At 37.6% G+C, this 68,245-nt stretch overlaps 2 protein-coding genes and 1 long non-coding RNA gene across 4 annotated transcripts; 2 read left to right on the top strand and 1 right to left on the bottom strand.

The window, feature by feature from the left end:
* The first annotated feature begins 7,528 nt into the window (after window positions 1-7,528).
* LOC125196050 (probable CCR4-associated factor 1 homolog 6) lies at window positions 7,529-9,149 on the top strand. Its single transcript, XM_048094408.1, has 2 exons — window positions 7,529-7,757; window positions 8,053-9,149. The coding sequence occupies exon 2, from the start codon at window positions 8,183-8,185 to the stop codon at window positions 9,008-9,010; it is 828 nt and encodes a 275-aa protein (XP_047950365.1). The 5' UTR covers window positions 7,529-7,757; window positions 8,053-8,182; the 3' UTR covers window positions 9,011-9,149.
* A 26,427-nt stretch (window positions 9,150-35,576) lies between these two features.
* LOC125193280 lies at window positions 35,577-40,704 on the bottom strand. 2 transcript variants are annotated; one of them, XR_007171549.1, is made up of 3 exons: window positions 36,440-40,623; window positions 35,982-36,112; window positions 35,577-35,672 (listed from the first exon to the last, which is right to left on the bottom strand). It is a non-coding gene; the product is annotated as an uncharacterized LOC125193280 (long non-coding RNA). The 2 variants fall into 2 exon arrangements; XR_007171550.1 differs by lacking the exon at window positions 35,577-35,672 and adding an exon at window positions 40,635-40,704 and having other exon boundaries at window positions 35,758-36,112; window positions 36,440-40,454.
* Window positions 40,705-53,195: 12,491 nt separating this feature from the next.
* On the top strand, window positions 53,196-54,411 carry LOC125194971 (protein ALP1-like). Its single transcript, XM_048093182.1, has 2 exons — window positions 53,196-53,766; window positions 53,822-54,411. Exons 1-2 carry the CDS (start codon window positions 53,196-53,198, stop codon window positions 54,409-54,411), a joined length of 1,161 nt encoding a protein of 386 aa, XP_047949139.1.
* The last annotated feature ends 13,834 nt before the right edge of the window (window positions 54,412-68,245 follow it).

Here is a 68,245-nt window from a genome sequence, read left to right as displayed (position 1 = left end):
CTTTGCCTCCTGGTGCATCTGTGGTTGATTGCAGGTGGCTCTATAAACTGAAAAATGAGGTGGAGGGCCTTAGGTACAAGGCCAGATTAGTGGCAAAAGGCTTCACTCAACAAGAGGGGGTGGATTACACAGAAAATTTTGCACCTGTTGTTAAATTCACAACTGTTAGAATGATGTTGGCTTTGTGTGCTCATTTTAATTGGGAATTGAAGCAGATGGATGTTAAAACTGCTTTCTTACATGGTGATCTTGATAAGCCTATTTATATGAAACAGCCTGAGGGCTTTGTTGATCTCAAGTTTCCCAATCATGTGTGCTTGTTGAAAAAGGCTCTTTATGGTTTGAAACAGTCCCCTAGGCAGTGGAATATCAAGTTTAATACATGTATGCAAAAGTTAGGTTTTGTCAAAAGTACTTTTGATGCCTGCTTGTATGTAAAGAATCTTGATACTGTGCCTATGTTTCTGTTATTATATGTTGATGATATGCTTTTAATGGGTCCTTGTTTGAAAACCATTAAGGGGGTGCAAGCTGCCTTGAGTGAGAATTTTGACATGAAGGATCTTGGTGATGCTCAGAAAATCTTAGGGATTAATATATCTAGAGATAGGAGTAGTTCCACCCTTGTGTTGCATCAAGAACCATATGTGTACAAAATTCTGAAAAAGTTTAACATGTTTGATGCTAAGCCTGCTTCTGTGCCTTTAGCTGCTCATTTTATGTTGAGTAAAGATTATTGCCCTAAGTCTCAGTCTGAAATTGATGCTATGAAAAGAATTCCCTATGCAAATGCTATTGGATCCGTTATGTACTTGATGGTTAGCACTAGGCCTGCGTGTCTTGTCTTAGTAGATATATGTCTAATCCAGGTCCTGTTCATTGGGAAGCTCTGAAATGGCTTCTTAGATACTTGAAGCAAACTGCTAAGTATGGTTTGTGCTATTCTAAATGTGATGATGGTGTTTTACTAACTGGTTTTGTGGATTCCAACTATGCTAATGACAGAGATAAGAGGAAGTCAACCACCTCCTATGTATTTTCAGTGTGTAGGTCTTGCATAAGCTGGAAATCACAGCTGCAGCACATTGTGGCTTTGTCCACCACTGAGTCAGAGTATATTGCTATCACTGAGGCAATGAAAGAGGCTGTATGGTTAAAGGGAGTACTTTCTGAACTCAAGTTTGTGAAATCCTCTCCTGTGTTGTTCTCTGATTCTCAATAGTTATGTAAAAATCCTGTTTTTCATGATAGAACAAAGCATATAGATGTAAGGTTTCATTACATTAGGGATGTTGTAGAAAAGGGTGAAGTGTTTCTTCAAAAGGTGCATACTGATAAAAACCCAGCTGACATGGGAACTAAACCCTTACCTTTGGAAAAACTTCTTTTCTGCATTAAGTACTTGCATTTTGATCTAGGATAGGTTGCATGTCCCGGGGAAAGACCTCAGCCACCTTATCAGCTGTGGTAAGGGTGGTAGGTGGCTGGAGGCATGAAGTCCTTTAGACTAATGGGTGTCAGCCCCTCTGGTGTCTAAAGGCAACCTGGTGGTTCCAAAAATGCTTGTGGACTTTTGTCCTTTGGTGCTGAGGGAACTGCCTTGTAGGCTATGATGATCTTGACCTTAGCTTCTAATTAGATTGGTTTCCCAGAATAAAGTCCAAGGTGGAGTATGTTGAATATTGATGGACTTTCTGCTGGGCTGGTTATTTATTTGTTGGCCCAGATGTTATAAGTGTTGGGCTAGGCCCAAATGCCTTACCTCTTGCTCCAGATGCTGCCACGTGGTCTCTCACTCAGATCCTGTCCCTGAGCCGTTGGATTGTGAGTGTGTTTGTTATGTGAGTAGAGAGTCTCTTCAGACTCTCATTCGACCAATCTCACTCTCTCTCTTGTCTCTCTCAAGTTTTGGTATCTCTCTCTGATTTCTTCTCTTCTCCGATGGATCTTCCACTGTTCTTGTGTAATCTCTCACGGTTTTATCGGTGAGTAGTCAAGTGTGGGTGGTGGAAAAGGCAACTACTTCGGTTGCTGAGTATTGTGAGAATCTAGGGTTTGGTGTGTGAGATTTCCTGAGTGAGTTGGTGCTTGGCGCTTCAAGATCCGGTGTGGTTGAGTTGTGTGGTGTTGTTACCTGCGGTGAGAGGTCGATCTCTTGTCAGTTTCAACGGTGCTCCCTTGGATTGGTTTCTAGTTGAATAGATCTTATTAGTGGCGGGTTTCTTAGCCATCTTTTGATCTATTCAGTTTCTCTCTTGTGTCTTGTGATTAACGGTTTGTGTATGTTGTTTTTGATCCGAGAGGATCTTGTTTGTTATCACTAATCCGTTTATTCAGTGTGCAGGCTTCTTAGGAGGACTTTGTTGATACTTCAAGAACCCTAGATTAGCATATTAACTACGGTTGTAATAGTTAATTGATCTTTGGTTGTAATCTTGATTAATTCAACAAAATCAGTCGCATGGTTAGAGTTTGACTGAGCTCTCCTAATGAAGAACAAAGAGGTCTTGGTAAATAGTGAATCCGCGCCTAATCTGATCCCTACAGAGTGGCTAGAGCTTAGAATTACTTCTAGTTTTCAGTAGTTAGCTTAAAACATATATTCTTTTATTGAATGATTCAAGTTTTCACGAGTTATTTAGTTTCATTCGATTATACTTTGATTTAATCTATGTTATTTTTCTACGGAGCATTGTAGCTAGAACTTGCCTACAATCGGACATCTCTTTATAGGAGCATAGCGTAGTTTGGTAACTGTAAGAATTAGAAGCATGAGAGGTTAGTTCGAGTGGCTCGTTGAATCAGGTTAGAAGCTAATTATATGACTACTGCGCTACCTAGTGGAGGTAATGGATTAGCGAGTAGAGCCTAGAAGACGTGATTAGCTTATCCTAGGTGCACCATTCCCCTAAACTGATCAGCTACGGGTGAGCGTAAAACAACGTGAGATCCCCAATAACTCATAAACTCAATCCGGAAATTGGAAACATGATAATAGCTACCAAAACAAATTAGGAATAGTTCTTCCCCTTGACTGGGTTACTTTCGAGATTTGACTTCTCAATCAATTTTTATCGGTTTAAGTTCAAAACTTTTTAAACAACGAATTACTGTTTTTAAATAGTTTTTACTTGCTTTAGCATTTAATCTCTTATTTGTATCTTTTGTTGGTGAATTAGTATATTTGGGGATTTATTATTTTGTGAATCTAATTTACACTCTAAAAAGCCACAACAAAGAGCAGTAGCCGCGGCTGAATGAAATCCAAACGGAAATCGAACAAATTTGGCGCTAGAAAGGCTAGACTCGACAGATTTGTAGTGAAAAAAGTGGTAGTAGAGATGAATCTCACTCATGATAAAGAATATTATTTCTAAAATAGAAGGTTATCATATTTAAGTACGGACTAAAACAAAAATATAAATTATTTTTAGATGACAAAAGGAGCATATGTTCCTAGTAAATCTTAGTGAATTTGAGAAACTCTTCATAATACATTAAATATTATAAGGAAATAAATAATACTCCATCCATTCCATCCATCCCATTGAAGATGAGCCATTTTCTTTTATGGTTTGTCCTATGGTTTTTCCTAATCAAAATGACGCATTATTAAAAATGGAAAGACCTTTATCTCTACTTTATTCCTTTTCTTATTTTCTTTGGGATGGAAGGAGTACACCGTAGGAAAATGTACATTAATTTATTACCATTAAATTTTATCTTAATGTTGAAAATATGTGCTATCAATTATCTGAATATAAGTATTCTTGAAATTAGTACTCCTTCCGTCCCATTAAAGATGACACATTTTTCTTTTTGGTATCTTTACTTTATTCCCTCTCTCATACTTTACTCCCTCCATTTAACATACAAAATAAAATTATATAAAATATCATACCGCCTAAGAAATGAGTCATCTTCCTTGAGACGGAGGGAGTACTAAGAGCATTCCCAACAGTTTCCATAAAACCTCCCTTATTTCTCCCTAACTCCTGCCACATCAGCGCCACATCAACACCATAATTTATCTCCAGCTTTTAGCCAACTTTTAGCCAACTGCTCCAATGGTTTCTCCCTTATTTCTCCCTAACTCAACATTTCATTTTTACATCATCACTAATTTAATTGTTTTATTTTTGTATATAATAAAGCTAGTTAATTTAATTTATAAGACAAAACAAATAATAGTAATAAAGTTCGTTGTATTAAACACGGGTAAACATTACAACGACGAAAATTAATAAAAAAAAAAATAGTACAGGAATGGAAAAAAAAATTCAAAGTAAAAAAATTCAAGGGCGGTGGGCGCAGTTTCTATTTGCCCACAATTCTTCGATCATATCGTGTTGTCGGGGGGAAATTAAAAAAAAAAGAGGGATGAGGATGAGGAGAGAATGAAGAGAGAAAAGGGATGAGGATGAGGAGAGAATGAAGAGAAGGTGTGTATTTATAGGGGGGAAATAAAACAAAAAAAACAAAAAATATATTTATCGCCGAATTATCGCCCACAAGTGGTCGGCGATAATTCGGCGATAATCCGGCGATTTTTCGCCGGTTGGCGATAAAACGGGAGGAAAAATCGCCGAATTATCGCCGACCTCTCCCATTGGTCGGCGATAACTCGGTGATAGACGGCGAAAAAACGCCGACTTTTAGCCGGCACCATTGGGAGTGCTCTAAATTACTATCATATGACATACTCCCTCCGTCCCGGATAATTTGGGTCATTTTGACCGGGTACGAGTTTTAAGAATTGTAATGAAAAGTGGGTTGAAAAAGTTAGTGGAATGTGGGTCCTACCTTTATATATTATTTGTAAAATAAAATGTGAGTAGAAGTGAGTTAGTGGAGTATGAGGTCCACTACCAAAAATGGTAAAAGTGAAATGGGACAAATTATGTGGGACGGACCGAAATGGAAAACTGGAACGAATTATCCGGGACGGAGGGAGTATAATTCATTGTGTACGGAGGAGTACTATCTATACAATATATAAAAGGAGAGTTTTGGGGGTATTTAGGAAAATAAGGGGAGTTTTGGGGGTAATTAGGGAAATGCCCTTTTAAAATAGATATTATTATTTAAATATAACTATTTTTTTTAATGAATAGTAGTAGTAAAATTACGCAAACTAAAATTATTTATTTTTATAATTAGTGGATAAGAGTTGGTTATTTAGTTTTCATAATTAGAGGATTAGTGGTATAGTTAGTGACATAATGGCTTTCAATAATTTATTCAGCGTTTTTTTATTAATTGATTGCCATTATTACATGAGACTCTTTTCCAATTGATTGAAATGAAATTTAGGTCAAGTTGATGTTTTTTATGAATGTAGAATGTCCATTGATGATTTTCTGGTTAACTCTAGGATACCTATGTTGAGAATTGATCAGTCTCCAGTGGAAATGTGTGGTTTAATCAAGCAGAATCAGGGTTTGATTATTATTGCATATTGTTCTTTATAAATATTTGTAATCCTTTGGCATTAAGCAGAGAAGAATAGAAAAGTATATTTTCATTTCCATTAATTTATCAAGTTTTCTAAATTTCTATAATTTAGTTATTTTGTTGGAGTTCGTAACAGATGGCCTTTTGTTATTCATGATTTACTTTGTACATGTAATGTTACTTTTATAATGGTCAGTTTCATTTTTCTTTTAGGGAGTCTGTTTATGAGGGTTGAATGTAGCCAATTTATTTAACATAATGAGCAAGGGCGCATCCTCCCGATCCAGTGGTTGTTCTCCAAGCCATTGCGCTTCTGTTACGGATGTTTGCTTCCATCCCTTTGAGAGCATCATTTCCAGTGGATCCACTTATGTTAAATGCTGATAAGAAAATAACAACATATCTTGATCATGTTAGAGGAAGTTCAATAAAGGAAGAATCAATTTCTTGGAAGCCGCAAAATTCCGGAAGAAGACGTTGTGGTATGGAGACGCGATTTATACATTAGGTTTAATTTATTAAAGCTTCGTTTAGTTATATATTTCAATACATGAGTTTCATCAAATGATTACTAAAGTTGTTAATAGAATATACTCCTTATTTACATAAGTCTATTATTGCTCTTGGTTTATATATTTATTAATTAGTTACGTTATGTGATTTCTTAATTTTTTTTTATTTAAGTTACACACCTATTAATTTAAACTAATTAATGTTTTAAATAAGTATGTGTTTTTTGAACATTTATCAATTTAAATAAATAAATTTTGATGTATAATAGTGTAAACAAATCAAATGAGAAATGAAGAAGAAAGAAATTTGATATTCTTTTAATTAAAATAAAATTTAAAGTAATAAATAATAGGAACACTCATGTTGATTATATATGCAAAACTGAAAAAGTAAACAAAGTAGTGAATATGCATTTTTTGTTTGAATATTTGGTGAAAATCATTCATACAAAATTATCAATTCATAAATTTCTTTATCAATAATTCATTGTATTATGAAGTACACATTAATTATTTATAATTTTTATATAATGAAATTATTCCTAATTTTATTTAATTAATTTTAATTAAAAATATTTTAATCTGTGTATCGCACGTTTGTAATACTAGTTTAGAATAACATGCAATTTGATTGAATGAATTCGGCCTTTTACAGATTTTTCAGCGCATTATCAGTTTTTAGAAAAAAAAAATGGCGTTATGTTTTACTCATGTATATGCAAAAAGTAAAGAGCAATGCTAAACAACCAAATTTTGTACAACCAAAATAAAGTTATATTAATAATTTGATGTATTAGTTATATATTAAAATTATAAATATAGTAAGTGGATAAGTTAAAAAGACTTATTAGCCTTTAACCTCATTTTTTATATTTATATTTGAATTTTCTTTCTATTATTTTTAAAATTTGAATTAAAGTAGGCACTAGTTACATATATAATTCTAAAAAAATAAAAAAATTATAAAAAATCATAAATATATAACCACAATATTATGCACTTTCCGTGTACTATATATGTATCTAATATTTTAATTAAATTCATAAATAAACCTATTTTTTATTAAATAAATAAGAATTTGATTGTACAAAATTTGATCACATAGATTTATAAAAAAGTAAAATACCTAACTCCCCAACATTTTCTGACATCCTTAAAAATCAATATTTTAAATTACAATTCCATGAATTCGGCCTTTTACAGATTTTTAAGCGCATTATCAGTTTTTAGAAAAAAAAAATGGCGTTATGTTTTACTCATGTGTATGCTAAAAGTAAAATACCTAACTTCCCAACATTTTCTGACATCCTTAAAAATCAATATTTTAAATTACAATTCCAATATAATCCATTTATATCTATCCACCTAAGTTGCCTATCTCCAAAACCACAATAAAGAAACCTCTCTCCACAGCATTATTTTATCATTTGTTTTCGAGGTGAACAGAGGATACGGGCCCCACCAACCCCACCCCATCCTTGTTCATCTTCTCTCTCTGGAAAAAAAATCCTTCTTTTCTTATCTCTTTCCTTTTCTCTTTCTATAAAGTTGAAATCAGGAATAAAATATAAATGTCAGATAGATAATCTGCAGCCCTTCATCTCGTGGCTCATCCAATCGCCGCCTTACGCTCATTATCATATTCCTCCCCTTCCAAACCCTAATCCCCTCTTTATATATATTACCAATACACCAATATACATACACAATACGCATATATGCGTGATTGTGTGTGCAATTTGGTACTGGATCTTCATTTTCAGATATTGTATGACCAATTTTTATGCTGAGGTAAGCTTCATTTCTGTCCCCCACCCACTCCCCCCCCCTATGAATTGCTTGTTTAATTGGCCCAGATCTGGAATTTATAATGTGCTTTTTTACCAGATTTGTGTAAAAGTCGGAATTTTGGATGTAATTTTCCTATTTTGGGGTTTGATTCACAGATTTATGTTAAGAAATGTGATTTTTCAATAGATCTGTTGTGTTGACTATCCTAAATTTCTGGATTTCATTGATAAAGACGATAATTTGGTTTATCTCATTTAATTAACTTCGACTTGGGATTGATTGAGCTTTCCTGCAGATTTCATTATTGTATATCGACGGATGTGTTTTGGGGGTGTCAAAAGGTTCAATCTTTCTGTATTCTATAAGGCAGAAACAGAAGAATTTGTTGGTTTTTGTGGATTTTGATCCGATCATAGTTATCTGCGATGTCCCTTCTACCCAAGAGCGATTCAATCCACATCAGGGAGGTTTGGGCTGACAACTTGGAAGAAGAATTTAAGTTGATACGAGCGATAGTCGATGAATATCCGTACGTTGCTATGGACACGGAGTTTCCTGGAGTTGTGCTCCGGCCGGTTGGAAATTTCAAGAACTCGAGTGATTACCATTACCAGACATTGAAGGACAATGTTGATCTGCTGAAGCTGATCCAGTTAGGGCTAACCTTCTCGGACGAGAAGGGGAATATGCCGACCTGTGGAACGGACAAGTACTGCATTTGGCAGTTCAATTTCTGCGAGTTCAATCCGGACGAGGATGTCTTTGCGAACGATTCAATTGAATTGCTGCGCCAGTGTGGGATCAACTTTGGGCGGAATAGCGAGAAGGGCATTGATGCGAGACGCTTTGGGGAGCTCCTGATGTCATCCGGGATTGTCTTGAATGATAACGTATACTGGGTGACTTTCCACAGCGGATATGATTTCGGGTACTTGCTGAAGCTCCTGACTTGCCAGAACTTGCCCGAGACACAGGCTGGATTCTTCAGCTTGATCAATATATATTTTCCGGTTCTATATGACATCAAGCATTTGATGAAGTTCTCCAACAGCCTCCACGGTGGGCTGAACAAGCTGGCTGAGCTGTTGGAAGTGGAGAGAGTCGGGGTGTGTCATCAGGCGGGTTCGGATAGCCTGCTCACGTCGTGTACCTTCAGGAAGCTCAAGGAGACGTTCTTTAGCGGCTCTCTGGAGAGGTACTCTGGTGTGTTGTATGGCTTAGGTGCTGAGAATGGACTGAATACATATAGCTGATAGGTGGGAAGGCCAAAAATAAGAAAAGCTAAAAAAATTTCTAAAATGCAGGAGTTGTGCACAGCTTGTTAATGATGCCCACTTTTGTACACTTTTAATGTACTGTAGTTTGTGAGAATGAAAATTTAAAAATTTAATATTTCTTGTTCGTTCTTTCATGATTGCAATTCTGCTCCTCCGGAATCAACCACATTGGCCATGTGCCTACATTGTTCGTTCTTTGGGCTAGTGTTGTGAAAATCGTGCTTGGGGTGTGGGTCTGTCAGGGCGTGGCTGTAGTCGCCCCAGCCACTCTGGGCTGAATGATATTCATGGGGCGAGACAGGGGCGGTTGGGATGGCTGAAGTGCATGCTGGGCGACAGTGGGGCGTCGGCTGTTTCATGCTTAGAATTCCGGCGTGTTTAAAGGTGGCCACGGTTCGAAAACCGCCGGTTCTGGTTCGTCGAAAGCTTGAACCGTAACCGGCCCGGATACCGGTTATCCCGTTCTGGTTTAACCGTCGGTTATCGTCGGTTTCGGTTCCGGTTCGGTTTCGGTTCATTTTTTTTTTAAATCTTAGAGTTATTTAAATCTTAGAGTTATAATTTTTATTGCAATTCTATAGTAAAATCCAAAGAGAATTGATAACGATAACGATAAAGAATTGCAATTTTATTGATTTGAAACTTTGAATGTAAATTTCTATACAATTGCAAGTTACAAAATACAACAATACAAGTACAATTTAAGTAAACAAGTAGAGAGCAATTGAGAGAATGAACCAATGAGGTAGAGAATAGAGAATTGGAGATTAAGAGAGAAATACTTGTTAACACAAGAATGGGGTGAGTAGAAGTGATGAAGAAGGGGGTATTTATAGATGAAAAATGGGGGAAAAACCTGATATTAAAAAAAAATAAAATTGAATTTCATATTTGAAAACGGTCGAAAACTGCCGGTTTTCTGACCGAACCGCCGGTTTGTATGTCAGAAAACCGCCGGTTTCTGACCGAAAACTGGCGGTTTCCGACACCTTTTCAGACCCTACGCTGCAACCCTACACGCCTACGCCTGAACCTAGCCCTGAACCGTCGGGAACCGGCGGTTTTGTGTCAGAAACCGCCGATTTTCCGACACAAACCGGCGGTTTTCCGGCCTTTTTCAGCCCTACGCCTGCAACCCTAGGAACCTACCGGCGACAGCTACATATTCCAGGTTAACCGCTTAACCGGCGGTTCCGAACCGACGGTTACCGCCGGTTCTGGTTTCGTATTTTTGGAACCGTAACCGAACCGTTATAACCGTGAAACCGGATTTCGAACCGGAACCGTCGTCCGGTTCCGGTTCCGACCCGCCGGTTGGGAACCGGCGGTCCGGTTTGGTTTGGCCACCTCTAGGCGTGTTTAATAAGAGTGCCCAGAGTAATCAGCCGCGGCGAGGGGCGGTGGTGCCGCGGGGTATATTGCAAGCGGTTTGATGAGCAGCGGCAGGGGGAGGAACAGCCGCATATACGGCATGGACGGGGTGGTGCCGACAGTCGCACGACGGCCTATTGTGAGCCGCCGAGACCGCCCAGCCAATGACGTCTCGACAAAGTTGTCGAAAATCAGCTGCTGGTTAGCCCCGGCATGGTCACGTCGGATTGTCAGCTGATAATGGATTGGACGAGGGACCGCTGCCGCGTGCTCTGCATGCTCCTGTACTTCCCGCTCCAACTCTTCAACCACCGCGTCAAACGCCTCATCCAACGCGCATTGATACTCGTCGTTATCCATTTTATGAGAGTAGATTTGAGTAAAATTTTAGAATGGAGATTGGAAATGATTGAAAACCATTTTACGAGAGTAGATTTGAGTAAAATTTTAGATTGGAGATTGGAATTGATTGAAAAAAATGAGAGAAATAGGTTGTAATAGAAATAAATTAAGGAAAAAAAAAGACGCGATGCCGCAGCACCGATCCATCCAACAATAGACTGCCGCAGCGCGGCTGACTGTTGCGGCGGTCCTATTTTGGACACTATTATAGGCTCCTACTGACATATTATATACTCCCTCTGTCCCATTAAATATGCAACATTTGCTTTTCGGCACGAGATTTTATGTAGTGTTGTTTTGTGAGATTGAAAAAGAGAGTAAAGTAAGAGAGAAGAAAAAGTAGAGAGAGTATTGTTTTCATTTTTAGAAACATTTCATTTTTAATGAGACAGACAAAAATGGAAAACGTTTCATTTCTAATGAGACAGATGGAGTATTTATTTACAGTCTACCGATAATATTCTGTAGTTATTTATAGTATTATGCTTCTTGGAAATTTCGTACAGGGATTTCTCTATTACTTGAGGCCCGAAGGCACATATCGTTAGGAACTTAAGGACCAAAGAAATTTATAACAAAATCAATGCAACCGTTATACTTATACAGTTATGCTTCTAAGAAATTTATAAAAAAATCAATGCAACCGTTATACTTATACAGATATGCTTCTAAGAAATTTATAAAAAAATTCAATTGCATGCACTACAAATTAGTTTAAGAAACAACAAACACCTACACTTGTATATAAAATATACTCCCTTTGTCTATGAAATACTATCCAAGTTTGACTCGGCACGAGTTTTAAGAAATGTGAAGGAAAGTGAGTTGAAAAGGTTAGTGGAACATGGGTCCCACATTTATATACTCCCTCCGTCCCATAGAACTAGGTCATATTTCTTTTTTCGTCCGTCCCATATAAATAGTCCATATCAATTTATGGTAATCTTTTTTCTTCTTCTCTTTTACTTTATCATTTATGGTTCCACCACTCACAACACAATTTCAACTACTTTTTTCTTTTTTCTCTCTTAGTTTACCAATTACACATTAAAACTCATGTCAACCCCATAAAGCCTATTTCTATGGGACGGAGAGAGTATTAGTTTTATAATAGAATGTAAGTGTAAAAAGTTGGTGAAAGGTGGGGCCGATTTACCAAAAATAGAAAAAAAAAAAAGCAAAGTGGACAAATTTTCACGGACGGACCAAAATGACAAAACTGAACAACATTTCACGGAAGGAGGGATTATATTAAAAATAATGCAGAGATACTAATTCTATTTTTTTAAGTATCGGTCGCCCCGATTCTTGGGTCTCTCGCCCCATCCACCCGCGCCCTAGATTTTGTTGAATCGCTCCGGAGCGCTCCACGCCCCTAACACACTGCTTTAGGCAATGCAGAATGCATGTTGAAGATGATAGTTGCTACGCTTGTATTCTCGATGTCCACCAATCGATTGAATAATGAACCAGTAGGTCTCATATTCCACCAACTTATTTCACTCACATTTTATTATAAAACTAAGTACTACTATATACAAATGGGACCCACATTTAACTAACTTATTCAGTCACTTTTCTTTATATTTCTTAAAACTCGGGCCTAAAGATGGACTCCGCTTATGAGACGGAGGAAGTAGTATGACGCAATATAAACATTAGTAATTAATGACAATAATTCCTTCTTCTAAGGACATCCAAAGCAAAATAGACGTGTTTCAGATTCAATATCTAGCTACTACTATTCCCCAATTTACACAAAAGATTCAATATCTAGCTACTACTATTCCCCAATTTACACAAAAATTAACATCATACAAAGAAGCATACCAATTTCGAGCTTCTAATCTAAGCAATTTGTTTTCAATTATTTGAAAATGTGATTGAGATTGATATGCAATTTGAACTAATTTTGTAGGTTCTTAGAGCATTGGTGTAACTTAGAGAATTTGAGATATGACATTTTGAACTAATTTTCAACTCCAATTCTCTAAATTCAATGAGCTATTAGTGTAACTTAATTTAGTATATTGGGACGGAGGAAGTAGAATGACACAATTTAAACATTAATAATTAATGACAATACTTCCTTCTTCTAAGGACATCCAAAGCAAAATAGATGTGTTTCAGATTCAATATCTAGCTACTACTAGAGGTGTGCATTTGGGTTTCGGTTCAGTTTTTTGCATACACCGAACCAAAACTGAAAAACCGAATTTAGTTCAAAATCCAAACCGAACCGAACCTGAAAAATCGAAATCGAAAAACCAAAAATTGAACTAAATCGAAAAACTGAAATTAATTTAAAAAAATTAAAAAACCAAAAAAAAAACATATATATATTAATATATGTATGTATATATTTTATTTTATATATACTACTAATAAAAAAAATATAAAAAATATAAAATTAATAAAAAATATATTTAATACATATATTATAAAATATATTTAAAGAGTATATAAAATATAGTATTAAAATAATAGAATACATATATAATTCGGTTTTTCAGTTTTTTGGGTATTTTTATCGCCCGGACCGAACCGAAAAACCAAAATTTTTATATTTCTAAAATTGAACCGAACCAAAAAACCGAACCGAATTTTAAAATTTCAGTTTGGTTCGATTCGCATATTCGATTTTCAATTTTTTTGCTCACCCCTAGCTACTACTATTCCCCAATTTACACAAAAATTAACATCATCATAGAAAGAAGTATACCAATTTCGAGCTTCTAATCTAAGCAATTTTTTTTCAATTATTTGAAAATGTGATTGAGATTGATATGCAATTTGAACTAATTTTGTTGGTTCTCAGAGCATTGGTGTAACTTAGAGAATTAAAAATATGACATCTTGTACTAATTTTCAACTCAAATTCTCTAAATTCGATGAGTTATTGGTGTAACTTAGTCTCTCCTTTCCATAATAAGAGAGTTATTTTACTATTTTGGTACGTTTCATAGTAATAGAGTCATTTCTTTTTTTTTTTAAAAGTCAACACATTTTTCCGCACGTACTTTACTCTCTCTTACTTTATTCCCTCTTCATCTCTCTACCTTTTTCATTTTATACTTTACTTTCTCTCTATTTAACTCAACTAACACAATTTTTTATTAATCTCCGTGCCAAAAAGAAACGCCTCCATTACTGTGGAACGGAGGGAGTACTATATTTGGAATTAAATCTCTATCTCATATCTCGTCGTAAAAATATTTCACTCTACTTACTCTACTTAACAACTTCTTCTGAATTACGTGCCACTAAAAGATATGACATCTTGAGTAGAATGGATGGAATACTATTTGTACATAGTATAAGGATAATTATTTTCGAATAATAAAATTTAGTATTATTATGAGAATGCGAGTGACAGAGTGGGTGCACATAAAGTGATTTTCCAAGACTTAACAATAGTCATATATAGTGAAAGCTAAGAGTATCCGGAATAGCGGTCCCGATGGACGTTCGATCGGCGTGCCAGTCATCTGTCTGGGACGTCCGCTATTGCAACGTTTGGGGCAGACACGAACGTCGGCGGCGGACGAGAGGTCGTCAGCGGTTGAGCACGGACGTCAGTCGGGTTGTCCGACGTGACGTCCGCTATTGCGGTGACACGGCAGACATCCCGACAGACATCCCAATATCCAATTTTTTAAAACTCTATATATACGACTCGTATATATAGAGTTAAAAAAAATAAAAAATCGGGACGTCTGCCGGGACGGCCGTTGTGGCACCGCAATGGCGGACGTCCCGACGGATGTCGGCGGATAGCCGCAGATACATAACGTCCGCCAGGGACGTCCGCGTTTGCCTCTCCCGACCCAATGGCGGACATCCCGCGCGGACGCCCGGTACGCCGGTCCGACGTCTGCCGGGACATCCGCCATTGTGGATGCTCAAAGAACCTAATATAGTAAGTACGGCTCGTATATATAGAGTTTTATTCCAAATATAGTAAGTTACACCAATAGCTCATCGAATTTAGAGAATTTGAACTCAAGATGTCATATTTTTGAGTGACACGTGATTTTAGGAGAAATTGTTAAGTAGAGTGAGTAGAGTGAAATATTTTTACGAGGAGATATGAGATAGAGGTTTAATTCCAAATATAGTAAGTTACACCAATATGAAAAAATTGTTCAATCTTGACTTCTCTATCATATTTTTGTCTTATATTTTTTCCTCACCAATGATCTAATACTAGGTTTGTAATTCGGTTGGTTCGGTCCTAACCGACCTGTCAGTTCAGTTAACCGACACCCCAATTTTTTGATTTAAGAACTGGTACCAGAACCAAAATAGAAACAATTCCGGTTAACTGATTTGAATTTTTTTTTAAAAAGTTGTTGGGGTTTGATCCCTAGTCAATGCATGAGAAAAATAGCCAACCCACCACTTATACTACAATGCTCTTTGTTTTCTTATGTTTGCAGAAATAAGATAGTGATAAAATGCAAATTCTATTTATTGTACAAATTCCAAACTTTTCAATACAGTGTCAACACAACATTAGTACAATGTCAAGACTGTGTAAAATTTTAATATTTTGATGTCAACAAAATGTCAATACAATGTCAACACAATATCAACACAATGTCAACACGGTGTCAACCGTTGACACTGTGTTGATATTTTCAGTTGCTATTATTTTTTAATGATCCAGATCATAGTTTAGAATTTGTACAATATTTTGAGTTTGCATTTATTACATTAATGTAGAAATAGTTATATTTATACTATCTCGTATTATAAATTGCAATAAAGTAAAAACAACCTATTAAAACACTAATAAACCTTTTATCAGTAGCAATGATTCACAAGGCCCACAATGTTTAACGAAACACCAATTAAACTTCAAGAACTACCATAATACTATCACCGAACTAAAAACAGAGCCAACCACAAAATTCTCCCCTTTATTTCTTAGTTATTTATGCATAATTTATCCACTACAGTTGGTCAATTTATACCACTCTATCCACCAAAGATGGATACCTTATGTTATTGACAGATTGCTATGTTGAAAGCCTATAAACAATCAAGATATCAAATCATTATCGAATTGAGATGAAATACTGCACAGAAAACATACTACTAATATACATGAAAACAAATCTTGCATCAACTAGCAATAAGGGAGGAAGGAGCCTCTGACTGGTGTACTGGGAAGAAAATTATTACTCCATCTGTTCCATTTAATAGAGTCATTTTATTATTTGGAAAGTTCCAAGTTAACTGAATCATTTCTATTTTTGACAAAAAGTAATCATCTCTCTTATTTAATTCGTTCTTCATCTCTCTTACTTTATTTACCATTCACTTAACACACTATTCTTAATCTCTGTGCCGAAAAAAAAACGACTCAATTAACAAGGAACAGAGCGAGTAATAAAGAGTAATATTTAATTGGTCTATACGGTTATAACCGATAACCGATTGCCGCCTTGCGACAGGAACCGAAACAGAATAGATAACCGACACAGAACCGATTTTTTCGGTTCGGAAAATTGTAATCAAAGAAGTTAATTATCCTATTGATTTGACTGAATCAGAAGTGGAACTGCTTCAACTACTGTTGAAGACTAATAACTTGCTTCACAATTTCAAGAAATTTCACTCAACCTATGCATGGTTGAGGCAGAGCAGATTGGCTTATAAGTATCAACCTCAAATTATGGTTTTAACTTAATGTGCTATTGACAGGATCTTTTATTATTAAACTAACTGATAGGAGACATCAATTTTTTCACCCTTTGAACTAACTGACAATAAAACTGTAAGATTTTTAAATGATACGATTGCAGCTTTTCCCAAATGCTTCCCACAAGATCTTGTGGAATATATGTTGCGATTCTACAACTAAGAAGTAATTTAACTTAATCTTTCACGCCTAAGTGATAGAAATCCATGAGGTCCAATCCTAAAACTAATTGGTGATAGGAGGAGGGTCCATGAGACTTATATACTGATTTCAGTTTTTTTGTATACCGATGTGGGATAGTTCTAATAGTATTTTTTAGTTTCAATTGCCAACACCTTCCCTCAGACCATTCAAGGTGAACCTTGGAGGGGTTGGACATTTTTTTTTTAATCGGTTGGACGATTGGCCCAATTTTTTTTCCGATCAGCTGGACCACTGGCCCAAATTTTAAGCCCAGATATACTGGGTCAGTCATTTTTTTTGGTTTCGGCACAGATATACTGCTGGGTCAGTTAAATTTGACCCATAGTCGGCGACCCGCTCTGATCTGCTTCAGCACTTGAAAGTGCTACCACCTTCTGCTTCTTGCTCCTCCAAGTAACAAGATTTCCCCCTACCATTGTGAAGTACCCTGCCGTGGATTTTCGGTCATTTGGGTTTCCTGCCCAGTCTGCATCGGTAAAACCATTAATCTCCAAGTGCCCATGTTTCTCGAACAATACCCCATGCTCCGCAGTGCCCTTCAAATACTGTACAATACGTAATACGGCTTCCCAATGATCCTCCTATGGTGAGTGCATAAACTGACAGACTATTCCCACGGCATAAGCAATGTTGGGTCTAGTATGAGAGAGATAAATGAGCTTACCTACCAGTCTTTGATATCTCCCCCTGTCTGTGAGCTTCGCCTCTTCGACTATCTGTAGCCCATGATTCTGTATCATTGGGGTATCTGCTGGCTTGCAGTCTATCATGCCCACTTCCGCTAGAAGATCCAGGATATACTTCCTCTGATTAATGAAGATCCCTCTATCTGATCTCAAAACCTCAATTCCCAAAAAATATTTGAGAAGACCTAGGTCCTTCATTTCAAATTCTTTGAACAAGTTCTTTCTCAATTCGCCAATTTCTTCTCCATCATCCCCCGTGATGATTATGTCGTCGACATAGACAATCAGGCATGTGATTTTCCCATCCTTTTTCTTAAGGAACAATGTGTGATCTGAGTTGCTCTGTCTGTAGTCATACTTCTTCATCACTTCAGTGAATCGGCTGAACCAAGCCCTAGGAGACTGCTTTAGTCCATACAACGTCTTCTGGAGCTTGCACACTTCTCTGGGTTGAAAGGTGGAGGAGCCATATAAATGGGCTTAGGTAGTTCTCCATGTAAAAAGGCATTGGTCACGTCGAACTGGTGGAGTGACCAATCCTTGTTTGCGGCGACTGAGAACAAGACTCTCACCGTGTTGATCTTTGCTACTGGGGAAAAAGTCTCTGCATAGTCAACCCCGTATGTCTGAGTGTATCCCTTTGCGACAAGTCGTGCCTTATATATCTCAACTGAGCCATCTGGTCTCCGTTTGATAGTGAACACCCATCTACATCCTACGGCTTTGACCCCTTCTGGCAGCTTCCTCTTCACCCAGGTATTGTTTTTCATGAATGCTTTCATCTCTGTAAATATCGCCTCTCTCCAGTATTTGTGCTTCATTGCTTCCTCAGTAGTCTGTGGAATCTCTTCTTCCTCATAGAGTGGCGCTTCAAATGCACGTGCCATTTTACTCAAATTCCCTTGGACAAAATTTGCAACTCCATATATGCTCTTTGCTCCAATTTTCTAGGAAGAATACTGTTTTGGAGGAATACCCCGAGTACTCCGATATGGGAGAGCATACTTCCCAGTGTCACTATCGACAGTGTTGTCTTCTTCTTCTTCTTCTTCTTCTTCTTCTTCTTCTTCTTCTTCTTCTTCTTCTTCTTCTTCTTCTTCTTCTTCTTCTTCTTCTTCTGTAGTGTTAGTATCAACTACAACATGTTCTTCAGAAATCGGTACGGGGCATACCTGGGATATCGGTTGAGGTTGATCGGGAGGTGGTTGAGTAGACTCTGGTGAAGAGGCGTGCTCGGCGACAGTGACCGCAATGGTCTCTGTTGGTTCCTCAATTAAAGGGCTTGGAGGTGACACAAACCAACTTAGACAGTCCCCATGATTAGTTTCAGGATTTTGCTCCCCCTGACTGCTAAGGTGGTGTGGGTAAAAGAACTCGGTTTCCAGGAAATTGCAGTTTATAGTGGTGATGATTTTTTTAGTATTCGGGTCAAAGCATCGATAACCTTTTTGGTGTACCCCGTATCCCACAAAAACAAATTTGGTAGCACAAGGTGAGAATTCTTTCATGTTTGGGAATATGGGCATAGACAGTGCGACCAAAGACTTTAGGTGGCATACTAAGGGCTTCAGGTATTTTGGCTTGTTGAGAGAGGATATCAAGAGGGGTTTTTTTTTTGAGGATTTTGGTGGGGAGTCGGTTTATGAGGTAAATTGAGGTTGCTACGGCTTCGGGCCAAAGAAAGGTTGAGACTTTAGATTCAAGCATGAGAGCACGAGCCACTTCTAGAATTGTTCTGTTTTTTCTTTCGACTACCCCATTTTGTTCGGGTGTATAGGCACAAGAAGTTTGGTGAACAAGGCCCAACAAAGTCTAAGTCTTTTGCTTAGTAGACCGGTTGTGGGCGTCGTCCACTTTAAGGTAACACGGTCAGATCTATGCAATGCTTTGCAAAAGAAAAAGAAGAATTTCACAACCTAGATAGGCTTTGGCTACCTATCGTGAAAGGTTGCAATGTCAGTCCGCATATTTCTAAGCCTTACTGAAATAAGATGACATTGGTGTGGTATAGCACTGAACGGATCTAACAGCAAGACGTGTCTTTATGCTATCTACTGAAAGACTAGGTCTTGATAAAATACTATTTCTTAATCTACATATGTTAGCATTGAGCATACGGTATTGATTATGCACTACTTTGACTTATCAAATGGTGCGGGTTTTTCGCAACCCAATAATCCTGATATATTGGGTAGTGGTGATTAATATCTAGCGGTGCTAGGATTGCTATTATGTTGAAACGTGCGCGAGGTGAGTCTCGTTTGATAATGTCCTCAAGAGGAGCTCGAACAAGGTTTTATTATTCGGAAAACTGGCCAGTTGGAGTTTTATTACTCTATGAATAATAAATAAATGTTTCTTGCTAAGTCCACTCTTGGAATTAATAAGATATTAATTAATTAAGTCCATAGCAGACATTAATTAATTAATGGACATTTATATCTTAAGCGCGGGAAATAAATAATAAAAGTGGAAACCCGGATTACTTGTAATTTCGGATTTGGATGGGGAGAGTTCAATATTACTTCTGTAGTGGCTGCTCGTAATATTCCAATATAAGCTTGTATTAAATTGTGGGTTCAATTTAATTAGTAAAAAGCTAATTGGGCGAGCCCATATCCAAAACCTTCCATAGATCCCTGTCTGGGCCCAAAAGGAACTTAATATAAATAGGAGAATAAAGGAGACAGAATTATCACAATTTTCATTCTCAAAATTTTCGAAAATTTCGAACTCTCCAGCTGTGGAGGATTTCGAATTCTTCTCCTTTTCCCAAAAGGATTTCTTCTGTCTTCTTTATTCGAGTCCTAGTATTTTGATAAGATCAGCCCACCCTGATATCGAGATACAGTTCGGGAACCAGAGAGAAGATCCGTGGTCTAGTATTGAAGATCATCACGTGGAGAAGGCGCGAGCAATCGACGATTCTTTGGAGAATCAAATCGGTAACTCTAAACCGTAGAATTCATGTTTTAGGATTTACTTTCTTTGAGCATGAATTATTTGCGTTCTAGCATGCAATTATCTGTTTAACATGTGAATTGATTAATCGCATAATCGGTCAAATAGATCCGTATCTGATTTATTTGTTTTGTACAAGTCTTCCGCTGTGCAAGGGGCACCAAACCCCATCAATTGGTATCAGAGCCAATTTTTGGCTCTGATTATGTGGATTAATTTCATGTTATGTGAATTGCTTGAATGCATGTCTATATTCGTCGTGGTTTTGTCTAACGATGAATTATGTATGCTACGTGAATTAATTATGTTAATGAATTGATGAGTAATTAATTCAAGATACGTAATGGTTAAACCTATGTAATGGTTACGTTGACTTCAACACATATGGTATCATTACTTGATCAATTATATTTGCCTTACGTGAATTTGAATTCCAAGTCGGCAAATCAAGAATTGTTGCGATTGCGACATCAAGAATCCGTCGCACCGCAGCTGCGGAGAATTGCTGCGGAGAGGTGTCGACGCAGCAGCGTCGGAGATCACCGGGCAGCAGCGCCGGCGGCTGCAGAGACGACGTCGACAGCAGCTCCGGAGGAGCGACGTCGATGCAGCAGCGTCGGAGACGTCAGGCTCGGAGAGCTCGCGAGACGAGTGGGAGCCCAGCAGCGGCTGCGGTTCAGTGGGAGTACGACGACGCAAGATTAGAGTTTCCATATGCGTGATGTCGTTTTGTCTCGTCTCACGACTTCGCTTTCCAAATTTAGATTAGGATTTCCAAATCCTTGGATTCAATTTTGGAAATAATTCAAGATTAATTTAGAAATAAGATTTGAATATATCTTTTGTGGATTTTATATATTATATAAGATTTGATTTTGTATTAAATCATGGATTAATTATAGATTTTATCCTTATTTTATGGATTTGTAGGGATTTAATTCCTAGATGAATCCTAGTTAAATTTGGATAATGACAATCTAATTTTTATTTATATCCTATGGATTAATGTGGATTTATCCCTAGACAAATCCTAGTTGGATTTAGATAATGATAATATTATTTTATTCTTATCCTATGAGTTTATATGAATTTATTCATAGATAAATTCTAGATGGATTTGGATAGTGATAATATAATATTTTATTCTTATCTTATAGATTTATATGGATTTGTTCCTAGATAAATCTTGGATAGATTTGAATAATTATAATATAATATTATCTTATTCTATGGATTTATATGGATTTATTCCAAGATAAATCCTAGATGAATTAGGATAAACATTTATATTAATTTATTTTATCCTATGGATTTGAATAGATTTAATTCTATTAAGACAAATCTTAGATGGATTAAAATAAGTATTAATCCAAGTTATCCTTATCTTTTGGATTTATATCCTAGATAGATTAGGATAAAGATGATATATAAGAAATCCTTATTTAATTGGATTTAGATAAATTTATTTATCTAAGAAATCCTAAGTAATGTTTGATATATTCTGGATGTCTATTCTAAATAGAATTAAGATTTGTATAAATCTTGGTTGATAGGATTTTATTTTTATCTTATGGATTATGATGGAATTGTTTCTATCTAGTAATATCCTAGTACGATTTAAATAATGATAATCCTAGATCAACGTTATCTTGAATTGTAGGATTTGATTTTATCGAAATAAAATCTAGAATAATCCTAAATGGATTTAGATAGTTAACTCTATCTTGATAAATCCTAAATAAATTTGGATAATTATTATCCAATATAAAACTTAATTATTTAATTGATTCTCCCTTGACTAGATTAAATAATTGTCGATAATTATCCTGTGTGTTTAAATGCCATGCATTAAATGGATTTATCTGTTTATTTGGTGTTTATCTATTTTAAGTGGATTATCTGCTTTATCTGCTTATGTGATAATTATGCAAAAACCATACAAAATATCTAAGTGATGATTACAACAAGTGCGTTGTATACGGTCTCCATCGGTTGGACTGCCAAATTTTGTGAAGCTGATTTTCTAATATTATCGCCACCTACAGAGTAGGGACAATAATCCTACGAAAACAGTAAGTTCATAAGGGCGGACTTCTCACATAATAAATAGAATGAACTAGAAAGTGGTTCCCAATATTATTGCCACCTGCAGAGTGGGGACAATAATCCTAAGGAACTGCGAGTTTCAGGGTTCAATCAGAATTTATGAGATAGCTTGGTTTTGTTATCAACACATGAACATTGTTATGGGAGTGTGTTGTAGAAATAAAATTCTGTAATGCTAAATCTGATGGTCGTGCTTAGGCAGCATTAGGCGTATCAACCTCCAGAGGAGGAAGCAATTGATGCGTCGGTGTTGTGACCAGTAAAATTGTCAAAATTTTAATGCGTATTAACCTCCAGAGGAGGATACAATTTATTAATTTTGCTGTTGTAAGATACATAATTGTTTTGTGGTTATTTGTGATTATGTATTGAGCATGAGTATGTGATAATAAGTTTATTTGCCAAATCTTCATTATGTCATTTAATATTTGTCTGCGATCCTTAAAGAAAGAAAACTCGAATGCCTAAATTATGTAGACCGGAAACGAAAATGGATAAGATTCTCATCGCTGAAAGCTTGGAGTTTATACTCAATGATTCATGTCCTCCATTTCCTCGACATAATTCCACGAAGAATGTTCGAGAATGCATTATGCATGTACTTGACAAGCTCTTTGAGGAATAAGGTCAAGCTATTTTCCTTTAAGTAGCTCGACAAGTCTTGGTTAATGACGATGAAAGATGGATATCAATAGAATCTGTCAAGATGATTCGATTGGAATATCCTAGAGTGACAGAATGTTTTGAGGATCTTTTGATCACTCAAATAGTTTCTGACACAAGTCATCGCCTAAAGTAACAAGAAATGACTATAAGAAGGTTTAACTGAAAAGTAGAAAATCTTCAGAATAATAGTCGTTGTGTTACTATTAGAGGAAAGTAACATGATAGATGACGAATTCATAAAGGCTGCATTTTTCTTAAGTCCTAGTTCATTTGAACAAAAGACTAGATATGGAAATGGGAGAGCCTGGATTGTCATCGAAGTTTGTTTAAAGCGAGAAAAGATGCTTTGTGAGTTGGATTGACCTATTTTATAGAAGGACAATGACTTACATGACAATGCAACTTCTAAGTAAGAGATCTTGATCCAGTTAGGTTTTTGTTGCAGTGGGAGCTATTAATGCTCAACTATTGTTTTATGGTTGATGCTTAAGGCATCATAGTATTAAAATAATATAAGTGCGACAAGGTTGAGTATTCAACAACACATCAACTTCTTAATCATTGAATGATAAAGTATTTATGGCTCTTAGCCTTAAGGCCAAGAAAATACTTAGAAATTGTTCGAACTGATCTAGACTATCAAGATTTTAACATTTCGTTAAATAGCTTGAGAGTTGAGAAAGTCTATTTGATGCACTATGAGTTAGAATCATTTGATTTTTCAAGAGATTCAGAATACTTATAGAAGTGCAACATAGAAAGACTAGCAAGTCTTAATGGTTTACACCATAAGGAGACGAGCAAAGGGTTATGATCAGTAGTGGGAGTCTAATCTCCATTAACGAATCCAAGCATTCATCTAATGAATGGGATAGTTATGTAAGAAGGAATCGAAGTCTTTCTAAGACAAGTTTGATTAAGTGATGAGTTGTACTCATTAAAATCTTATCATTGATGGGATAAACATTAAAGAAACTACCAACATCAGTACCTTCTACAAAACACGAGTTGTGGACTAGAGCGTCTCTAGTCTAGCACATCTCAAGGTGTAATGTTGTTCCAACACGTGTTGGAAAAGTGTCCAAGAAATTGGAGTTGAGTACTGAGGCATGTTTTAAGGTTTGTCCCAAATGATGTAAGGTTATAAGTTCTGTAATCTTCAAAGATATAATTCTTGTATGAAGATCAAGAGATGAACTACAAGCCTAACAACGTGATAACTCTCAAAATAAAGAGAGAGATATCGGATTTTCCACATTACCAAGAAGTCATACCATTAGAAACTTTTGCACTAATAAAATCAACTTCAGTACCTAAGATTGTAAGAACCATATCGTAGTGGGAGCGTTCCACTGGAACACAACAAGTTCATGGGTCTAAGAGTGTCGTAAGACTCAGTCTTAGATTAACTTGAACATAATCCCTTTAACTACAATGTAGTATTGGTTAATTTGGATAATCATCTTTGAAAAGGTGATAGATTCCATATTACAATCTAAGATAGACAACATGTTTTACAAGACTTGCAATACTACCTACAGGCTGTGTCAGTCAGTGGGAGCAAGTATCTTTGCAAGTGTAAATGTGGATCTCAAATGGCTAGACAATGACAATGGGTTATGCCCAAAGAGAATTATCTTCTCGCTATCGTTGTGCCAGGATTTATTCGATCATATTGTCTATTAGAACTTACATAAATTAGAATGTATGTATTATGATTGTCAAGACAGCCTTCTATAAATAGAAGTCTTGAGGAAATCATCTACTAGAACATTCTAATGGATATGTAATTAAGGGCAAGAAACGCATGATTGGAAGCTTATATAGACCTTCGTGGTCTTAGGCAAGCATCTAAATCAGAGTATATGTGTTTTATCAAAATTGTCAAATATTTGGAATTTGACTTGTGTCCTTAACAGTGCTGTAAGCACAAGGAAGTTGAAAGTGCATTACATATGGTATTATTGGTACTCTACGATGATGAAATCTACAAAAGTTGCAAACAACTAAGATTGGCATCTGGCGTAGGAAACTGGTTGTCTACCCAGTTTAAGATAAATGATTTAAGAGAAACTAATTACATTCTTAGCATCTAAGTCCTTTTAAGATGCTAGAAAGAATGTTGAGATTCTCTTAGGAATCCTATATCTACACATTGCTTGGAACATTTAAGCATTAGAAATTCCATGAAAAGGTTTATACCTCTCAAGATGGAATTGTCTTGTCTCTAGTCAAGTGTCGTTTGACGCTTAGTGAGATCAAGAATTATGAGACTAGTTTCGGAGATAGTTGTCTCATGTATGCTATAATGTGTACTAAGTTTGATATTAGTTGTGCTTATGCATAGCAAGTATATATCATATTAACCATGGCAAAGGATTTTGATTGAGGTAATGAATATACCCTAGTGCTTGAGAAAGACTAGTAACTATATTCTAGTTTACCAGTCATTCATGTAATGTCCTTGGGGTTACACTGTCTTAGTTTTATGACTAATCAGTGATCGAGTAAGTCATCCTCTGAATATGTGTTTACCTTAGGAATATCTTCCTAATAGCTTTAATCGTAAGTTTGAGTATGCCTATGAGTATTATTTTTTATTACTCTAGTGAAGGCTAACTCAAGGGACACACGAGTTTATTAAGCTAAGCAATCACATATGGGGATGAAATTAATTAAAGATCAAGTACGCAGCAAAGACATTATGGTGAAAAAGATATTATCAGAGAACAACCAAGCAGATTTTTCTTTCACTTAGTGAAATGAATGGTAGTTCGATATATCTAGTATCAATACCTGCTTTGTGTATAAGTGGGAGAGTTTTTGGCAGTGGGTATACTCGAAAGCATGTTTTGAGTATAAGTGGGAGATTGTTAGGTTTGGTATACTGAAAAGCATGTTTCGAGCAAGTTTCGCTCGAATAGAATCTTGCTTGTATACGTAAAACTCTACAATCCACTTTTAACCCGATTCAGTATTATTCGAGCAGTCTCGCACGAATAGAATCACTATTATTATTACATTGTGTTTGCTTGTGCATTTATAAGATGTTTTACAAACATTTAAATGCATAAGAAGTAAACAAAGTCTAAGTCTTTTGCTTAGTAGACCGGTTGTGGGCGTCGTCCACTTTAAGGTAACACGGTCAGATCTATGCAATGCTTTGCAAAAGAAAAAGAAGAATTTCACAACCTAGATAGGCTTTGGCTACCTATCGTGAAAGGTTGCAATGTCAGTCCGCATATTTCTAAGCCTTACTGAAATAAGATGACATTGGTGTGGTATAGCACTGAACGGATCTAACAGCAAGACGTGTCTTTATGCTATCTACTGAAAGACTAGGTCTTGATAAAATACTATTTCTTAATCTACATATGTTAGCATTGAGCATACGGTATTGATTATGCACTACTTTGACTTATCAAATGGTGCGGGTTTTTCGCAACCCAATAATCCTGATATATTGGGTAGTGGTGATTAATATCTAGCGGTGCTAGGATTGCTATTATGTTGAAACGTGCGCGAGGTGAGTCTCGTTTGATAATGTCCTCAAGAGGAGCTCGAACAAGGTTTTATTATTCGGAAAACTGGCCAGTTGGAGTTTTATTACTCTATGAATAATAAATAAATGTTTCTTGCTAAGTCCACTCTTGGAATTAATAAGATATTAATTAATTAAGTCCATAGCAGACATTAATTAATTAATGGACATTTATATCTTAAGCGCGGGAAATAAATAATAAAAGTGGAAACCCGGATTACTTGTAATTTCGGATTTGGATGGGGAGAGTTCAATATTACTTCTGTAGTGGCTGCTCGTAATATTCCAATATAAGCTTGTATTAAATTGTGGGTTCAATTTAATTAGTAAAAAGCTAATTGGGCGAGCCCATATCCAAAACCTTCCATCGCTGTGCAAGGGGCATCAAACCCCATCATTAAGTTCTCGTGTGACATGACTTACTGACATCAATCTTTGAGATAAGCTTGGCACAAATAAACAATTTGACAAACGAAGACTTGGAGAAATTTCTATACTTCCAGCCCCTGCTACTTTTATTAGTTCCCCATTCACAGTTCGAATATAAGTTTTAGTAAACTCACTAAAGTCACTAAAGTCCCTTCTTTCTGGAGTCATAGTATCTGTAGCCCCACAATAAAAAATCCATCCCCTTGTATCAATTCTATTACTATTTTGCACGTTAATGTAGCGGAAATATTCATCAAAGGTGAAAAACGGTTCTGGGTGTAAATTTGGACAACTTTTGGCTGGATTTCGGAATTTTTGAATTTTATGGGCAACTTATCACAATAAGATAAATCATGGGGATCAGATTTAAGGCAATGGGGTATATTTTGGTATTTAGTATAGTTCTGGGGTTGACAATCTAATAGAAAAGAGTTTTTAGGGTTTGATAAAATCAAACCCTTTACCTCCTGTCATCGCGCTACTCCCCCGATTCTGATCTTCCGTCGCGCAGGCCCGTTCCACAAAGTTTCCGACCCGGATTCCGCTTCCATTGCCGCCGCCACCACCACCGCCGATTTCTGGCTGAATAGGGTTGTTCGGCTGGTTTCCTCCTCCATTCACCCCTCCTCTGTTTTGATTTGGGGTTTCCTGTAATTCTATTCACGCAATTCTCACATGTATCATGCTCATAACTTGAATTAATCATGCTTTAAGAATATTGAAACCTAAAACATGCTTTTCCACGAAGCTGCAATAATACCTAATTAATTCTCTAAAGAATTGATGATGGCTAGCGACTTCTCCATGTGATGCTTTGAATAATATACCACGGATCTTCTCTCTGGATCCCGAACTGTACTCCAATATCAGTGTGGGTTGATCTCACCGGAATACTAGGACTTAAACAAAGAAGACAGAAATTCTACTCCTACGAGGAGAGGAAAAATTTGAACCCTTCTCTATATGGGGGGGACGAAATTTTGGCTATAAAAAATTATATGATTTCTGTCTCCTTTATTCTCCTATTTATATTAAGTTCCTTTTGGGCCATGGAAGGTTTTGGATATGGGCTCATCCAATTTACTTTTTACTAATTAAATTGAACTTACAATTTAATATAAACTTTAATTGGAATATTACGAGCAGCCACTATAGAAGTAATATTGAACTCTCCCCATCCAAATCCAAAATTATAAGTAATCCGAGTTTCCATTTTAACTTTCATTTCCCGCACTTAAGATAAAAATGTCCATTAATTAATTAATGTCTGCTATGGACTTAATTAATTAACTTCTTATTAATTCCAAGAGTGGACTCAGCATGAAACGCTTATTTATTATTCATAGAGTGATCAAACTCCAACTAGCTAGGTTCCGAATAATAAAACATTGTTTCGCGCTCCTCTTGAGGACATTATCAAACGAGACTCACCTCGCGCACGATTCAATATAATAGCAATCCTTGCACCGCTAGATATTAATCACCACTACCCAATATATCAGGATTATTGGGTTACGAAAAACCCGCACCATTTGATAAGTCAAAGTAATGCATAATCAATACCGTATGCTCAATGCTATCCTACATTGATTAAGAAACAAATATTTATCAAGACCACGCCTTCAGTAGATAGCCCAAGGACAAGTCTTGCTGTTAGATCCGTTCAGTTCTATACCACACCAATGTCATCTTATTTCAGTAAGGCTTAGAAATATGCGGACTGACATTGCAACCTTTCACGATGGATAGTCTAATTCCATCTAGGTCGTGAAATTCTTCTCTTTCTTTTTTAGGACTGACCGTGTTACCTTAAAGTGGACGCTGCCCATAACCAGTCTACTAAAACAAAGACTTAGAATGTTTATTTGCGTTTTAGTAGTGATAGATTTTTGGTTATGAAGAATGTTTTGTTGATACCTTCTTTTAGAAGAAATTTAATTTCAGTTTCTAAATTAGTTTTTGATGGATATTCGATTTCTTTTAATGACAGTTGTGTTATTAAGAAAGATGGTTCTTATATCTGTCGTGGTATCATGGAAAATAATCTGTACACAATCATATCTACACAATTTAATAATCGCAAATTAGAACTCAATAATGCATCGAAAATTTCAAAGAAAAGAAAGGAACCTTCAAGTTCAATGAACGAAACGTACTTATGGCACCTTAGACTTGGTCATGCCAACCAAAGAAGGATTCCAACTTTAGTGGGACCAGGACCTTCTTAAAGGTCTAGACACTGAGTCATTTTCCACGTGTGAATCCTGCTTGGAAGGCAAGATGACTAAGAGACCTTTTAGGGTGAAAGGTAATAGGGCCAAGGAAGTACTAGAACTCGTTCATACTGATGTGTGTGGACCAATGTCAACCGAGGCAAGAGACGGCTTTCGCTATTTCATCACCTTTATTGATGATTACTCGAAAGTTGGATATGTTTATTTGATGCGCTTTAAGTCTGAAGCTTTTGACAAGTTCAAGGAGTTTAAGGCTTATACTAAGACGCATCATGGAAAACGTATCAAAAGTCTGCGATCTGATCGCGGAGGCGAATACCTCAGTGCCGAGTTTTTGTACTACCTATCGGTAGAGGGAATTGAATCCCAACTGCCTGCGCCTGGCACACCCCAGCAGAATGGCGTAGCTGAAAGAAGGAACAGGACCTTGTTAAACATGGTTCGATCGATGATGATTTATGCACGACTGTCTATTTCGTTTTGGGGACATGCCTTGCTTTCCGCGAGCCATATTTTAGACAATTTACCGTCAAAATCTGTTCCTGCCACTCCATATGAGTTGTGGAATGGGCGCAAGCCCAATCCAGAGCATCTCAAGATATGAGGGTGTCCAGTTTATGTTTTGGAAAAGGATCCAACTAAGTTGGACTCAAGGACAGAGGTATGTTTGTTTATAGGATACCCCAAAGGATCGAAAGCTTATGAATTCTATAGTCTCCGAGACAAGAAAGTCATTGTGAGTTCTCACGCGATATTCTTGGAGGAAGACTTTGTTATGAATCATAAACCCAGCAGTGAGTGGCTCTTGAAGAGCTCACTTCAGTCACAAGTTCCATTAACCAAGAACAAGTAGCTATTGTACAGCCAATTCCCGAACCTTCAACTTCTACACCTAATGTTGTAGTGCCGCGCCGCAGTCGGAGGGTCTCTCATGAGCCCGAAAGGTACATTGGTTTGGGAGAATCTATGGATCACTCCTCGGACAGCAATGTACTAGATCCCTGGAATTTTGCAGAGGCGCAGGCGGATGTCGATCATTGCCAATGGGTAAGTGCAATGGATTCGGAACTACAATCTATGATAGACAAAGACTGTAACATTCCAGACTCAAATCATGCTATCATTTTATGTGTAAATAAATTGTCTTAGTATAATAGATATATTAAATGATTATTATATAGGATAATATTACTAAATGGTGATTGTAGTTAAATATGACTACCATATATTTATATGTGATAAATTTAATATATATATATAAACATGTAAATTGAGTGAATAGAATTCTTTGAATTATTATGAGTATATACATAGTATATATCACATGCATGCAAGTAGTGAAGTAGTTATGTAGTCCGTATATGTATATGTTGAGTTAACTATGAAGTTAATTTAAATAAATAAATAGTACATGCAGAATAGAATGGTAACGTGTGTGTGCCTTGCATATTAATATACAAATGCAATAATGATAGGTGTCACAATAGTAGATGTGTGTGTGTCCAATTTTCTTAATCATCACTTTCCTAATTTAAAAGATAAGAAAAGAAACATATAATGTCAGCTTTTATCTAGTAAGTCGGCTTATACATATATATTTACGTGTTGTATTAAAAAAAAGAAGGGGAGAGCATTTGTTTTAAGAAGTAGGCCGACTCTTCTCTTTATAGATATATGTTGTATATTATTATACCGTTAAGAAAGAAAAATGACGGAGATATTTCTCTGGCAAAATAAGAAGATAGAGAGGGAAATGAGGGAAAAGAATGGAATTTTGTTCAAAGAGGTCAAAATTGTAATCGTGAAATGGAATCACAGATTCGCTTAGAATGTGAAATAAGGTGGGTATAAATTTCATATTTAATTATATATGTGCTAAAATTGTAATCGTGAAATGGAATCACAGATTCGCTTAGAATGTGAAATAAGGTGGGTATAAATTTCATATTTAATTATATATGTGCTATATGATTGATTGTTATGTATTAAATTGGAGTGAATATTTGAATTATATGGTGAAATGTGATGGATATATGATTGGCATAAGGGAGTATAGTTTAAAGGAATTATTTGATGAGAAATATGATATTGAAGTACATGAATCATGTGATTAAAGAGGATCTGTGACGGTCTTGCTTTGGATCTGAAATCACAGAGGGGACCTATGAGTCCAAATACAGAGGGACCTATATGAGTCCAAATAGAGGGACCTATGAGTCCAAATACAGAGGGACCTATATGAGTCCAGATACAGAGGGACCTTCGGGTCATAGAGGAATCCCGGACAGATACAAGGCTTGATTTGTCACAGAATAATAAATTGAGCAGAGAGGCATATGCATATGACTATTAATTTGTTTATGATATTTATTGCTCCTGGTTATATGTATTGCTTAAAGAGTATGTTTGATAATTGTGTGGTGGGAAATTAAAGGTGAAATTTATATACATTGGACTGTGGCTCATAGATGTCAACGATAGAAATAGATATTGGTTTTTAAATGTATTCGATATGAGTGTTTTATTTTTGAATGTATCTGATATGAGTGTTTTATTTGACATGTGGATTAATATTTTTAAAATTTCTTGGATTTATTTATTTAAGAATATATTTCAGAGGGGTTGAGCTGTGACAAAGACGTCTACGATTTATCTGTCCTACCCGAAGGCTGTACTGCCATTGGGAGCAAGTGGATATACAAACGTAAATGTGGACCCGATGGACGAGTTAAAGTCTTTAAATCAAGACTAGTGGCTAAGGGGTACACCCAAAAGGAAGGTATCGATTACGACGAGACCTTCTCCCCAGTGGCGATGCTCAAACCGATCCGGATGTGGTGTTCTTAGTTTTATATGTAGATAACATTCTTCTAATTGTAAACAATAAAAATATGTTGTCATCAGTACGAACGTGGTTGTCAAACCAGTTCGAGATGAAGGATATGGGAGACGCGGAACACATTCTAGGTATCAAGGTCCTACGGGACCGTGAGAAAAGGATGTTGTGCTTATCTCAAGAGCCTTACATCGACACTGTACATAGTCGCTTTGGCATGCAAGATGCCAAGAAAGGTTTCTTACCTTTTAGACATGGCATCCATTTATCTCAAGAGATGTGTCCTAAGACAGCATCTGAGATAGCAGAGATGAGAAGGATACCATACGCTTCGGCAGTTGGTAGTCTCATGTATGCTATGCTTTGTACAAGGCCTGATATTTGCTTTGTTATTGGCATGGTAGCAAGATATCAGTCAAATTCGGGCCAAGGACATTGGACTACAGTAAAGAACATACTCAAGTACCTTAAACGGACTAAGGACTATGTTCTAGTTTACAAAGAAGGCGAGCTCTGTCCTTTGGGATATACTGATTCAGACTTTCAAGCTGATCAAGACTCGAGGAAATCTACTTATGGTTATGTGTTTACCTTAGGAGGTGGAGCTGTAATTTGGAAGAGTGTAAAGTAGAAATGCATTGCGGACTCTACAATGGAAGCCGAATATGTGGCTGCTTCGGAGGCTACAAAAGAGGTTGTATGGCTCAAGAACTTTCTTATGGACTTAGGTGTGGTTACGAATCTGCCCAAGAGCATCACCATTTATTGTGACAATTCTGGTGCTGTGGCAAATTCGAAGGAACCAAGAGCTCACGAAGCGAACAAACACATAGAAAGGAAGTATCATATCATCAGAGATGTAGTGCAGAGAGGAGACATACAAGTGGTCAAGATTGCGTCAGAGAACAACCTGGCAGATCCTTTTACAAAGGCATTGGCGGTCAAACCGTTCGAGTGACATGTGGAAGGAATGGGAGTTCGACTCACTCGAGACCTCAACTCGCTTTCAGTATAAGTGGGAGAATTAGACGTAGGGCATATTTTTTTGTATACTCAAAAGTGTTTTGAGTATAAGTGATGTTAGAGTTTGTATACTAGAAATCATCTTTCGAGTGATTGAATACTGTTAAAACTCTTATTTTATTTTCCAAAGGAATAAACAGATTATTTTTATCATAATGTTGTTATGTTTTACATTTAATGGATGTTTATTACATTTTTAAATGTATAAGTAACTTAACAAAGTTTAAGTCTTTGTTTTAGTAGACCGGTTGTGGGCGTCGTTCACTTTAAGGTAACACGGTCAGTTCTGAACAAAGAAAAAGAAGAATTTCACAACCCAGATAGGCTTAGACTACCTATCGTGAAAGGTTGCAATGTTAGTTCAATTATTTCTAAGCCTTACTGAAATAAGATGACGTTGGTGTGGTATAGCACTGACTCGGATCTAACAGCGAGACAGTCTTTTATGCTATCTACTGAAAAGCGAGGTCTTGATACAAATTTGTTTCTTAATCAATGTAGGTTAGCATTGAGCATACGGTATTGATTATGCACTACTTTGACTTATCAAATGGTGCAGGTTTTTCGCAACCCAATAAGCCTGGTATATTGGGTAGTGGTGATTAATATCTAGCGGTGTTAGGATTGTTATTATGTTGAATCGTGCGCGAGGTGAGTCTCGTTTGATAACATCCTCAAGAGAAGCTTGAAATAAAGTTTTATTATTCGGAACCTAGCTAGTTGGAGTTTAATTACTCTATGAATAATAAATAAGATTTTCTTGTTGAGTCCTCTCTTGGAATAAATAAGATATTAATTAATTAAGTCCATAGCAGACAATAATTAATTAATGGATGTTTCTATCTTAAGCACGGGAAATAAATATCAAGCAATGGAAACCCGGAGTACTTATAATTTCGGATTTGGATGGGGAGTGCAATATTACTTCTGTAGTGGCTGCTCGTAATATTCCAATTATAAGCTTATATTAAATTGGGTTCAATTTAATTAGTAAAAAGCTAATTGGAGGAGCCCATATCCAAAACCTTCCATAGATTTCTGTCTGGGCCCAATATGTGACTTAATATAAATAGGAGAATAAAGGAGACAGAAGATCCGTGGTTTTGTACTAAAGATCTTCACGTGGAGAAGGCGCTAGCTATCTTCGATTCTTTGGAGAATCCTCAAGGTATAATGGCTAAACCGTAGAAAAGCATGTTTTAGGTTTCAATTAATTTTAAAGCATGTTTTATTTGAGTTATGAGCATGATACATGTGATAATTACGCGAATAGAATTTTTCTAAATAATCTGCTAAATAGATCAGAATTATTATGTAATTGATTTATGTGAGCGCTTCCGCTGCCAACCCCTTCAACTTATACATTTAAACATGTAATAACATCCATTAAATGTAAAACATAACAACATTATGACAAAAATAATCTGTTTTATTCCTTGAAAAATAAAATAAGAGTTTTACAGTATTCAATCACTCGAAACATGATTTCTAGTATACAAACTCTAACATCCCACAGTGGGAGCACCATAATTTACTTTTGTCCGGCCTCCCTCCGGCGGTCTGGTGTGTGGCTACGGCAGGTGGCGGTCGTTGCTGGCCTCCACGGTTGTTCAGTCGATCCCTCTGTGCTCCTAATCCATAGCCTATTTCCCCCGATGATGCATCGGCGCTTCCTACGCCAGCGGAGTCTCCGGTGGGTGGAGAGGATGCCGGTGGCATGATTTTCTGTCGAGCCGCCTCCTTCTTCACCCACCCGTAGGCTTCTTCGACTGAGGGGTATGGCTGTTGCTGAAGGATCTCCCGATGAATGTGGTCGTACTCTTGATTCAATCCAGTGAGAAATTTGATGAGTCGCTTCTCACTTGCGTGCTGCCAGTACTGCCCGATCCCTTTATCACAACACATTACGGGTTGCTTTTGAGTTCGATCAATGTTCACCCACAATCCGTGGTTTCGACGGTAATACGTCTCAAGATCAAGATTACCCTGTCTAATTGAGATTATTTTGTCCTCCAGGTTGTAAATCAAATATGGATCTGCCTTGCTTTCGAATGTGATTGCAAGGTTATCCCACAAAGCCTTGGATGTTTGGTGGTGAGCGAAATCGGCGATAATATCATTTTCGATGTTATCAACGATCCAAGAAAAGACTACCAATCGGTTTCTTCCCTATCCCGATATCCTTTGCCGCCTGGTTCCGGCGGTTCATCTTGGATATGTGAATATCCCCTCCTGTTTCCTATCGCGACTTTCATCAAGCGCGACCATAACGGGTAGTTCTTCCCGTTTAATTTGAACGCCACGGTAATGTTCTTGTTTGTCCTCAATTTTGAGGATTCTACTACTGGTTTTTCCTCTTCAAAGTCTGACATTTTGTATGTGAAAGTTTGGGTTCTGTTTCTGGTTTTAGGTAAAGGTCGAGAATTGGGTATTACACGCCTATGATGAGAATTCTCTAAGCCAGAATTCTTCCTGCTCTTATACCATGAAGAAATAATTAGAGACTGGAAAAGATGTATTATTATTGCTTTATTACAATATGTGCTAGGGTTACATCCTTTATAGCCATGAGATATTTTACATATGGAAACTAAATCATAGGAGATCATATTCTAATTATGGTATACAATCAATTTGGAATCAATCACCTTAATTCCGTGATTTCTTTCCAACACTAAGTCAACATATATATGAATTTCTCTATGAACAAGATAAAACGTGCAATTTCCTCTTCTATGCTTTCATCCAATTTCCAAGTAAAATAGAGGTATGTAAATATACCGACATCGAAGATGACTCCCGCAGTCCGTGTGGAATGTTTTGATGAATCCCGCTGTCCGCGTGGAGCGTCTCTTGACTTTGGTTTTCGGTTCCAACTTCATCCGGACATCATTTTCACCTCTGCACTCTACCTAGGAAAGAAAAATAACACATTTGTAAGTTCAAATACATCTAAACATGCTTCCATAGAGGGGTGATCAATTGCTAACTCTTCTTAAATTGCTAACTGATCAATGCAGACATTAATATATCAACACAAATTCAGCTGACATACTTATGTCTTGGGGTTGACATCAATATTTAAATCTCAACACAAAGACATAAGTATGTCATTCAAATTTGTGTTGACATGTAAATGTCGTCGTGTTGACATTTTTAATATTACTGCTTTGATGTATTAGCAAGTTAACAATTTAAGAAAAGTTAGCAATGTAATTAATAAATTATGGAGTACTTACTTGTGCCATAAACATTGATTTTCAGATTGGGATGGTTGCGCCACTCCGAATCAATGTGTAGTTCGGGCAATCTCCAATTTCTAACCTTATTAATTTAGTGAGACGCGCCACCACAGAGGGAAGGCACCGCAATCTGTTCCAACCATGTAGGCATAATTCCCTTAGAGATGAGAGGTTCCCCAGCCACTGTGGCAATTCTTCTCCCCCTATATTTTCTAACTTCAACCAATGAAGTGCAGTGAGATGTTGAATTGATTGAGGCACCCACTCCCAATTTTCAATCCCCTTCAAGTATAACTCAGTTAGTGAATTGCAACATCCTTGCAACATACCATGCACAGTCTCTCTGATGGCATCACTACTCTCCATTGACCACTCAACACTCACATCTATCTCTAGTTTCCTCAACTTGCCTAAATCCCAACTCTCAACTCTACCACTAGCCATGAAATTCGGAACACCCGTGATTGCTAATTCTTCAAGACGAGGAGATGATTTAGCGAGGCAGTCAATTAGCATTGGTAGATTCTTTAGTTTCCATAATCCTTTCAATATGAGTGTCTCGATCGTGGGTATGGACGACTCCAAAATTTGAAGTGGAAATTCCACCAGCTCTCTGCACCCTACAATTTGCAGCTCACGGAGGATTCTTTCATATTTTCTTACTCCGTCACTTTGATTGCCAACTGTCTTTAGATTTTCACAGTCATTTATAGTCAACTCCTCCAGAGAATGGAGGGTGTGTAGGCCATCTGGTAATTCTCTCTCAACCCAAGGTACATATGAATCCAAAATGTTGAGATATTCTGATTGTTATAGAATAACTGCTTCGGCAGACATTTCATTTCTAATCTAGATATTACGAGAGTCCTTAAATTTTTGAACGAAGAATTTAGGAACCTGGCCTTCTTCAATCTAAACAAATAAAGTAATTTCAGATTAGGCAGGTGCTCAAGCGTTGGGATTTCCTCACATTCTGAGCAATTCCCAAGTGTTAACTCTATCAAGTTGTCAAGTGGTACCCAAGAGCCTTGACGCGCATCCCATACTGCCATCTTTTCCATCCATGTTGGAAATCTTATCTTCAACACTTTCAAATTTACATGAGGTTGGAGGCCTTCCAATATACTTTCATCATTTCTTTCACCGACACTATCCTCGGCATCCCAACTAAGTGCCAATTCTGACAAGTTTGACTTCGCCAATGTATTAGCTTTCATAGACTCTTCCTTGTCACGCACTCTTTCAACATTCCCAATCTCTAGTCCTCCTTTGAGATAATTCAAACTTCCAAGCTCTTCAATTTGATAGCCCTTCTCTTCGCCCACTGCAAAGTACCAGAGTGTTTGGAGACTAGTTAATCTCTCAATCTCGGCAACTTTGTTTCATACGATAGATAAAGAAGCCTTAAATTAATTAGGTACTTCAACATATTTAGCAGTTTCTTCAGTTTCCATATTACCTATCTTAATGTTTGCAAGTGATGGAGTTCTCCAATCCACTCTAGAATGTTTATAATATCAGTATAGGAAATATTGAGATTTCACAAATGTATCAACTCCCTAATTGAACTGGGCAACTCTTCATTACTGTAACCATACAGAGTTAGATTATGCAGACTTTTGAAGCTAGAGAATATGGTACGAGAAGTTCCACCTCCCAAGAGCAATGTACGCAAATTTCTCGTCACTTCTTCTGGAATATCACTTGATTCGTTTTCGTGAAACATGTATCGAAATAGGGTGTTTCCATCTGTTTTATTAGATAAAACAGAAGATGCAAGATCATGCACAAGATCGTGCATCACACAATATTTATCTTTATAATAATAATATTTCTCATCAACTTGCAACATAGAGTTTTGTGCAAGAACATTGAAAAACATGTTCCCACAGACTCCATATCATCTCTTTGGGTAGGTAGGTTGAAGAAATCCTTCTGCCATCCAAAGTTCAATCCGCTCATCTTTCATAATTTCCTGACCTTTGGGGAAAATCAAACAATAAGCGAAGCACTTCTTGAGTGCGGCCGAAGACAGGTGATCAAAGCTCAATTTTAATATTGTTAAAATATTTTCACCTCCTTCACCATCTGAAAGCCAATTTTCTTTGATGGATCGCCAATCTTGTACGGATTTAAAGCGACGAAGCACACCCCCAACCAGGTTGGCAGCCAAGGGCAAACCCTGACATCTCTTTGCAATCTCTTTCCCAATCGTCTCAAATCCTGATGGAACTTCTGCATTTTCATCAAAAATTTTTACTTTAATGATGGACCAGCACTGTTCATCTGATAAGCCTTTTAAAGAGTGAATATGAAATGAGTTAACAATTGAAGCAACATTGTCAATCCTAGTAGTGATGATAATTCCATTTCCTTTTGTAGAAGTAACTCCTGACATGGAGTTTATAAAGCATTCCCATTGCCCAACATTTTCATTCCACACATCATCAAGTACGAGAAGATAAGTTTTATCCTTGAGATCTTCTTGAGTCAAAAGTTTGAGAAACATGAACCCAAATAAGTGATCTGAATCGAGCCTTTATGCTTTTATAATTGAAGACAATCTTACTCAATGTAGTCTTCCCCATACCCCCCATTCCGACAAGAGCAATGATGGAGAAGGTCCGATCTTCGGGGATATGTGTCAGCATGCCAACTAGTTTTGGCACATCATCATCTCTTCCAATAAAGATTGGGTCAAGAATGAACGAATCAGTCTCAATGGAAGTTTCAGAAGCAACAGGTGCATTCAGAAGTTTGCTTTAAAGGCCAAGATCAATTTCCCTTTTGTTCATAGACTCAAACTCCGCATTAATTTTTTTTATTGCGGGAGCCATATTATGCCGACGCGATATTATTTTGCACGGTGAGAAGAAGCATGATAGTACCCTATCCTTGGCCTTGGGACTGAGATTGATGGTCTTCAATTTCTTCACTTGTTTTTCGAGAATTTGATAGCTGAGTTCATCCAAGACATTATCAACATCAAAGTCCTTTGCAGCTGTTGGGCATCTCCATCGAGACCTCGAAGTAGAGAGTACTCTTCCTTCAAAACGCTGATCAAGTTTTGGACAAGAACTTCGATGGCAGCAACACCTCCATCCATGGTTTCACAAAGGCACAAAACTAAAGTAATAGAGAAAATGCTTACAACAGTAAATTTGTAGATGACTATTCAAATACTCTCCCATAATATATTATACCCACCCATCATATTAATTTATATAACTTGAAGCACTAAGAATAAATAGCATAGGGTTCTTTAAATCAGATCATGAAAACAAACATCTAATAAATGAATCTGATGGTTGAAAGTGTCATAATTTCCAGATGCCATTGACAAACATAACAATATAATAAGTGGCTTAATTGTCAATTATGTAGGCCGTTTTAAATTACAATTATTGCTACCTAACTTGTTGCGAGTAAGAACAAAGTATATTTGTTTTAAATGATAAACCTATTCTAGGTGGGTACACACATGAAAGGTTAATTGAAACTACTGAATTAATCAAACTTAACAAAATCAATTAGTAGGTCGATATTACAAAATGTTGCTGCCTACTTTTATTTTTATGTATTAGTAAATGCTCAAATCAAAGACGGTCAACATATTGGGCATACATAGAAAGCAAACATACAACAACAGTAAAATGTTCAACTTCAACTAGTATACATGTTCTTTTTCAATCTTTTTTTCTATCTAAACATGATTATAGTTGGAGAATTATGTATGTTTTCACAATTGGAAACAATCGTATGTATAGATTTTTTCTCAAAATTCTTCAAACATATAGTAGAGAACCCATATATTGTCAGGAATTCGAGTCACCATCTAATAATATGCATCAGGAACAAAAGGCATAAATATAGATCTAAACTCCTAGCAATAATTTATGTTGAACACAATAGTTAGAGAACTGACTTTTAGTTGTGTGGAGTGTTTCCACGATTGGATCAGATGATGTAACTCTTCTTTAATTTAATCAGTACGTGCTGAATCTCAACTTCTCTAATGTATTTGACAAATAAAACACGTAGAATCAGAGTTGATATATGAAACTTAGCAGAATCCAGAACACATAAGATAAGAAAATCCATGTTACACTAAGGTAATACGATGATAAATTGCAACTTGTTTTGATGATAAAAAAAGAGAACCTCAACAGAAAATGAAATATGATATACTTACTTGTTGCAAGATTCAATCGTAGACTCAAAATCGATACGTAGATGTAGCTCTCTCTCTCTCTCTCATCAATTACAAATATTAAGAATTTTAATAGAACAAGATTACACAGGCAGAGCTTTAAGTATTGAAAGATCCAAAGCTAGTGGGTATTTAAAACTATATATTGACCTTAAATTTGTGATTATATAGTTGATTAGGTTTATGACATAATATGCACATGTGCCATACACTAAACTACTCCACAAGACGCCTTCAGCATATCATATACTCCATTCGTTCCTTGTTAATAGAGACATTTCTTTTGGACACAGAGTTTAAGAATAATGTGTTAAATGGATGGTAGAAAAAGTAAGAGAGAATAAAGTAATAGAAATTAAGAGAGAATAAATAAAAAGGGAGAACTACTTTTTGCCAAATTAACTTGGAACTTCCAAAAATAGAAAAATGACTCTATTAACATGGACCGTATCCATTCTAGCAACTGGTGCAAACACCTCCTCATAGTCAACTTCCATATTCTTGTGCATATCCCTTCGCAACTAAGCGAGCTTTATACTTCTCAACCTCTCCATGCTCGTTCAGTTTCGTTTTATATACCCATTTGAGCCCAATGCTTTTAGCTCCTCTTGGTAACTCTGTTAGTGACCACGTTCCATTCTTCTCAATTGATTCCATCTCTGAATCCATGGCTTCTCTCCATTTATCAGCTTTTACTTCTTCATCATAAATGACTGGATCTGCACTAATAAAGAAAGCCATATTGAAATTAATATCTTCATAAGAGAGGCAAGGGTTGTCACAGTTTCATAGTCCCTCATCCATGCCGGAACTCTTCGATTTCTGCATGCTTCTGAACTAGATGCATCTGGTGAAGATTCTGGCACACAATTCTGGGAACCTTTGTACTTATAGGACTTGGGAGTACTTCATCGTCACTTGTTGTATCAGATCCAAAAGCGACATTCTGCTCCTCATTTCCACATTCCAATTCTAGTAGAATCTGATCTTTGTAACTCTTATCCCAATCCCACTTCTTCTCTTCATCGAATACAACATCATAGCTTATTAGAACCTTTCTTGATACTCGATCATAAAGCTTATACCCTTTTGATTCATCACTGACTCCCAATAGAACACAACTATAACTCTTGTCTTCAAGTTTTGACCTTCAAGCGTCAGGAACATGGGCATGTGCAATATTTCCAAAAACCCTGAAATGTTCTACAGATGGTTTAACTCCACTCCAAGCTTCCTCTGGACTCACATCCTTTACTGATAGTGTGGGACTCCTATTCAACACATAGATGGTCCAATTCACAGCCTAGGGCAAAAGGTCTTCGGAACACCTTTTTCAGACAATAAACATCTCACATGTTCATTATTGTCCGATTTTTCCTCTCCACAACACCATTTGGCTGCAGGGTATAAGCATTGGTTAATTGCCTTATTTCCATTCATTTTGCAATAATCATTGAATTCTCTTAAAGTGAATTCCCCACCACGATCTATCCTAAAACACTTAATGGCCAAACCAGTCTCTTTCTCCACAAAATTTTTAAAGGATTAGAAAGTAGCAATTTCAACCAAAAAAATTCACCCATGCTTTTCTACTGAAATCGTCTATAAAGCAAATCAGATACCTTTTATGGCTGTTGGAGATTGGAGAGATTGGTCCACATAAGTCTGCATGAACAAGTTCTAATTTTCGGGATGCTCTCCATGTGTTCCGTTTTGTAATTGAATCTCGCTGGACTCAAAGTACAAACATCGTTGGACTCAAAGAGCTTAGGCAAACCCCTCACCATTTCTTTGAGCTGCAAAGTCTTGAGGCCTTTATAGCTGAGATGACCATATCTACGATGCCATAACTGAGCTAGATCTTTTGTTTTTGCTTGAAGACACACTTCTTCTTTTGGTTGCTTATTAGTGATTTCAGATAGCAAAATAAACATTCTAGTTGCAGTCATGTTGGTTTGAATGATCAAACCTCTTGATGGATGGTATATTTTGCATTGATTTGACTGAATTAGAATGGCTAACCTTGTTTCTTGCAGTTGCCCAACACTTAGATGATGATTCTTCAACTCGACCCGACACTTAGAACACCCCACTAATTATGTAAGTGACACCATTGAGACACAATTGAACATAGCCCTTTTCAGCAACACTCATCTTCATAATATTTCCCAGATTAACTATCTGCTTGAAACCATCATTCAGATCACAAAACATTGACCGATCTCCGCACATATGATTGCTACAGCCAGAGTCGAGAAACCATACATCATTTCGACTTGCTCTATGCAACTCTACATAAGCCATGAGAAGCATTTCTTCCATTCATCTCCGTATAATTGGCTTGCTTTTGCCACATTGGACACTCATATTGATAGTGTCCAAGTTGATGGCATTTGTAACACTCAATAGTTGCTTTATTGTAGTAATGGGGCCTCTGCCTCTTCCTCCTTTGAACACAGCTCTCCCACGACCACTTCCACCATTCCTCTCTTCATGTGTTGCTTTGTGTGCCTTCTCTTCTCCATGACTCATGTGAAACTTCTGTTCATGCACAATCAGTGAACTTTGCAGTTCACTAATTGTGAGTGCATCAATATCCTTAGATTCTTCGATCGAGATAACTGTATAGTTGAATTTCTCAGACAAAGTCCTAAGAATCTTCTTGACAACAACACTTTCACTCATTTGCTCACCAAAAATCCTCATCTAGTTAGCAACAGCCATAACCCGTGCAAAATAGTTGGTGATGGTTTCACCTACTTTCACGTCCAGAATCTCGAAGTCTGTTCTCAACGCTTGTAGGGCTGAACGCGTCACCCTAGCATTTCCTTCGAATTTCTTTTTCATGGAATCCCATATCTGATTCGAGGTTCCCTTCTCCAAAATTTACTCAAGAATTATCATGTCGATCACCTGGAACAGGTAATTCTTTACTTTGAGGTCTGTAGTCCTCAATTACTCCAATTTCTATCGATCAGCATCACTCAATGGTGCTCCTGCTTTCGGTTCTTCATGACCAATCTCCACTAGACTCCAATAAGATCTCAAAAAATTTTCCATCAGCATGCTCCAATGATCGTAATGATCATCGAAAAACGTGGTATGACAGGCTGCATTAAATTTTTCTCTTCACTCATTTTTTTCGTGAGTCACTCTAAGCTGCTTATCTTAGATCCCAGTGGGGGCTCTGATACCAAATTGTAAGAATATTAAATCACACAAGATGATATTGAATCCGAGGGAATGAACTACTTTATTGAAGATGCAAAGCGGTTATTTTTTAATAGCTTTACAAAGAAGAATTAAACTGAAAACAATTCACGTCTAGCTAAATAAGTGGTACAACTAACAATAAAATCAAATCTGCTGACTATCCTAAAGAATAGGACTTTTATTAATGGAATAACAAATCAAATCCTAACACGACTTCCAAATTTGACATGGCAATTCCATCAACTTTTTGCACCCTTCAGTTCTCACCTCATGGAGGATTCCTTGATATGTTTTTGCTCCACGACTTGGATTCTTAATCCACTTCAGATTTGAACAATCGCTAAGTTATTCTAGAGAATTGAAGGTGTCGAGCCCATCCGGAATTCACTCAACATACAACACTGTTTAATCTCTAATTTTGAGAGATTATAATTGTTATAGAATAATGATTCTTGGCAAACATTGTAATCTCTCTAATCCGTACATTTTGAGAGATTTTAAATTTTTGAATGAGAAATTTATGGACCTCACCTTCTTCAAATTATTGAAATAAAGATATTTGAGCATTGAGATTTCCTCACACTCTGAGCGATTCACAAGTGATATCTTAATCAAATTATCAAGTTGTACCCAAGAGCCTTGAGGCCCATCCCGCACTGCCATCTTCTTAACACCTTCAGATTTGCATGCTGTTGAAGGCCCACCAACTAGGTATGTTAGTGCAGCCCGCGCAACCCGTGGGCTGGTGCGAATAGCCCGTCAAATTTATAGGGTTACGGTGAAAAATTTTAGTCTGATAAAATCACAACCCGATTAGCCCGCAATCCATTAGGACCAGACTCGAAAATCCAGTGGGCTGGCCTGAAACCTGATAAAATTTATATTATTCTATTTATTTGACTCATAATTCTTCATTGATTATTTTTATAATATATGTAAAATGGTGCAGAAAACATAATTGAAAGGGAAAAAGAAAAGAGAACGGTTGTTTTGAATAAGATGATGATTGCATTGTATAAAGAACCCTTTAAATAAAGATTACAAACAAGTGAATATGGTGGAACTTGTGCTCCAAATATTCATAAGCACCAAGTATTCTTGGGCACCAAGTATTATAATTTAATTACAAAATATTTTGTCAATCACCTAATTGGAGTAATTGATTCCAATCACAATATTTCCTTTTCTAACACTCCCCCTCAAATTGAGTGGTGGGGTCTGCAATACTCAATTTGCAAAGTGCATCTTCAAAAACTCTCTTGTTGACTGCCTTTGTCAAAATGTCAGCAAGCTGATCCTCTGAGCGAACAAATGGCAGCTCTACAATGCCTCCTTCAATGTTTTCCTTGATAAAGTGTCTATCCACCTCAACATGTTTGGTTCGATCATGTTGAACTGGATTCTCTGAGATGCTTATATCGGCCTTGTTGTCACGGTATAGTCGACACTTTCTGCTAGGAGCTAAGCTGAGTTCCTTCATCGGTCTTCTTAGCCACATTATCCCAATCAGTCTACTTTTGATTCCATGAAACTCTGCCCCAGCACTCGAGAGGGCGACCACTTTCTCTTTTTACACCAAGTTACCTCCAACAAAGGTAAAGTACCCGGCGGTTGACCTTCTATCATTAGGTTTTCCCATCCAATCAACATCGGTGTACCCATGAATGTCAAGATTATCACTCTTAGAGAACAACACTCCATGTCCTGTTGTCCCTTTCAGATATCAGCAAATCCTAAGCGTTGTATCTATATGGTCCGTCTGTGGTTGATGCATAAACTGACTTACGATCCCTACTGCGTAGGCAATGTCTGGCCTAGTGTGTGATAGATAAATAAGTTTCCAACTAGTCGCTGATATCGACTTCAATCGGTCAACTCGGCCTTATCATTATTCTGCAACCCAAGATTAACTACTATAGGCGTATCTGCTGGCTTACACTCTAGGAGACCCGTCTCTCCTAGGATGTCCAAAATGTACTTTCTCTGTCTCAAAAAGATCCCTTTCTTTGTGACCATAACACTTCAATCCCATGGAAATACTTGAGATCTCCTAAATCCTTCATTTCAAATTCCTGAAACAAGTTCCTCTTCAAGCTCTCAATTTCATCCAAGTCATCACCTGTGATAATCATATCATCAATATAAATGATCAAGCAAGTGATTTTATCTCCTTTTTTCTTCAGAAACAGATTATGATCGGAGTTCCTCTGTTTATACCCATAACAGATCATTACCCCAACGAACTTTCCAAACCATACTCTTGGGGACTGCTTCAACCCATATAGTGTTTTCCTTAGCCTACATCCTTCACCTATCTTGAAGTCTGCTGCAAATCCTGGAGGAGCCTCCATATATACCTCTTCTTCCTTCTTCAGCTCACCGTGAAGAAAGGCATTCGTCACATCGAATTGGTGCAGAGGCCAATCTCTACTTGCCGCTACAGATAATAAGACTCGAATTATGTTCATCTTGGCTACTGGGGAGAAGGTTTCTGAATAAGTCTGAGTATAGCCCTTCGCAACCAGCCTTGCTTTGTAACTCTCAACTGAGACATCTGGTCTCCTCTTGATAGTGAAGACCCATCGACATCCGACAGGTCGCTTCCCTTTGGGTAAGATGCACGTTTCCCAAGTGTTGTTTCGGATCAGTGCGTCTATATCTTTTTGCATTGGCTCTCTCCACTACTTATGTCTCATAGCCTCTTCCCATGACTGTGGGATCTCTTCTTCCTCATATAGTGCTTTCTCAAAAGCTTGGGCCATTTCTGATAGATGTCTCGTAACTAGGCAAGCAACGGAGCCTTCCTATTAATCCTCTCAGGTGTATACCTTTTAGGTGGAACTCCCATGTTCTCCCGATGAGGAAGGATGTATCCCCCTGTGTCGGGGTCAACTCCTTCGACCCCTTCTACTTCACTAGCTTCTTCACCTTTGCTCTCCGCAACAGGGTCTGTTTCTTCATCAACACTTACATCATCGGTAGTAAAAGGAACTGGGATTACAGGGTTATCAATACTTACATTGGATAGCCTCAACGGGGAAGTAGTTGGGTGAGTGTCACCTTGAGGAACAGACTGTCCTACTTCAGAGACTTGCTCGGCGGAACCGCTTACTGTCGTCTCTGTTATGCCCACTTCGAGATTACTTGGTGTTGGCATTGGCGCTGATATCCAACTTAGCGGGTCCTTACCACTACTCTCCCCCTGACCGCTGAGGTGGGTATAAAAGTATTCGGTTTCAAGGAAATTGCAATCCATGGTGACAAACACTCGGTTGGTTTTTGGATCGAAGCACCTATACCCCTTTTGGTTTACCCCGTATCCCACGAAGACACACTTGATTGCACAAGGGGAAAGTTTGGTCCGTTCATGTTTCGGGGTGTGAATAAAAAAGGAGCACCCAAAGACTCGTGGTTCAAGAGTTAAGGGTGGTGGAATTTTGGTGAAGGAGGATAGGGCTTAGAGTGGTGTTTGGTGTTTGAGGATACTTGTGGGTAATCTGTTTAAGAGATAGGCTGAGGTGGCAATAGCTTCTGGCCAGAAGTGTTTCGGGGCTTTTGACTCAATGAGCATAGAGCGGGTCATTTCTAGGAGGGAACGGTTTTTTCATTCGGCTACACCATTTTGTTCGGGAGTATAGGCACAACTGGTTTGATGAATCAGGCCATTTTCTTGAAAAAATTGTTTCATGGCCGAGTTAATGAATTCGCTCCCATTATCTCATCTCAGGGTTTTTATAGAGTGTTGGTACTATATTTTTATAAGGTTAAAAAAGTGTAAAAAATGTGTATAAACCTCATATTCAAGATTTCAATTAATCTCCAACCATCAATTTTATATTTTATTTAATCAGAATTTTCTATATATACTTTTAATATTGGAAAAATCTTTTCTCGAAAAGTTTGAATTAGTATGTAAAATAATGAGTAAAATGTTTACATTTATTTTATTTATAAGTTATTTAAATATTAATGTTAAATATAATATACTTTAAATTATTTCATTTGCAAGTGAATCTATATATATAATCAACAATAATAAAATTTTAATATCATAAAGCTATAGGTTCTGATTTAAAAGCAGTTATATATATTAAACAATTAAAAATAAAATATAAAACAATAAATTAAAGTTTTACAAAAAAAAAATGAGTAAGTTGACATAAGACGTAAATGAGCTACATATTCAAAGTTCCAAAATGATTTAATGACTTAGTTTTTTATGTGTATTTATTTCTGGACAAAGGGTAAATTAGTCTTAGACAATTGTTTCTTTTAAGATGAACTAAATCCAAGTAAATAGCATTAAATGTAACAATATTTTATTTTTATGGCCAGCCATATTATGGCCATTTAGCACTACTCTTAATTATGAGTGATGCTAAACAATCACGTTATGGCTAACCACACAAGGATACAAGGATATTTTAGTAAGTTTCCGTATTAATTATATATTAAAATATTAATGATGGTTAGTGGAAAAATTAAAAAGACTCTATTAACCTTCAACCCATTTTCATTTTTTTTAACTAGAATCTCTCTCTTCTTGCTTTTTCGAATTTGAATCCAAATTATGCATTAATTGTTCACTTTATACTTCCAATAAAAATTTAATGCACAAAACTTAAAGTTAACCACAATATTACTACTGCTTTTAATGGAGAAACTTACCACATGAATGCATTGCTTTTGATTATATACACGTTAGTGTGTCATTGTTATCCCCTAAAAAAATGAGATCTTATTGTCTATGTTCATTTTAGAACTAATTATAGTTGATATTCTAATTATTTTATTTGATCTTCAAATTTCGTGAATAACTCATTGGTTAAATGAGCAAGATGATAAAAAATTATTAATATATGTATTGATAGCAAATAAAAAGGATAGATGAGAGTAAATTATTAATTGATTTATTTAGATTGTAATAGTATTAGATTTTGAGCACTTTATAAAAAATCATTTAATTAAATAATAATGTCATTATGATTTTTTAGTAAATTAAATGGTTGGATGAGAATAAATAACTTATTATTATATCTTAAGTATAATAAAAAATTATTTAATTAAACAATAATATCATTAAGATTTCTCTAATAAATTAAAATGTTGGATTAAATTAAATAGCTAATTTGATTTTTCTATTTTGCAACATTAGATCTCAATCAAGACTAAGTCATTAGTATTTCTCGATGAGATAAATTACTGTTTGATCTATTTTGTTTTATACTAGAACTGAAGTAAATTAAAAAATTTATGTAAACAAATAATAATATCAGTTGGATTTCTCTAATAAGTCAAAAGTTTGGATGATAATAAACTACCATTATTAGATATCAAGCACGTTAAGGAACTACTATATCATCTAATCAAAGCACTAATTGATGTATTTTTTTCAACATTAGATTTCAATCAAGACTTATGTCATAGTATTTCTCGTACTAACCAAATAATTGGATGAGAATAATTCACTATATGAACTGTAACATTATATTTCAATTAAGACCAATGTCAAAATTTCATATTTAATTTGAATTGAACTACTATAATTGAATATTTGATTTAATTAAACAATTGTGTTTAATTCTAAATTCAACATGATAAATTTAAAAAGTAAGTTGGACTTTAGATTCAATTTAACTTGTATTAATCTTGAATTCATTTAATCTGAAATATAGTAAAATTATTGAATATTTTGATTTTTGATTCGATTGATCGATCTTAACCACAATAAAAATCAATTCAATCCAATTAACTTAAAATAAATTAATAATTTCGTAACAATTTAGAAAATATAAAAGTTTTAATTTAAATATTTGTATATTAGCTTAAAAACGCAAAACATAATTTAAGAAAATATATGAGAATTAGAGTATAAAAATTAAGAGCGAATAATCATTTGCCTCAACTATGATGCTATTAAATAATTATTGAAATTGTAAAATATAAAATCGACCACATATATATAATTAACTTTTAGTATATCATCCACCTAATTGGTGGTGATTGACTCAATATCCTTGTTTACTTGACATATTAAATTAGATAGTACTCCATATGATAAGTCTAAAAATAATTAAATTGCAAATAGTCATTACTCATTTGTATCCAACTATTTTATTATTAAATAGTTTTTAAAAATGTATATAATAAAAGTAACATGATTTGCATATAGGGGTGCGTTATATTGCTAACTATTTAAGTTGCTAACTATGTTAATTCATTAATACAGTGTATTAAAAATGTCAACACGGTGACATCAAAATGTCAACACATAATATCAACACATTATATTGAAGTTCAACAAAATTATGTGTTGACATTTTAATGTCATTGTCACGACCGCACTTTACTAAGGATAGCTAAAGCGGGTAAATCGCGACTAATGGAAGGGATTAAAGAAACGGGGAAAGAACTTGTGAATATGCCCGAAGGCCAAGTCGATCATATCATAGAATAGAAGTCAAATGTACCATTACATGGTCTTAGAACTAAAAACATTTCATCGATAAATCAGAATTCGAAGGTGAGATTCTAAGATGTCTCACTTCACAAAAGAGTAGCGGAATAAGTCCATACTAGACGACTTCGTGTATGAAGACACGAATCGTGAAAAGATCCACTGGATTATTTAGTAGCATCGACTCCGATCATTTCTCCATCCTCTTGACGTTCAACCTGCACATTTATAAATACATGCAGGGCTGAGTACAGGAGTACTTAGTGGACACATGCCGAAAACAAAACATACATTATATAGTTGTCATCCATCCACAGTATCGCACGGGGTTTTTCTTAAAAGGCCCGAGCATACTAAATTCTCTGTGATCTTAAAAGTCCGATTGCAGTCTAAGTTCTTTTGGATCCTCGCCTTATCGAGAATCGTGTACCGTGAAGGTGGCCACCTTCAGCGGACACATCGCCGGCCAACAGCTGATGGCTCACGGCTCGCGTGCACGTTATTCCGAATAGGATTTGCGGTCCTATTGGAACCGAATTCGTTAAACTCGGGCTGGCATCGCCAAAAACCCGCGGGCTAGAGCCCCAACAGATAGGCCTCAAAACAAACATTTTATGGCATGACAACAACTTTAAAATAATCACTGCTTCATTTTGAGAAAATGATTTTTCATAACTTCAAAAGTATTTGCTTTATATCCACACTATAGTGCTGGATATTAAAAGAAAGCCCACCTGATATGCTTATGTCTCAACTCAATTACTCGCTTTGGTCTCACTCGCCCTCAAGCAATTTATCCCTTGAAAATAAATAGCGTAGCACGCTAATTAATACTTGAATTATTTCTCTTTAGAAAGAATGCATGCATCCTATTGGATAGCACCTATATCTCAGTCTCGGCTTATAGGATTTTTCTTAATCCCACCTCGGCTTCACTACTCTGCAGAGTTCATTTATTCTCTTTATTAACTTGGAGAAATTCTATTTTCTCTAACATAATTACTCGGTCCTTATTTACAAGAATAGGAAATTCTTGGAAAGTCTCTTCTAAAATTCTTTTCTTCGGATTTTTCTTAAGGTCGCCCATGGCGTCGCGGGGCGACGCCGGTCAGCTTTCGCGTCTCCCACTTTACTACTTTATTTTCCCGAAATCTAAATAAATTATTTGGAAATTAATTAATTGAGCTCCATCTCAATCCTTAAATAATTCCAAGTTCTCATAATTAAGTTCTTGGCCCGAAGCCCACTGCATTCACTTTCTTAACTACTACAGCCCCACTTAATAAATTAAAGTGGCCCAAGAATAGACAAAAAGAACAACCTCATCCTATTTAAATTATTCGAGCCCATACTTTTAATTTCCTCCGGCCCAGCTACTCAATTCAAGTGGCCCAATTTTAATTAATGTCAGCCCAATACTCCTTCCATTTGTCGGCTACTTCCCCTCTTCTACCAACATCTCCAAAAATTAACTTCCTTAGATTGACGAACAGAGATGCAGGCGGCGGTTTCTCTCCTCGGCTCGTCGCCGCCTCCGGCGAGGATGGCGCTGCTCCGCATCGCCGGAGCTCGCCCCCTTCTCTTTCTCCATTCCTCTTTTCTCCCGATCCTCCAAGATAGCTCTAGACTCCTAATTGAAGATTCAAAATTATAGTTTAGGGGAAATTTCTATGGCGGCTCCTCTCCCAATTCGCCACCGCCGCCGCTCCAAGCTCGTGGCTGCTCCTCCTCGGCGGCCTTGACTCCGCCGGTTCTCCATTCGGTGAAGTCCCGGTTAGGGAGAAGGCGTCGCCTTTCCCTCCGTCGTCTTCTCTCTCTCGCTCGGCGGCCTCACCGCACCGCCGCCGACGTCGCTCGCCATCGGCCTCGGCATGGATGCCGCCGTGATCCGCAGCTTCTCCGCAGAAGTTCTTCGGCTCCGTCGACACTCGCCGTCGCCCGGTCGCCCCTCCGCCTAAGCTAAGTCCTCTCCCCCTACCCCTTACTCCTTTTTCGAGAATAGTACATAATATACGATACACGTACAAGAAGTCCGATAAAAATACAATACAACCAAATCCTAACATTTTACAATTAGAGATAGATGTGCAAGTTTCAGGCAGCTTTTCAATGGTTGTGCTCAAGCTCCAAGGAAAGCCGATACATCAACGAGGATAGCCCATGCTCCTTGAATAGATGCTATTTCCTACAAAAGAAGAGAATTAGAGAGAGTAAGAAAATAAATTGTGGAGTAAATCTTTGAATGGATTAGGGAGTATCAAATAAAATCCAATAGTAGATTTGGGCAGGATAGATAGACGGATGAAATTCAATCCCCAATCCAATCAAAATCTTTGCAGGATTTCAACCAAGTAGGCAATAAATGCCAAGGTAGATAGATGAAAGCCACATAAGCTCCCCCAATGCTCAAAACACATTTTTGCCGTAGGATTACCAAAGGGGATAAATATCTCTGACATACAAATACTACAGTGAAGTTAAAACCTTCCTTAAGAGCATGAATAACGCTACTGGGCCGGGCCGCAACTCGCGAGTCCCGGCCCGTGTTTAGCGTTGGACGACGATGCGGCTCGGCCCAGGCCGGTCCCGAGGACGCAGTTGCGTCCCGGGGCCTCTCCCTCCGTCACGTCCAGGCCGGCGATATGCGTGCCCGGGCCGCATCGGTTGCGACCCGTCCCGGCGTTATTTGCGTTCGGGCCGGGCCGCAAGTCCCCTCCGAATTTTTTTTTTTTTTTTTTTAAATTCGAAAATTAATATATAAATATCACTCTTCCATCCATTTTCAAATCACTTCAACTTCATTCCCTCTCACTCACCATAAAATTCGAAAAATGAATCCTCGGCGTGAAGGCCAACGAGCAATCGAAGCTCAAATGGCTCGAATGTTAGAGACGGCGATGCCCGCAATCCAAGAAGAAATCAACAACGAGGTGGAACGCTATCAAGCTGCTATCCAAGCGTGGAACGAGCAACACGACCGGGTACCGTGTACTCGGATGTATATCCACCGAGACCGTGAACAAGCTGGTTTGCGGCTTTTCATGGATTATTTCTCTGCAGATCCTCGATGGAGTGATCAGATGTTCCGTCGCCGGTTCCGGACGCGGAGGAATGTGTTCTTGCGCATTGTCAACGCAGTTGTGGCTCGTGACGCGTACTTTATGCAAACCTTCGATGCTGTCGGGCGGCAAAGTATATCGACTTTACAGAAATGCACATCCGCCCTCCGCCAACTCGCTTACGGAATAGCTGCAAATATGTTTGATGAGTACCTCCATGTGAGCAAGCATACTGGACGCTCTTGCCTAGCCAAATTCTGTCGGGCAGTGATCGAAGCATTCAAGGACACATACTTGAGAAAGCCAACGTCCGACGATGTTCGCAGATTGGTGCGAATGCACGAGGAGAGGCACGGCTTCCCGGGGATGCTGGGCAGCATCGACTGTATGCACTGGCCGTGGAAGAATTGTCCAATGGCTTGGAGAGGAGCATTCACTAGCGGTTGTGTTGGAGGCCGTTGCCGACCAACGGTTGTGGATCTGGCATGCCTACTTTGGAGTCGCTGGGTCGAACAACGACCTCAATGTGTTGAACGGGTCTCCATTGTTCAACGACTTGTGTGCCGGGCGAGCGCCTACCGTAGAGTTCACGGCCAACCACCGTCGGTACACTATGGGGTACTATCTGGCAAACGGGATCTACCCTAGATGGCCCGTGTTCGTGAAGACCATCACATGTCCGACTACGGATAGGAGGAAGTTGTTTGCCAAAAAGCAAGAGGCGGCTCGGAAAGATGTGGAGCGCGCATTTGGAGTTCTCCAATCACGTTGGGCTATAGTGAAGGGACCGGCCCGTGGTTGGCACCGTCCGCTAATCGCCGACATCATGTATGCATGTATCATAATGCATAACATGATCGTTGAGGACGAGGGAGACAACGCCACTGACTGGAGCGACGATCCGCTCGTCAGCGCCAGCAGTAGCTACACTGTCACCGATCCGACCGTGCAAGGTGTTCCTCCCGACGTGCGCAATGTCATGGCCCGTTCAGCGGCAATGCGCCAAGAAGATCAACACACACGCCTCTAAGCGGATCTAATTGAAGAATTTTGGAACCGCAATTGACTTATGTGTTAAATTTTTTTTTTTCGAATTTTTAAATTTCAATGTTGTAATTTTCTATTTTCCGACTGAACAATGAATTTTCTCGGTTTTAATTGTTCAACGTATTCTATTTTACGATTAAAATATGTTGTGAATAGTGCAGATGAATAGTTGTGGCCTGAGTTGTGGCCCGAGTTGTGGCCTGCGGTGTTAGATGAGTTGTGGCCTGAGTTCTGGCCCGAGTTGTGGCCTGCGGTGTTAGATGAGTTGTGGCCTGGAACCCCTAATTTGAGGGAATGATGACGTGGAGGGGACTTGCGGCTCAAATCCGGGCCAGGATTATTCATGCTCTAAGTTAAACCTCCCCCAAGTTTAAACTCCCTCCCCACTTGCATTGCAACTTGCAAAGGATCAGCAAGTATATAAACCCCCAAGCCTTTCCACTTCAGGAAACCCATCACTATCAAACATTCTACAAATTCTCTTCATACACACATATAGAAGAAAGGAGTACGAGTAGGGAGAGTTACATAGAGCTGCAGACCACAATAGGATCAAGCCCTACAATCCAACAACACTTTGTTCCCACATCAAAAGGTAAACACCAAGCCTTTCTTTTCTTTCATATATGTACAAGCATATGCATATAATTAGAAAATAGAATCTGCCACAAGTGAAATTAGCAATACACAGCTTCAACAACAAGCTTCACCAATAAGTCCCCCAAACCGCAAGATCACCAAATTCGTAAGATAAGATGCACTAAATCCTACAACCACAATACACACTTAGTTGGAAAGCTTATCTTAGAAGTAGGAATCTGTCGAATTCCGGGCGAGCTAGGAAACCGTCAGCCGACGATGACAGCCCAACCTCCTTCAAATCCATCACTGATTTCGCCCCTTCACAAATCTACAAGTTAAAAATACCAAACTTTGAAATTAAAGATTAAATCTTCAGAAATAAAACAAAAGGGATAAATGATAAACTGGCCTACCTTACCTGTCGGAGAATGGCGAGGCAGCGGCGGATCCGAGAGAAAGAGGGAGATAGGTAAAGAGGTCGGCGGCGGTCTAGGTGGTGCATGGCGGTGACGGCGGCGGAATCCGAGAGGGAGAAGGCAGCGACGGCGAGCCGCCGCGCGCACAGCAGCGACGGCGACGCCGGCGTGAGCAGGGCCGAGAGAGGAGAGAGGAGAGAGGAGTGAGAGAAGAAAGAGAGAGAGAGAGAGGAGAGAAAGAAGAGAGATGGATGGAGGGGAGAGAGAGAGAGAGAGGGCGCCGCCGGAGGCGGCGACGGCGCTGGAGCGTGGTGGCGGCGGCAGTAGCAATTAGTGGGAAGTGGGAGCTTCTCTCACATCATTTCTAATTGGGATAAATGGTGTGGAAGATGATAGTGGGGTTGTTTTATTTAATTGTTGTTAGGCTAACACTTTAATTATTTGGGCTAAAAAAATGAAATAATAAAATCTGGGCCAACCTCTTAATAAATTGGCGCTGTAGTAAATAAATATAGGAAGACCCATTTCTAAAATTTAGATATTTAATTTTTTTTAGCCTAAACTTTTAGTTAAGGTTCAATTAATATTTTTATATGGTTTCTTCTAATGGGGTAACTAAGATAAAATAATTGTTCTTTTGATTTATTTTAGAGTTTTGCATAAGAGTATATTTTCGAAGTTAAGTGTAAAGTTTTTTTCAATCGAAGTCGAGAATAGTGAAAGAAGAAGCGTTAAATAGTGTGCGAGTTTTAAATTGATGCACTTTTTAGTAGCACTAAATAAACCTGCAAGTATACATAGTATATATAGTATAGCTAAAGGTCAGTACCGGATATCGAACACAGGGAAAACGATCACAAATTGGCTACCATCTACTAAGCTTCGTTCACTATTTTGAAAACCGAAAGTTTTGGAATTTTGGAAACTAAAAACAGTTTGAAAGCAAGTAAACAACTAACTGCAAGTAATTAAAGAGGTAAAATATGAGAGATAAAAGAATTCTAGGGAAGTGTGTTCACAATGATTGTTATACAAATTCCAATTACAACACTAGGGTTGTCAATCCTAGATCCGTAACTCCCAAAAGCTCCTAAGACCCTTATAAAGTTAATCACTCTCAATTAACCGTGTCGTTTTAAGGGAAGCTAATTGTAGTGTCTACTAAGTGGACCTAACTCGCCAACCTCCTCTCACGATTATCACAGAATGTGCCACTCAAACGTGAAGCATTATCCAACAACTTAGGGAAGAAACAAAGTAAAAATAAAATGGATATTACAATAGAAAATGGAATTGTATACCCAAAGTCGTTACTAACACGTCCCTAGAATCATATGAATTTAGTTACACAAAATTGAAGAAGCTAAAACAATAGATTGTAGGGAAAACAAAGTGAACATAAGAACTAAAGCAATAAAACCCAAACGTCGAATCCTTGTAGCATTGATCTTCTCTTGATTCTTTTTTCAACCTCTTGCACAATGCAGAACTCTCAAATTTATGCTCTAGAATTAAATGGCAAAAAGAGGATCTTTAATGAAGAGGTTTGATGGGGTATTTATAGAGGTATTTTCGAGCAGCAGCAAATAAGGTAAAAGGTGGCTAAGTTTGGTAAGTCTTGGGGAGAAAGTAAGTCAATTCTGTGCGCCGCGTTTTTGGAGCGGGCAGCTGGACCTTGGCCAGCAGTCGCTGCAGGTTGATCCGTAGTATCTGCCTCTTGGATAGTGGTCGCTACACTGTGTTGCAACAGTCGTTGTGAATAATCTCGTAGCTTCAGAAACTCTTGGAGCAGTCGTTGCGCACTCCCCAGCGGTCGCTGGGCGTGTTCTTCGTTTCAGCACAACTTTCTCCAGAGCGGACCGCTATTGGCTCAGCGGTCGTTAGGCCCCTGCGGTCGCTGTATGGGTTGCAGTGGACTGCTCGGCGTCTCAAATGCTCCAGATATCCAACTTCGACTTTTTGCTGTCTTTTTAGGCTCAAATATGCACATTTCTCACAAAACACGTCAAAATACCAAAATAGATCAAATATTCAAAATATGGACATGAATTGTGATTTTGACATTAAAAACAGACCAAATAAAGACCTTGAAACAGTGCAAAATTCGAGCGTATCATAAACGAAGAATGAAAATAGAGTACATTTATAATAATGTGAGAGAAAACTTTTTTCCAAAAAAGAAAATGTGACTTCTTTTGTGTGACAAATTAAAAAAAAAAGGAAATTGTGTCATCTACTTTGAGGGTAATACATTGTAACTTGAACAAGTATGGCTATTACTGTTACAACTCTAACTTAATAAAATTAATTTTTTTCACCTTCCTCGTCTTACTTTTAATATAATTTACACATTTTGTTGTTCGAATTTATTTTATATGTTATAATTACATATTGAAATACTTTAAAAAATTATAAAATTTAAGAAAACTAGAAAACCATCAACACCAGAACCGGAACCGTGAAAACCACTGAAAACCCAGCAGTTTACAACCCGGAACCAAAACTACCAAATATGCTCATGGGCCGATTACTGTTCACGATTGTCTAAAACCGTAACCGATGGTTTACCAACCTTGGACATCTTTATAATAGGCCACTCATGGAAAAAGAAGTTAATTAATTAGAATCAAATGCAGACTTAAATTAATTGATGGACTTTTCTACTTAAGATGTTGAAAATAATTTGAAATTTTGACGTGTTTGCTAAGATTTGAGGGGAGAAAGGTTAAAATTATTAACTCCAGTCAGAATTTCAAGACCAACATTGTGTTCACCTATGAAAAAGCTTCACGTGCATATCTCATACGCTTCAATCGGAGTCCAGTGGAAAATTTTATGATCGTTCTATTAAAAAACTGCGCGCAACTGAGCAGCCCGTTGAGATGAAGTGAGTAGTTCGTTGAGTGGCCGTATGGGAGTAAGTAGAAAGAAAAAGGTAGTTGAATATTTTAATGAAGAGAGAGAAAAAGAAAGATTTATTTCCAAATATAGAAATGAACATCTTCAGTGGGACAAACTAAAAAGGAAAGGTGGATATCTTGAATGAGACGGAGTGAGTATTTGATTCATTCTATATCCTTGCCTTCTCGACACTATAAATATATGCCTCCATTAACTTAGAAATAATTGTCCAATAATTTATTCTTTTTCTAGCTTTTGACATACATAGATTATAGTTTATTTCGTCTTTGGACAAGGTGGCAGGGAGCAAAGAATTCAAAGAAGATCAAGCAGAACAAGATTAATTCTTTTGGGTTTTATCTAGTTTTTGTTAGAATGCACATGTTATATTTTGCTATTATTTCTTTGCTTTATCGGTCGATGGATAGCTAAATTCATAAAATATTAGGGAATGAAAGTAATCGACTCTATGTAGTTCTTTTTATTGTTTAATACTCAGAACTCGTTTTACTTTATTATTCCTTAATTTTTATTTAACTGGTCGGTTGTTACTTTAATTAATATGAATCAGTGATTGATGATTTCTTTAATTGGTTTATATATTAGGTGTCAATACAATATTTCTGACATGAGTGTGACTCGCCTCAATTTATGCAAGCAATATTCCATAAGTGTACGAGCTATCATAGTATTAAGCAAGCTAGAGTATCCACATGGACTAAAAAACACTTGAGTGCCTCAAATTATAATTGTTCATTATCTAGACAACAAAATTGGTTTTGGTTTCGAATTCTAAAACAACTAATTAAACCCTAAAAGTAAACAAAGCAATTGACAATCTAGTTTTTGACGAAATATGGAGGAAAAGCAAAGCTTTTGGATTCAACATACAAGTCTATCTTAGTTCAATTAATTGGACCTGTTACCTATTTGTGTCTCCGGGATTGCAAGGAAAGTCGCGACAATAGAATAAGTGACAAACACGGATTTTGCATGTTTTTAAGGACTAGATTTGACTTGTTTTAAATGTCAATCATGCAAATTATGTTCTTAAATTGCTTATGTTATACATTTTGTATTTTTGATGTGTTTGTTGATAAATGATAGAAAAATATAGAAAAAAGGTTCAAAAAGGCCAAGGTGCAACAGCCTCTGTTCGAGCCCATTCTTCCAGCGATTTTTAAGTCCAATCAGTGCTTAATTCATACCATTCTCTTCGTCTTTCAATGAGCTTCACGTGGATACCTTGAACGTCTCAATCGGAGTTCTGTGGAGAAAGTTATGTCTATTCTACGAACATTGCGCAGTGCAGTCAAAGCTGGCGGAAATTAGGCGGGAATTCAAGGAAGGATTATATTATTGCCCAAATCTCTCCTTTTAATTGAAGGATTCGAAAATATCATATTTTCAATTAATTAGAGGATATTATTTACCATTCTTAACCTTTTTCTAGCCTATAAATACCTCCTTAACCTAATTCATAATTCATCTCAGAGCCTCCAATCCTTCTCCATCTCTACACCTTCTTCCATTCCATATTCCACACCTAATTCATCCATCTTCCATTGGAGCGGAGCTCTGCAGATCCAGGCAAGAGAAGACTGGAGATTGAAGATTCAACCTTGGGTTTTATCAATTTCTTTCATGTCTAGTACTTTCATTGATTTTTACTACTTGTCTGTGAGTAGTTAAATATCTTTTGTATGGTTTTTGGTGAAGACTATTATGAACATGTTTTGATTTATTGAAGTGAACTTTTTCTTAGCTCTTGTGATTATTTTGCTTGTTCTTGTGCTTTTATTGTTCTTTTTGTCTGACCAACTTTAGAACTATGTCCGTTTAACTAGATTAATCTAGAGATAGCTAGTTTTACGTGGTAAAAGGAACAAGTACAACACATAGGTTTATCTGCACTCGAGAGAGAGGACCCTTTGTGAGGGCTTGAGTCTCGGGAACTTAAGGAGTTAGAATCTAATCTATTAGAAGGAGACTTTGATAGTTAGAGTCTAATCTACTGGATAGGTACACTCGAGAGAGGGCTTATCTGATAATCGCGACTTTCCTAATAATTCTGGAGACACATAAAGGTAAAGGTTTATGAGATTAATCATCACTAGGTTATACTAGTTGGATTCTAAAACTCTACATTCTTTAGCCTGTTTTGTATTATTTTATTTTCTTTTATTTGTTTATATTTATGTCTAGTTTATAAAACCAAAAACCAAAAATAATGCGTGTCTCTAGATAGTATATGGCGCTTAGTATATGATAGTCAGTTGCAATCTTATTCCCTGTGTTCGATATCCCGGTACTGACCTTTAGCTATACTAGATCTACCATGTAAACTTGCAGGTATTTATAGTGCTAATAAATAGTGCATCAATAAGTCTTCTCTCGAGTACACCCATATAGTAGATTAGACTCTAAATATCAAAGTCTCCTTCCAATATATTATATTCCAACTCCCTAAGTTCCTAAGACCCAAGACCTCACAAAGGGTCCCGTCTCTCGCGTGCAGATAAACCTATGTGTTGTACTTGTTCCCTTTACCACGTAAATCTAGCTATCTCTCGATTAATCTAACTAAACGGACATAGTTCTCACGTTGATCAGGCAAAAGAACAATAAAGGCACAAGAACAAGAAAAAAAATCACAAGAGCTAGGTTAAAACGTTCAATTGCATAAACTAAAACATAAAAATGAAGTCTTTACCAAAAGTCCTACGAATGTATTTGGCTACTCATATTCATAGGAATTCTAACAAAATATTCGTTAGAAAACATTTACATGAACAACAAGGAGAATGGATGTCACGGAGAAGAGTTGGACGGATGGAAGTCTTCTAATCATTTATTGAAGTCTCTCGGATGTCTTCCTCTTGCTCTAGGACGGTTTTTGGGTGTTTTGGGCATGAATGGTTATATTTGGCATTGTGTGTCTTGTTTCGATCCTCTCGCGCAACGCCATATGCACACCTCGGCGTGGGGGAGACCTTGTAGTTGAGTTTCCGACTTCATCCTCATGGTAAAAGTTAGCCGCCCTCGGTCCTTCATCAGATATAATCATGTTGTTCAAGATAATATATGTGTACATGATGCCGGCAATACTCTTTGTGTACCACAGCCGAGTCGGGGTCTTCAAAATGTTGAATCGGGCTTGAAGGACCTTAAAAGCTCTTTCAACGTCTTTCCGAGCAGCCTCTTGACGTTGCAAATAAAGAACCCGTTTCGGGTCTTGCGGATTGTTGAGCGTCTTCACGAAAGTCGGCCACCTTGGATAGATACCATCGGCGAGATATTACTCCATGTGGTATGGATTTCTGTTGACCGTGAAGTCGATTACCGGTGCTACACCATTCAAAACATCATTAAAGAGTGGTGAAGAATCTATAGGCGATAGTCGGCGATCGCTTCAAGGAAAAGTGTTGGGCCGACGCTTTTGTGGCCGCTTAAGTGTTGCCCTCTCCAAGCATTCAGGCAATTCTTCCACTTCCAATGCATGCAGACAATGCTGCCAAGCATACCGGGAAATCCATGGACTGTTTCATGAAGATGAAGCAACAGTTGACAATCTTCGGTGGTGAGTGCCCTAATGAATTCCTCACCGAAAGAAGAACGAATGCCGACGCAAAAATTTTTGAGGCATTGGAATCCAGTTGACTCACCCACATGCAAATACTCGTCGAAGAGGTCAGCCGTTTGCCCAGTAGCAAGTTGTCGGAGGGCACAAGTACAGTTCTGCAATGCCCAGAGACTTTGCCGACCGGTTGCGTCGCTACGTGATTGGAAGTATTCAACACGGGCGGACAATGTATTGACAATACGCATAAACAACCGTTTTGACATGCAAAAATGGCGCCGAAACTAATCTGCCGGAAACCGCGGCGATTTGATCTTTTTGGTCATGAGGGATGTAGCGGCGATTTGATCTTGTTGGCCGAAGAGGAGGGGCGGAGGCAGCGGCGACGACATATGCTTCAAAGGCGGCAAAATATTGTTGATAGTTTTCTTGTTCTTCGCGCTCCGCTTCCGCAATAATATCATTCATATCCATTTTTTAATTTAGAGATTGTTTGAGTGAGAGAGGAAGATGTAGGTGATGAATTGAGAGATAATTTGATGTGAAAAATGTGAATGTATGTATTTATAGATGATTCTAGGATTAAATTTTTTTTTTATGAAATTCAAAAAAATTTCAAAAAATTGTAAAAAAACGGCCATATTTTTGGGAATCCAACGGAATTACCGTTGGCCAATGAAATGCCGCCACGTCACCCTGCTCAGCGGCACAGCGGTGCTCTATGCATCGAGCAGGGCCGTGCCGCTGGCAAGAGCACAGCGGCGAGCAAAGCTTCGCCATGCCAGTGGCACAGCGCCTGCTTTATGCTAAGAGCACCGATGCAGATGCTCTTATAAGCATGAAGTCGAATTCTCTTCGGACTCATCTTGGAGAGTCACTGAGACTTTTCTGAAATACCGGCCCTTTTCGGCAAGTCGTCGACTGGCCAGTCAGCGAGTCGCTGAGACGTGCGTCTTCAATGTTCAGCTTCGATTTAGACCTGATTTAGACCCGAACACTTCTCGTTCATTTCTTTAATTCATTATTCACCTATTTTGGACCTTTTCTACACAATTCACAAAACGGTCAAAATACCAAATTATGGAAAATACTCCATCCGTCTCATAGAAATAGGCCATATTTCCTTTTTCGTCCATCCCATACAAATAGTCCATATCCATTTATGGTAATCTTTTTCTCCTTACTTTTTACTTTTTTATTTATGGACCCCACTATCCGCTACACATTTTCAACTATTTTTTCTCCTTCTCTCTTAGTTTACCAATTATGCATTAAAACCCGTGCCGAAACCAAATAGCATATTTCTATGGGACCGAGGGAGTAGGATATAATAATGCCCTTTTAATGGCTAAATGTATTCAAATATTGATCAAATCCTATATCTAAAACACGTGCAAAATCCAAGCTTATCAGAGTGTTGATACACGATATGAATAATTAACATGATTAGTTAATATGCTTATTAACGTACGACTGAAATTGAGTCGTATGAACATAGAACTAAATAATTTGATTTACTAATGAGTTGATGAAATCACTACCTTAGGGTTCCCTTGATTATCTAATATTTCCATTACTTATTTATTTCTGTTTTTAATATTTATTTCAGCATCTTAGTTAAGTAATAATAATAAAAAACCATCTTTTTCTAAATATTATATGAGGCACAGTATGTGATAGACATTTGGTAAATTAATTCCTCGTGTTCGATATTTGATACTGACCTTTAACTATATTAGATTTATCATATATATACTCACTTTTAGTATTAATAAATAGTATATCTGTAACAACCCGACATTCTAGGGTATAATAAACGCGGCGACTGCTACCTAGGCAGACTTAAAAGCAACACAACATAGGCTAGGGTTCCACTTAAAGGGATTTAACCAAAATAATTGATGCACTATTAAAGCAATAGGTCAATGGCTTAATCAAGAAAATAATAATGGATAGATATCATGGAATATGCTCAAAAGGCAAGGGTTTAATATAAGTCCAACAAAACTCAATATTTCACAATATTCTAATTCAAAGAAATAAGTTCAAATTCAACCCAAAAGATAATAGGTTTCAAAATTTAGCGGAAGCAACCAAGAGAAAGTGGATCCATGTATGAAGACATAACTACACTTGAAGTTCAAATTATCCATCTTATTCAATTCAATTCTACTCAACACCGCCGACCGCCCGTCGTTGCTCAACCTGCACATAGGGAAAACACATGCAGGGCTGAGTATTTTTGACATACCCAGTGGACTCATGCCAAAGCATTTTAATAGTTATGCTACCCTTACCATAGTGAACTCGAGTTTTGCATTTCATTAAAAGAATATCATCGAGTATCAAAAAATAATTTCATGGACTGGTCGGTCAAACAATACCTCCTATTTTCTCATCAATCAACAATTTCATGGTGCGACGAAGTGTGGCCACACTTTCGCCCACGAGACCGGCCGACTAGCAAGGACGGCTCCCGATCTCTCGTGTACACTAGCCTGATAGGGTATGAGGCCCTACTCAGACCCGAATTCGTTTATATAGCCCTATAGCCTAATGGAGCGCACTCGCAAACCAGGCACCAGACACACACAATATCCAAAATAATCATAGGCATGGCATAACAGTTTAATCCACCCTTATCGCTCCACTTTCATATATTTGCAACATAAGAGAGAGTTTAAGAATAAAGCTCACCTCGATTCCTAGATCACAAGTATGTTCTTCTTCTTGCTATCACTCCGTGAGCGCGAGGTATCACCTTTAATTTATGTATTACAAGTAAGTCTCAATCATTGATCAAAATCATGCATGTTCCCACGTTTTCCCTTTTTTCCATCGATTAGTTTTAATATCACCATTCAAAATCATCATATCGCTTTCATTCGCACAACAACTCCAGATCAAAACATGTCACGCATGAGTGTTCTAAAACACACCCACACGCACACACACGAACACACACGCACCAACACACACACATGTGCATCCCATTCAACAATTAATTTCCCCTTCACTCAATCTAAATGCATGTGGACTCAAGAACACCAATTAATCGGTATATGAAGAAAAGATCAAAATAAAAATACCTTTTTCGATAGAACGAACGGTAGAAACAAAGTAGTAGCCTTGATTCTTCAAAGATTCTTGAGTTTCAACTTCAATAATTCTTCTCCAAAAGATGAAGAAATAATGGAGAAAAGTAGAAGAAAATTGAGAGAGAGTGGGAGAGAGGAGAGAGACGTGATTTTGTGAGTGGGGGCGTGATTTTGGTGTTCTAGGTTTAGGTTTTGCCTCTTATTTATAGAGTGCAAGATATAATCACATAATTAAATAAATAAAAGATTTTGAAGAGATTTGAGAGAGGAATGGTGTTAAATCTGGTGAGGAAAAAGGGGATTTCGAATTTTAGGTTGTTTAATTAGCCTATGATTTAATTTAGATATTTCACGGAGTAGAATAGTATATCACGGAGCAGAATAAAAATAATAATCTCCCACTAAGAATAGGGAATAGGCGTGATTTATTGATTCTCTACAAGGAATCAATTTCAAATATTATTTAAAATAAGATATGGCAAGATCTCCTTAGGTATGGCAAGATCTCCTTAGATATGGTAAGATATGCTAGGATATTTGAATTTATTTATGGAAGAGAATAAACAAGGGATCAAATAATATAATAAAATAATCCCTTCTCCCATAATATAGAAGATTTTCAAAAATCTCCTTGAATTAAGCATAGGGGTCGAAAATTCCATGTAAATAAATAGTGATCCTATTAAATCTCACTCAACCCTTAGAACAATAATTCGCCAAAATATTATTTCGCCCCGTATCAGAATATTCACATCACAAAATCCACCATTCAAATTTTACCGCCACGTCATACTTTCAACGACTTTGACCATTCCACGGCCACGTCATATTTTCCACCATATTGACTATTCAATAGCCACGTCATATAACAACAAGTTTGACCATTCAACTCCAATTTAACTCCAAACCGCAATTAGGTCACAAGGTATCATGCAATAAATTACTCATAATTTCATCCACATATTTCATAGCATTAAAAGCATTTAATGCAAAATTTTCAATCTCAAAAATTAGGGTTCGAAAAAATGGGACGTCAGCGTATGACTTTTGTCTATAAAACTTTATCGCCGACTTGAAATTGTAAGTCGGTTCGTCGGACGTCAGTGTATGACTTTTGTCTGTCCTGGGCTTCCTTCATTCTCACACGAATTCGTCAAACAATTTCAATCATCTCCTCGACTGCATCGGGTCCAAGTATCCTTCGCTCGCCAACTTCATCCCAGTAGAGCGGTGATCTACACTTTCTTCCGTATAGTGCCTCATACGGCGCCATGTTGATCGTTGCTTGAAATCTGTTGTTGTAAGCAAATTCAATTAGCGGTAGTGCGGTCTCCCAACTTCCGCCTCGGTCGAGCACCACGGCTCTTAGCATATCCTCGAGAGTTTGTATCGTCCTCTCGGATTGCCCATCGGAGTGCGGGTGAAACGCCGTGCTAAAGTTCAATCGTGTTCCAAGCTTGCGCTATAGACTAATCCAAAATTTTGAAGTGAACTTCGGGTCACGATCAGACGTAATCGTCACTGGGACTCCATGCAATCGCATGATTTCTTTTATGTAGATACGAGCTAGTCTGTCCGATCCATGAGTTATAGGAATCGGTATGAAGTGCGCACATTTGGTGAGTCGGCCTACAATCCACCCAAATGGCGGTGTTTCATTTGAGGGTCTTTGGCAAGGCCGTCACGAAATCCATGGTGATGTGCTCCCACTTCCACTCTGGTATTTCCAACGGTTGTAATTTTCCGTATGGTCGTTGATGTAAGGCCTTCACCTGTTGGCAGGCTAAGCAACGCTCCACAAATGCCGCAATATCCCTCTTCATGCCATTGCACCAAAATGACTTCTTCAAGTCTTGGTATATCTTTGTACTTCCAGGGTGAGCTGTGTATGGAGTCTCATGAGCTTCACTCATGATCTCATTCTTGAGTCCCTCGTCGTTCGGCACGCACAGTCTTCCTTCAAAGATGAGGGCATTATCGGACTCCTCACTAAAATTTCCCGATTTGCCCGTTCTCACTTCCACTCGAATCTCTTCGAGTTTCGCATCCATTCGTTGCGCTGCAACGATTCTCATTTTCAAATCTGGTTCCACCACTAAGGTGGTGATTCGTCCTTCCACCGTTTCAGGTGCCCTTATTACTTCCAATCGCAATTTAGTAAACTCTCGTATCAAACTCTCTTCTTCCGTCAGGAAAGCTAGTTGCGAATGGTCCTTTCGGCTCAAAGCATCTGCCACCACATTTGCTTTGCCGGGGTGGTAATTGATACCACAATCGTAGTCCTTCACTAGTTCGAGCCATCTTCGTTGTCTCATGTTCAAGTCCTTCTGCTCGAAGAAATATTTCAAGCTCTTGTGGTCCGTAAAGATTTCGCATCGAACTCCGTAGAGATGATGCCTCCAAATCTTTAGGGCATGAACTACTGCTGCTAACTCCAAATCGTGTGTTGGGTAGTTCAACTCGTGTGATCACAACTGTCGTGAGGCATATGCGATCACCTTGTTGTTTTGCATCAACACGCATCCTAGTACAACCTTCGAGGCATCGGTGTAGACTACGTAGTTCACTCCGGACTCGGGCACAGCTAACACTGGCGCGGTGGTCAACTTCTCCTTCAAGAGTTGAAAGCTTGCTTCACACTCTGGGGTCCAATTCACCTTGACTACCTTCCTAAGTTGTTGGGTCATTGGTCTCGCTATCTTGGAGAATCCTTCTATAAACCTTCGGTAGTATCCTGTCAAGCCTAGGAAACTCTGAATCTCGTGTGGTGTTGATGGTGACTTCCACTGTTGTACCGCCTCAACCTTGGCGGGATCCACTCTAATTCCTTCTGCCGATACAATGTGTCCAAGAAAATTCACTTCTTTCAGCCAAATTCACACTTGCTGAATTTGGCGTATAGCTTCTCATTCCTCAAAGTCTACAAAGCGATTCGCAGATGTTCCTCGTGCTCCTTCTCGTTCCTCGAGTAGACTAGAACGTCATCAATGAATACTGAAGCTGGATACTTTTGCTTTTTGTTTAGACTGCGTGCACAGAAAGGAATAACAAGCCTCCTAGGTCCAGCGAATCACTAGATCACAGGGTCTAGGAACTCACGGATCGTTGGAAGATCTCGGTCGTTGGACACACAGAATATCGCTTCAAAACCCTCAACCAGGTATACTAAAATTAGCACAGGGAAGTAGGTATCGGTCCCATAGAGATGAATGCGCAATTAAACATGCTCAAGGATTCGGG

Source organism: Salvia hispanica, chromosome 6 (genome assembly GCF_023119035.1).
Source record: "Salvia hispanica cultivar TCC Black 2014 chromosome 6, UniMelb_Shisp_WGS_1.0, whole genome shotgun sequence".
NCBI lineage: Eukaryota > Viridiplantae > Streptophyta > Magnoliopsida > Lamiales > Lamiaceae > Salvia > Salvia hispanica.
This window is presented reverse-complemented; position numbering and strand designations above follow the sequence as displayed.

Coding starts and splice junctions, on each gene's coding strand:
- LOC125196050 (XM_048094408.1), top strand. CDS start 8,183: ATGTCCCTTCTACCCAAGAGCGATTCAATCCACATCAGGGAGGTTTGG.
- LOC125194971 (XM_048093182.1), top strand. CDS start 53,196: ATGGCTCGAATGTTAGAGACGGCGATGCCCGCAATCCAAGAAGAAATC. Junction 53,767..53,821: donor GATGCTGGGCAGCATCGACT/GTATGCACTGGC, acceptor AGCATTCACTAG/CGGTTGTGTTGGAGGCCGTT.